This window comes from Corvus cornix, chromosome 1 (assembly GCF_000738735.6).
Source record: "Corvus cornix cornix isolate S_Up_H32 chromosome 1, ASM73873v5, whole genome shotgun sequence".
Lineage (NCBI taxonomy): Eukaryota > Metazoa > Chordata > Aves > Passeriformes > Corvidae > Corvus > Corvus cornix.
This window is the reverse complement of record NC_046332.1, coordinates 19,538,968-19,611,056: the sequence shown is the minus strand read 5'-3', so window position 1 is coordinate 19,611,056 and position 72,089 is coordinate 19,538,968.

Sequence of the window (72,089 nt, the reverse complement as noted above, 5' to 3'; positions counted from 1 at the left end):
TATTTTCCGGATGTGGGACTTGCACATTGGAGTCTCTGCTTCCTTCAGTGAGATGATATCTGATATTGCCATGTGAACAGAAGCATAAAATCCTTTCATGAGATTAAATAGCACATATCTGTAGGTAGCATTATGTTTATTAGATTTTTCTCTGTTAATACATTTTCCTCTCTCTTTCCTGTTGCTTACTGTGGAGTGGAAAACGTGCTGATTCAACACCCATTTGAGCAATGGTTGTTATACTCCCTGATATTATAATTGGCAAAATAATTAAGTTATGCTCGCTACAGAATTACAGCAGGGCAAAAATCGCCTTTAAATTTAGCATTAAGATGCAGGAAAGGAGCTGACACTCGAGGTACCTTCTTCAGTGGAACACCTACCTACCTCTGCACACCTGCCTTTACACACCTACCTCTGCAACACTAAGTCCTCCAAAAATGCATGGTACTTTTGAGGACTGAGGGGAAATTTAGAGACTGTATCCTGTGTTTTCTTTGGGACTCATGAAAGCTAGGGGAGGTGACAGCCTCATGGTGCCAGGGAAGGGGGAGAGCCTGGTGTCTCCCCACAGTAACTGCTATGAGCAGGGAACTTCACACCAGTGGGACAGACTTTAGAGACAACTTGCTCAATAATGGATTCACTACCCAGGCTAAGGGGGATGCAGGAACAGCAGCAGAGAGGTGCTGGCCCCCTCCTGCCCATGATTTTCCAGCAGGTCTCAGCTCCTGCCTCAGAGATTCCTCTAAGTAGAGAGGTCTTCATGTATCACCAAGTGTCAAGGGCATGGTTAGAGCTCAGTAAAAAATAAATGGTCCTTGTAATATTTAGATCATTTGGGGAAGTCTGAACATTTTGTTACACCAGGGATGGAAATGGATTAGCACAAGGATTTAGAGGACTTGGAGTATTTTCTTTCTCTGCAGCCCCTGTGAAATAAATGCAGTAGTCCCAAGAGATGCGTGAAACCCCACATGATTTCAGTTTCAAATGTTAGGATGCTCCTACCTTTGATCTGTAAAAAAAGAGCTAGGAAACTATCTGATGCCTTTGGTACAGGCATTCTCACAAGATGGCCAGTAGTTCCTACTGGGACTTTTAGTGTTAACAGCTGAAGGACATCTAATAAAACATCTATTTAAACGTGTCACACTTCTAATAGACCTCTGGTTAATGTTTGATTCTGTGTGAAAGGAATTGCATTGGATGCTTCTTATGTTTTTCCAAATTAGTTTCTTCATCCTTATTAGATATTCATCCTGATTTTTCTCAATAATATCAGAGGTAAAACTGGACACTATTTGGAGGTATCAAGAGGAAAAAGGATGGTCTAGGGTATTTACATGATGTAAATTTGTGCAAATAACCAGATTTGTGGTTTCCTCTCTCAGCTTTGCCACATGTTTTCCAACAGTTTCCAGGGGGAAATGTAACTGAGTTAGGAGAACTAGGAGAACACTTTGCTACTTAGAAAGGGAATCAATAGAAGTTACAAGCCACAAGCATCAGCAACAGACTTTGTATAAAGACTCATGAAAAGAATTATAATGATCAAAGAAGTTGCAGAATGAATCACCCATTCCACTCAATTTCTGCAGCACCGTGGGTGAGGCACATTTTTTTCTGTATAGGCAGCAAAAGTTTTGCTTACCTACACTGCTGACTGGGTGGAAAAAAGACCTGGGTGGTGTGACATTCAGCTCTGTGACTTTAGCTGCCAAATACTTTAGGTTAGACATTCTACCTAATAATTCAGTCTTCTATTGCTGTGTTCTCTGAAAATAATTCAAGCATTGTTGTATTGGGTGTAACAGCTGCAATAATAGAGCCCCTTCAATCAGCTCAGTTGAAGATGATGACCATGATTAAGTGAATGCAATAGAAGAGATGAAGTGACTTACCCAAGATAGTAACAGCAGCTACAGACACCAGGTCTCCTGGCTCCCAGCCCCAGCACTGCTCACCAGACACCAGGCAACAAATGTCAGTCACGCAGTCAGGGGTAATGGCTGGGATAAATTAAATGACTGTCAGAAATAAATTTTCATGCTGAATTTGCATAGTGTTGAGGGCAAACATTTGACAGCAAAATGGGGCATCACAACCCCAGTCTCAGAGACTTTAAAGTTAGAAGAATAAGTTAGATCATTGAGCCTGACTTGCAGAAGACAGACTTTCACCTTTTCATGCAGCTAACCCAGTATGGAGTTTAAAGTTAGTTTTGATTCATCTTCAGTTTTCAGTTTTAAACTTTCACCTAGCCATCCCAATTCTGAGTTTTCCATTTGGATCAAAACAGAATCTGTGTCATTTCTTAGAAAGGCACCGAGATTTCCCCATCTTCCTGGTGATAAAATCTGTTCTTTTGAGGAACATGACTCATCTGCAATCAGAGAGCTTCCACAGTGATGGTGAAATGTTAGCTGGCTTTGCAGGCCCTGGCTAAGTTGCAAGTTAATACCTAGTGCTCCTTGTGCCTTGGAGCAAACTCCTGAGTGTACCATTATCAGTATTCTTCTGCCCAAAGGCAACAGATAAGGATTGTCTGTTTTCTGGGATTACTCACTGTCTGAACAGCAGAGGTATTTGGAACATTTTGCTTCTGCTGCTGGTCAGGCTGAGTTGCCAGAACCCAGTCAGTAAGGAAACAGAAATCAGATTTGTAGAGAGCAAACTCCACAACATTAAACCCTCGGGTAGCCTGATGAAATAGTTAAAGGGTCTTGCATGCACATCAGTGTTTGATGAGTGGGGAGACGAGTGGGTATTGGTTAATCCTTGTGTCTGGCTTCTTCTAAATGTTCATGCTCTGTGGATAAAATCTTGGCCTCAATAAAGATGGAGCTGTGTTTGCCTAATGGTAAATGGTGTCCAGCCCTGCGTACTAATCAGTACAGCAGTCACCCTCAAGTGTCTTCATCTTCCTGCAAGATGTGGTGCAGGAAGTGGTGGGGGTGCTCTCATTAAGTGCATAGAGCACGGATCCTCAGTGGCCAGCTCACACTTAGGAGTGGTCCAAGTTAGTGCTTCACTGATAGGAACAGGCAGATGGCTGTGAAAAGCACTCCCAGAGCACCTACCTTGGCTTTCCCTTCTCCTCTGTTCAACAGAGACTCTTGTTCCAAAGCAGTTCACCTTCCATGTTCCAGACAAATCCCTCTTGCTTTCCCTCTTTGCATGAAAAACCCTGAGAAGTTTCTCTTAGAAACTCAACTTGTTTATTACTTTTCAAGATGTCTATTTATTCAGTTAAATACAAATAATAAGTAATCTCATTAGCAAAGGGGAAAAAAGGCATTCCAGCTGCCTGAAAACCCTGAAAAGGAGTAAAAATAACTGAAAGTGTCTTCTTAAATTGCATTCGTGGCAATGGATCCTTGTGCATGCTATCATGGGTAACATAATGCAAATTGCCAAGGCTGACAAAGCTGCTGTAGAGCCAGAAGCTTTGTGTTTTCAATCCTCAAGTGGAATGGAGATTGATCTGAGCTCCCAGCTTAGTAGTTAAACAGATTTTGCCAATCTTTTTTTTCTTTATCAAATCAAAATAAGAGTGACGCATTCCTTTATAATAATGTAGAAATGTAAATATATATAAATTTGAAGTATAACCAAATTAATTACTCTAAATGGAAGCATAATACCAAGTAAATACATAAGGAAACAAACGCATTAATTGATTTGGCTTCTTATTGTAGTGAAACTGTTTGCAAGGATTAACAGCTCCTTTCTGAAACACTGAACCCTGACAAGATGTTTACATTTCCATATATTTTTAATGATCACATAGTTTATCGTTTGACTAAAATAGCACCATATGCTTTAGCTGTATTAAATTCTGCAAACACTGAACACTAAATATGGAGTAAATTATCATGTAAAGATCATTAATATTGGCAAGCCCCTCTAATATGCCATGTCACTTTAGTTTTAATATGCCAGGACTTTTCTAAAATGAAATGCCTCTTTTTATTTACTACAAAGTAAAACTGTTTAATAGAAACTCAGGAAAAAAAGCATAGACTAGACACAAATGTCTTAATTTTGTTTAAAAAATACAAAGAACTTTTTTACTTTCTAATACAAATAGAATTATTTTAATGGCTTGGATTTGCAGCAGGATTTTTTTTTCCAAGTACAAGTGGAAAATTATGTTATTTAGACCTGCTTTCAGAGCAAGGAAGAGAACTATGTAATAATAAATGCAGCATAGACTGTCTCTACTTTGACAGTTCGGATGAGCTCTGTAGTATCACTGAAGCATCTGAAGGAGTAAACCTGCTGGAAAGGTACTGAAAAACCATTTTCTTTAATAGCAGGCTATAAATGGAATTAATTTTCTAGCCTGAGTCTAATGGTAGACGGTGCCTTTAATTTTAGAGTTAGCCAACACAGCCTAGAAACAATTTTCAGTAGATGACCAGGAGACTTGCATGTCTACAGGACTCCAGGGGCAGATTTTGGTGAAAAGCTGTCCATCTAGCACTCCTCTGTTAATGGAGGACTTTATTCTTGTCAATCTCCTGGCTTTTGTGGTTCAGCCCTTGGATTGCAAGTTAGTGAGAACATTTTGTGGGATAAGTAAGGAAGTCTGGGGCTCTGTTCAGTTTCTTCTGAAACCACCAAGCAGACCTTGACACCAAATACGTCTTTCAAAGAAATGACACTTAAACCAAAATCTTGATCTGTAATGGGATACTATCTAAATCCTATAATGGAAGTAATTTACCAGATTGGTTTGGAGGCGTATTAAGACAATAAAGAAACCATGGTCTGCATCACTGATAATGTTATCCATGCACTTGCTAGTCCATTAGCAGAGTGATTCATCTAAGACCTGCAACAGGGCCAGTGCACACTCCCAAGCATGCAAACGTCCAGACAAAATAGATCACAGAAGCAACTAAGCAGCTGTTCCCTTTCCTGCCATACCTGCTGCTAGTGTATGATGGAGCAAATGGCCATTTGGGTTCCTGCTTTTAACAAGATTGTATGTGCCTCTTTGAAAAGTGCCTTTCGAGATGGATGTGTTTTCCTAGCAGATACTACATGTAGCTGCATTCCCCAGGCTTGCTTTTCAATTAAGGACAAATCTCGAACAAACTATGTAGCTGCAACCTACTGAACTTAACCTGGCATTAGCCAGCATTAGAAAGGCATGCTCTGATAACTTCAGCAGGCAGAGGAGGTTATTTGAGGGAATGCCTTCTCCATCTCACATAATCACTGAGATTATTCCTTGCTATCTTTTCTTTGTACTCTCCACCCAGAACTCAAATGCAGCTGCAGAAACACCAGCTGTGTTGGCAGGGGCAGGCACAGCTTCGGGCTTGGGGCTGCTGTGAGGAAGGGGGTGCAATGGGCCCCCATGCAGCTTAGAAAGAGGGTGCTAAGATGGGGAGCAGGGTCAAGGGTTGCATGACCCCATTCCTTGCTGGACTAGCATGCAGGTTTTAAGGTCAGTGTCCAGCTCAGCTGTGGTTCAGGGGTAAGGAGCTCAAAAGAGACTGGTTTCTTTCAGTGCCTGTTTTATAACCAATTGTGTCAGTGCAATATGAATTTGTGTGTAATACAATAAACAGGGTCAGTCTGTTCAAAGGGAGGGCTTTTTAAAGGTAAAGTCAGAAATAAGAACAGTTCCTCAGCCTGAGTATATCTTAAAACTCTGCTTCAAATACATATAAATAGCAATGCTCAAATAATCCCTGAAGTGCCTGTAGTTTATTGAGTCCTCCTGAGTATCACCGTCCCTGTGGTCAGGTAGAGATAAGCGGATTAGTTCTGGATATGAGCATCTGAACTTATATTTCACTGCTCAAATTCATACCTGCTGAATTTGAGTCTATCATCATGTTGTAGGGCTCAGCTATCTAAATTTGCTATGGTTTAACCTGTCCAAGATATTTTAGGTGAAAAAAAAAACAGACAAAACCACCTTCGGGGGAAAAAGATGGTCTTTACGTTTGATAGAGTGGGGCAGCCTCCTCTAATATCTCGTAATATTTTTGCTGTTCATATATATTTGTTTTCAACTATCAAGAAACACTGCCTCATTCAGTGTGGTCAGAGTGCTGACTCTCACATTAATCAGTTTTGTTCTGCCTGTCTCTATTCATCTGCATGCCCCCAGTAATTCTGACATTGTTTTCAACAGTGTAGGCAGGTTTTCTGTCTGCTTCTCATGGAAGATATAGAAGTGACAAGCTGCCTTCATCATTATTGTTCCACAGCAGTATTAAATGCAGATATGAGTCTGACTCAGTATTCTGTGTTGCTTGACACTTGTTTTCTACCAAACACCTAGGTGGCTGATAATGAGTGTTTCCTTGCTTAATCTTTGTTTTTACTGCTAAAAATTAATATCTAATAAATTTAGCCCATTGACAACTGTTACTACGTTAGGAATATGATATCTAGATAAAATAGATTAATCTTTATTTTTGTATCAGGTTCTTCTTCTAATGCTTTCTCTTAACAACAAGAGGTAAATGTTTCCACCAAAACAAGTACATCTCTGCCTAGTTCGATCCAAAAGAAACTTGCTTTGCCACCAGACAGAACCTCTTCACTTGTTTGGGTTTATATCTTAATCTTACTTTTCTTCCTGAGTACTGGACATAGATTTGGCTGTTGATTTTCACTGTAGTTGTCTGCAAATTCCTCTTCTGCTTATTGTGGAGTCTGCCTTTGATTTTGCATATTTTTCCCTCCTTGCTTGTAGTATGAAATCCTCTGTAACATCAGGGTATCATTCGCTGGCCTCAAGCTGGATTACATTGCCCTTCTGAACAGGAAAATCTTGAAAGTTGTTCCAAATTCTAAAACACAGCTTTGTGTGTTTTGAGTCATCTGGTCATTTAGGCCATGTCAGCTACCAAAATAGCCAGTGACCAGATTTGAGGAGAATGAAAACTGTCATTTCCTGACACAGCACTTTGCATAGAGATACAAGGTCTGCAGCACAGTGTGAAGCAGTCCCAGGACAGCAGCCCACACTGCTGCTCATAGCAGGTGCCATCAAGGTCGAGATGTCCCTGTGACCTGAGCTTGACCTTGCCTGCTGGCCTGTATCAGCATCTGCCAGATGTGTGCTGAGGGAAGCTTTGGGCAGGAGTCCTTCCCAAGGCAGCCCTCCTTCACCAACACCTCTGCTCTCTCAAAGTCCTACAGTGTGGCCCAACAGGATGGTTTGGGGCACCTGGGCCCTGCACGCAGAGACCAGTGCCCAGTGAGAGTGCACATCATGCTGGCAACCCTGAGTTCCACCTCAGAACAGTTCTGAGCTCTTCTATCTCTCTTCTGGCACCTGCTTTTTTTCAACCATGCCTTGTTCACTTTCAGGCAAAATTCTTCAAATTTTTGCATTAAGGTTTCACTGTCAGTTACACCTGCCTTAATTGGAAACTGTTAAAAACAGTAAGTGCTCCAGAACCTGCTATTGTCATAAATCAAGGTGCTTCCTGGAAGTCCTCCTTTTGGCAGGTCTCTTAAGTCAGCAGGTACTTGCAGATTTCCATGCTGTTTCAGCTCTGGATGGGCTTTTGTGGGTTATGTACTGTTTGAAAGTGCTTGGAGCAGCAGCTGCAGTGTATGGCACGCAAACCTGAGGAGCCTGTGGTTGAGGTAGTTCAGATGGCTGGCGAGCTGAGACACCACCCCAGAGTGAGCTAGCCCACAAGGAGGAGGTTCCAGAGCTTGCAAGGTATTGACAGTTCCTGGTTTCTGTCTGAGAACCAGCTGAGTGCTCTGCATCTTCCTATAGTTTCTGCCCTGAAATCCCAGCTTTGGTGTCAGATAGCTGTTGTGTTTATCCTGCACAACAGGAGCCCTCATGCAAAGCTCCAGCTGGTTCTTCTGGGCTTCAGGTGGATTTCCCCAAAAATAAAGCTGCTCATTGAGAGAGATGCCCTCACTCAGGATTTGGAAAAGTCAGTGAAAGTGGTTTCTTTCAGAAAAAAATATATTTGGTTATAAGGTTTCCCAAAGAGATGGAAATGGAATTTTCATTGCAACTCTACAGAGGTTGAGAACAATGGGTTCCACCATCTGCCATCAGGTGTTCCTTTCTGGAAGGAAAGATCCACAGCCTTTGTCCCACACAAAGACATGTGGTGCTGCAGCCAGTAACTGTAAATGGCCAGCTGACCTAGCCCAAGGCTGCTTCTTATTAGCACCAGCAAGGCTAAATTAAGAGCCCAAGGAGGACATGCCATAGGAAACACGGGAGAAGACAAAGGGCTGATGGGGCAAGAGAATGAAGGAGCAGCAGGACTGTGTTCACCTGGTGATCTCCAGCCATTTGTTTCCCTGGTAATGGCCAGGCCCTCAGTTTTAGTGAGGTATGTTCTGTGGATGATCCAGGAACAGTGAAAGACAGAAAGGAGCAGTCTCTTCAAGATACCTTGTCTCTACTGTAATCACAAAGACAGGAAAAAGTGGAAGGAGGATGGTTTATAAGGTTATTCTGGATTTTCTACTATTTTGTGACTACATGGACCTTGCACCTGCCAGAGTCTCACCAAATAAGAGAAGCTTCTCCTTGCTATCAGGATATCCTAAGCACCTGTCTGAGCTGTGGGGTTGAGAGCCATCCATCAGAATCACAGAATTGTCTGTTTGGAAGGGACCTGTGGAGCTCATCTAGTCCAAGATCCCTTCCAAGGCAAGGTCACCTGGAGCAGGTGACACAGGAATGCATTCAGGTGAGTTTTGAATTGTCCCCAGAGAGGGAGACTCCATGAGCTCCCTGGCCAGCCTGTTCCAGTGCTCTGCCACCCTCAATGTAAAAAAGTTTCTCCTCATGTTGAGGTGAAACTTCTTGTGTTTTAGTTTATGGCCATTGCTCCTTGTCCTGTCACTGGGAACCACTGAAAAGGGCCACTCCCTTTCAGCTTGTGTCAGCACTCATTTCTTTTCTCTCAAAGGAAATGACAATCTTGATATCTTTCCACTTCTGAGCCTTTGCCAGAGAGAAGGTCAAAAATATTAATTGAAATTAATTCTATTGTGTGTATTTTGCCATCAAAACAAATAGAGTTACTTTGGATTTCTGGGAAATAGATATTCTGATTTATTTTAGCTGTCTGGGCAATGACTTACTGGCTGATTCAAAATGAATGATTCTCAGCCTGAGCTACTGATGGGAATTTCTCATTACTGTCACAAGTCAGGGAGGGAATTTACATTCTTAAACGTACTTATGTTAACCAAGCCCAAACCTTGCCCGTATTGGTAATGCAGAAACAGGACTGACAGCTGCCTGTAGACATCCCCTTCCTCAGCAGCCTCCTGCCCACAGTCTCCAGTGCTGTCTGGAGCACTGCAAGCCCAACCCTGCCATGCTGTGCTGGGAAGCTGCCTCTTGCGAAAGAGGAACAGCTGGCATGGGCTGTGCAGGCACATGCAAACCGGCAGCCAACATGTGAGAACTTGTTAAACCGCTGTGAGGTTAATTTTTTTCCTCTTCCTCTTAAGAAAAACAAGTTTTACTTTTTTTTAAGTCTGACAGGTAGTAGCAACAAGATGTCATTTTCAGTCAAACCAGAGTGACAGGTATAATTGCAGCTGTGGGCCATGATTTTTCTGTGCAGCACTGGTTACTGTAAATAATGCAGCATCACGTGTAAGCCTTATGTTTAGTTGCTGACACTTAGATCTGTGAACTGTGAACACTATGAATACGGTGGCATTAGCACATGGCAGAGTGCTGAGAGTACAAGCATTTCTGAATTTTTATGTGCTCAAGTGTAAGTATTTTTCCCCCATGGATTTAAAGTAGATTTCTCTGTGCATTGGCTTCTGGAGGCCCAAAGATTGCTTTTGTGGTTGAATAGGAGGGTTTAGGTGCTCAAGAGCTTTCCAAGGCTGAGCTTATTTGCATTTCCACATTATATTTCAAGTACAGTAACTAACCCAGAGTAGTTTGCTATTGCTGAGACAGCCAAATGAATGGCCATAAAGCTGGTGGTCAGTTAACACCCTGTGGAAGGTCACCACATATATGTATATTAGTATGTGTATTACATATAGGTCACCCTTGGGAAATTTGGTTACTTATTCAAAATCCAATGTTGGAGAACTCTTGTACTATTGTAAAATGGATATTAACACTGATGTGGTAAATTCAGCCATATGCTCTGTCCATATGCTTGCTCTGTCTGTAGTTTACAGTACCTGTAGGATTCAGTCATTTACTTTTTCATGTCTTATAACTTTTTCCATAACTTACTTTGGTAATGAGATTTTTTTTTTTTTGTTTTTTTTTTCTTAAGTGCAATTTCAGTGGCAGTCAGTATTTGCTCCTCTCTTTTGGAAAACCAGAACAACTGAGGGGTTAGGTTTTTACCACTTGGCAGGAGAGCAAAGAGTCCAGCCACCACAGTTAGAAAGGGCTGTACTCAATCTTGTCGAAGGGTGATCCTGGACGGTCCAAGGCTGTAAGTCTCTGTTTCTGTCAATGCTAGGAGCAGCTTCAGGATCAAGTTTCTGATATTGTTTTTTTGTTTGTTTTTTTTTTTTTTTACCAATTAGGAAGTAGCTGTAAAGTGTGGTTTGAACTCTCCAGAAAGAAAGTTTCCAGAAAGAATGCAAAGCTCTATGCAAATTGCAGGGCTGTGCCATGTTGAGGTCCTGTGCCTGAGTGCAGCACAGCTCTGGTCCTGAGATTATACATTTCAAAAAACAGAAAAAGAGGATGTGTGCCTGACAGATGTGCACACCCGGTCCTTCCCCCAGCAGCCTGATCAGAAAGCATCTGTTGAACAGGAAGGTGGCCTGTGCTGATGCATCCCCCAGCCTTACTGTCACCAAGCCTTTACTTTCTAGGAAGACTCACCTGCACACCTATCTTTCTTAATAGCTTTCCCATTTCTTTCTACATAAGATCTTTCTCCCCCTGCCCATTTCTCATTGCCTAAGTCCTCCTCTTTGGCACTCCCATTTCTCCTTGAGGCTCTGAGATTGCAGCTCACATCAGAGGCCCTTCCCACTGAGAGGTGACTGGTGTCACTGCTGTCCCAGCCCTGCTGTGACCTTGCAGTCCTGCAGGACTTAAAGTGCAGAGAAGGGGAAGTGCCTGGGAGAGACAAAATCCAGAGACCACTGTTCTTTCTCCACTCATAAAAAGCCTCACCTCTAGGCACAGTTCAATAAATGAAGAGTGGCCTTACAGCTGTGTATCCAAGTTAGGTAGAGTGTGCAGACCAAAAAAATCTCTACTTAATGCTTTCCAGCACTGACAAGATGCTCTTCCTGTACAGCACAGAGATATATGATGTTTCTGACCTGTAAGGAATAAAACCCAGCAAAACCATGAACCAGGGTATTGTGCCCCTGAAAATGAAGTCTTGTAGAAGAAGTTTTAAGAATTTTTCTTAATATATTCCTTTGAAAAAGCAAGAAAAATCTTTCATAGTTCAAATCACAAAGGTTCTAGTGTAGCTCTATGTCTCAAATTGTGATTTCTTTGCACTGGAGAGACACTGTTCACTGCAGTTTTCTAGATGTAATGAAATAGCAATGAAAATGGGCAGAGCTTGGAATCTGTCCTTCGCCTTGACGAAGTAAAATCAGGCAAACCATCCTTGAGAAATGCAAAAGTTAAAACTAAATTCTTAACTTGCTGTTATTTCCAGCAATAACAATGACATTAAGAATAATCCCGAATGCCTTCAGAGGTCAGTTCAGATAAGCAACCAAAAGTTCATTTGATACAATCTGAAAAGTTATCTAAACCTCTTGTGTCTGCATAATTGAGTTTGAAATCTTGCAAGCGCAGCCTTGTTCCTTATAACATATACCATATCTTCTACATGTCCATAGTTTCCAAAATGTTAATCTCCAATGACCCAGAATGAGTCAACAACATTCACAGTTGAAATGTGGCATTCCTGCTGCCTTTATAAATGGCACCACCACAGCATAAACCTGGAATGAGGATTCAAGGTGCAATAACCTTTTATGCTTCTTGGCTTAGACAGTATCTTCTGATGTCCTGCACAGCACATAACACCAGGTTTCAAGTGACTAGTTTTAATCAACTGATCGATGTGATAATCAAAGTATGGCCTCAATTCAAATAACAGAGTATCAAATGTTATGTTCAGCTTCAAACTCCCAACTCATATTAACCTTGCCTGTTGTTCTGTAAAGTTTATTTTCCCAAGTTTCCTTTGGAAACACATGGTAGTGTTTTGTCTCAAAGCACTTGGCACCAATTCATTCCTTCCAGCCCACACATCAATAAAATTAATCATCTTACAATGAGACAGTTCTTTTCATGCTAACAGGTCTCTACTGATGCACAAGTGCTAAATCAAGGGAGTACTCATAGATGCATAGAAGGCTTGGGTTGAAAGTGACCTTAAAAATCATTGAGTTCCAACTCATCTGCCCTGGGCAGGGACATCTTCCACTAGACCAGGTTGCTCAGAGACCCATCCAAACTGTCCTGGAACACTTCCAGGGATGGAGCATCCACAGCTTCTCTGGGAAACATGTTCCAGTGCCTCACCACCCTCACAGTAAATAATTTCTTCCTGATTTCTAATCTAAACCTACTCTCTTCCAATTTGCATCCATTACCCCTGGGCCTATAACTACATGCTCTTCCCAAATGTCTTTCTCCATCTTTCTTGTAGAAACTCCCTTCACGTGCTACGAGGCCTAAAGGTCACCCAGAAGCTTTCTCTTCTCCAGGCTGAGCAATCCCAATTCTCATTTGAGATTCTGAGCCCTTCCTCATTTGAGAGGTATTTCATGCCTCTAATCATTATCATGGCCATCCTCTGGACTCACTCCAAGACGTCGATGTCCTTCCTTTGCTGGGGACCCCAGAGATGGATGCAGCTCTTTAGGTGGAGTCCTGTGACTAAGCGGCCTTCATTCTCTGTGCTTCCCATGGACATCCTGGACTCTCCCATGCACTGAAGCTGATAGTTTGGAACCAAGATATTCCTCAAATGGGCAGAGGAGCCTGCCAGTGCCCTGCTACCTGGTGGAGGTTTCTGCCCTTGATTAGACAGCATTGTGCTGCCTATGCTTCCAAGAGAGCTCCAGGAGACTGTAGTTTGCCTACTGAAGTGGTACTTGATTTCCATAGGCCAGTCAGCAGGGCAGAGGGTTGCTAATTTAAGGAGAGGGGAGAGGGAATCCAGGCTGTAGAGCCTCTGCCTTGCCTGGTTTGATCAGGCAAGCCTGCTAAATAGCCCATTTTGCAACACCCAGAACTGGCAGTTCTTCCAGTCATGCTTTGTGTTTGTTGTGTACCATCTCTTTTTGTCCCTGCATCCCCAGTGCTCTTGTGCCAAGCCCTGTGTGTCTGGCAGTGGTGGTCTGCCTCTCTTATCCATCTGCAAGGTGAGACAGGCATTTCAAGTGCAAGCTGTGTGCTTGACTCCTGTGAGACACTCCAGTTTTAAAACCCCTTTTGGCAGCTTCAACAACAGCCTCCTAAACTGTTTATTGGGTGCTGAAAGATGGTGGCATTTGTGAAGCTGCTTTTAAAATGTTTACTCACAGCAGTATAGGCGCCTCTGCTTGTTGTTATCATCCAGCCCTCAAAATGGAAAATGTCAGTAGCATCTGCTTGATGGACTTATCTGCCTGATTCTGTGCCTAAAGTAACAAGCAGCAGATTTAAATAGAATTTAAGTGGTGCATAAGTAAAACACGGCAAGACCACTAATATTTACAGGAATCCTTTTTAGCTACCTAGAAAATTAGAGCCCTTCTGATGCTGGGGGAAAGAGCAACTTGCTGTGTGCACCTCCACCCGTGCCAAGTCCTTTGGAAGGAAGAAGGAGTGTGTGCCAGTGTATTTGGGCAGCTTGCAGTAGGGACAGTGCATTTGCTGCATGCTGGATTTGCCCTTTGGCAAACAGCCCTGAGGAAGAAGTGCATGGGCAGACTTGTGGCTTGGAGAGGCCCCTTCTTGTCTTGAGGTGTGATTGCCTGCTGCTGTCAGGTGACATCTTCCTCCTTTTCAAAGCAGTCCACCAGAAGGACTGAAGGACTGGCACTGGCTGCACCCTGCTCTGCCACCTTCTTTCCATGAGCTGCAGCCCAGGATTCCCATCCTCTCTCCGTGGTTCTGCAGCCAGGGTCAGCACCCATTCCTTGGATACACATTCAACCTTACTACCTTAGAAGTAGGGTGGGAGGAGGATGCTACAAATTTATTCCACCCTGCCTTATAATAAAATCGAGGGAGAGAGGAAAGGCATAGAAGATCGCTGAGATCATTTCCACTGTTTAGTGCAGGATGTAAACTCAGATAGAAAGTATGTCAGCTAATATGAAGCACACCTCCTGACACTGAGTCTCCTCTTAACAAGGATGACTAAGAGGAACTGACAGCTATGTTAGAAGTATGCTCACCCTTTAAATTAACTGAGAAGATTTTTACAGGAAGAAGGGTGTTGTATAAATAACCTGGAAAAAATCAGGGGATTTTTGTTTGTTTCCACCAGGTATAAGTCATATTTCCTCCTCTTGATATTTTTTTTTTACTTTAACTGATAAAGCTGAAGTTTGCAGGGACTTTTCATTTTGCCAAGGGAATGAATAAATGAGATATTCCCTACATTGGATCTATGAGTGCTACTGACTAGCCTGAAAGTTATTTTGTTGCATAAGGGGGAGAATTTCTTCACAAAATTCTGTTTCATGAATCCATTTAGCAGCCAGCTAAGTTATTCTCATCTGGCATGAAGATTCACATTGGGGTTGGCTAGCTGAGTTAGGAAAGCTTGGATAATTTTTAAAGGACATGTAAAGGAAGTAGAAGATTACTCCATTGCTTAAAAGCTTAATTGATTTTACAAGACTGAATACCTTTTTTCCTGTTTAAAGATGAGTGTAATGTGTGGAAAGTCACAAAGGAAATACAGTGATAAGGAGCCATTTCTACAAGATGGGCTCTTTTATTTCCTCTGCTGAAAAGAGAGCTGAGCAATACTATTTACAATATTATAATGGGTATTCCTGTGTTATTTTAAAGAGCTTTAAAGGATGAAAGCTGATCTGCTAGAGAAATTGCAATTGCCAAATAGGACACACATGCTTTAACTTTGCAGAGAAGAATTTGCCTTTTTATTTTTGTTAAAGGCATTAAATATTCTACGTGTATGCTGGCCACAGCATTAGATTTAAGACAATAATTTTCAGGTCTTGATCACACCATCTAGTGTATTGTTGCCAGTCCATGTAAAGCAAAAGTGAGATTGTCAGAGAATCGGCACAAGTCCAAGGGCTTTAGATTTCTCCAGGGGGCTGCATCAGAGAGGGGAAAGGGAGGCACCGTTTATACAGAAGTTTTGCATCTGGAAACATGGTGGTGGTGACTGCAATACACAGGAAAGTAAAGTCTCCAGCTAATATTTCATCCGGAGAAAAGACTGCACCACGGCCCCATATTTGCAACGTTCTGCTGTAACAGATAAGGGGCTGTGGTGGCCTGAAGGGGACAAGGGCCCTTTGTGAGAGCCCTTCCTGGAGCCAGCTGCTGCCCTGAGAAAGCAGCAGCAAGTGGGAGCTGTGCCTGGGGCAGAGGCAACCTGTGGGTTTGGCAGCTTCCTGGGATGGCCATGATGCTGAACACAGGCAGCGGTTCTGCTTTCCAACCCATCCCTGGCCAAACGCTGTGTGTACAAGGCCACTGCATAGTGGGTTTTGCACTTTTCCCATGTGCACTGAGGCATCCAAGGCAGCTGCTGCCTTTCTTGCAGGACTCACTGTGCTCCTGAGCAGCTCTGGTCAAGGGGACCGCTGCTGTGCAGTGTGAGGTACTCCTGTGCTCTCCCAGGGCTGTGGGGATTTTTCTTCCCCTCTATAACCTTAAATACTCTAGAAGGGTGGAGCACCTCTCCTGCAAAGACAGGCTGAGAAAGCTGGAGCTGTTCTTCCTGGAGAAGAGAAGACTCTGGGGAGACCTTAAGAAGCCTTCCAGTACCTGAAGGGGCTTACAGGAGAGCAGGAGAGGGACTTTTTACCAGGCCACATAATTATAGAACAAAGGGGAATGGTTTTAAACTCAAAGGGGAGATTTACGTAAGATGTTTGGAGGAAATTCTTTACTGTGAGGGTGGTGAGACTCTGGAACAGGCCACAGCACAGAGAAGCTGTGAATGCCCCATCCCTGGAAGTGTTCAGGGCCAGGATGGATGAGCCTTTGAGCAACCTGGTCTGGTGGGAGGTGTCCTTGCCCCTGACAGGGGTTGGAACTAGGTGATCTCTGAGATCCTTTCCAACCCAAGATATTCCATGATTCTATTAAACACAAGTTTTTGCTCAGGCTCTGTCCTATATACAAAATTATAGTAAAGCTTCAGAGAAAAGACAGGGAGTAGAATAAAGGAGGCAGAATACTAGAAAATACACACCTCAAAACCGCCTGTGAGGTCTTTTAGTTAACACATTTTATGCTTTCTGTTACCTCATGGTTAAGAACTGGAAGTTTTGATGAAGTACCTTATAAATTAGATAACAGTTTCATGTATGATGGAGAGAAACTTAGATCTAAAAATAAGTGACTGACTGAGTAGCTAGGAACTGTTGAGCTATGGGCTGAAAGGACCTCTGAAATGTAATATATAATTAAGTCTTCTTTCTCTGACATGCTCCAGTCCTTTTCCCATAGACACTTGCATGTTTAAGTGATAAATTGTAAAGCATGCCTCATTCCATAACTCAGCCTTATTCTTTTCTCATTGAGCAAAAGGCAGTAAAAATATTGATTAAAAATGCTGATTAGTCTACTGCTAGTGATAAGGATCTGCAGGTTCCTTAATGTGGGGAAGGGGACCACTTTTTGATTTATACCTACAAACAACAATGAAAACTTCTGTTTCAAATTGTGTCTTGAATAATCTGCCATTATGTTTCCATTTTTTTCTCTTGCTTTTAAGATCTGATCTCTTTATGAAGTATCAAGTAAAAGGAACTTGGTGTATCTGCATCATATAAAGTACTCATATCATCTTATGAAAAAGAATCAAACTATGACTGATTAAAGATGCTTTAACTTGTAAAATAGAAATGTGTGGGGAGAAAATAAACAGGGTACTTAGATATTGACTTCCACCACTGCTTCTTTCTGTGTATTAGTCTTCTTGTTTTATCCACTGATTGCAACAGTCAAACATTTTAAAGCAAATACAGACATTTTAAAGACAAACCTGTTACATTCAACAGTTGGAGGTCTGGAACTTAGCTCCAAAAATACTGATATTTGTTTAAAATTCCAGCAATTTATAGGCTTTTTTACACCAGCAGCCCCACTGTGCCATAAGAAGGATCTTTATTTTCAGAGATTCAAAATGGTACACAAAGTCTGTGATATTTCAGCTGGTAATTGCCCTTTGAGGTAAACTGAGTTGATCAAATCGATGAAGGAACCATAAGATTCTAAAGACAATATTTTTTGAAGGCCTAGTTACAGCTCTGATTCACTCTTGTTCCCAAAGAAAATTCTGTTAAAGTCTGTTTTTGTCATCTGACAACAAATCAAATCATACAGCAATAGACATTTCCAGAACATAAGTAAATTAGAACAGACCAGTCCCAGGTACTGATGCAAGACCTGGATTAACAGAAATAGGCACGTCATCAGTAATGCAAAGCCTTACATTCCCAGGATATGCAAACACTTTTGCCTCATGGCATTAGCATCCTGACCTGAAAAAAATCTTTCCCTGGGATTTAGCATTACATAAGTAAGAAAACTATTAAGGCCTCTGAGGGGAGTGCGCTGGTGTAGGCAGGAATAACAGAAGTAAAATCTGTGGAGCTACCTGAACAGAAAATTGCTATGAGAACTGGGGCACAGGCACCTGAGGGTATGTCTGTACCGCTAAGGAAAAGTGCGCAGGGAGAGCTTGCACTCTTGTTGTCCCTGCTGCTTTGTGGGCCAGCTCATCCCCTGGCTCCCCTTCGAACTATTCCAAATATTTGTTTCCAAGACAAGTCTGCCACAGAAAGGGCAGCTCTCTGCCCCTGGGGCCCAAGATCGGTTCTTGGCTGGCTTTTATTTAGTCATATCAACATAACCTGATTGACCAGTGCATTCAATTATGTGCTCTTATTTATCCCTTGCCAAGGAAGCACTCAAATTCCTACCTAGCTTTAGGCACAGGGTTCAGTCCTCCTGAAGCTTTTTGCATGCAAGGTAAAAATACATTCAAGTAACCTGGAGTCAAGATATGTATATTTTAATGTATATATGTATTTTACGTATGTAATGTATGTTTGAAGTTTTACTCAAGTCATGATATTCTTTTAATGAAGGCAGAAGCCAGAGGTCATAAACACATTTAAAGCAAAGCAGATGTTATTTTGCTAAATCAAGATCATTGTTTACACTTTCCTCTGAAGTATTTAACATTAACTGGTATAAAAAGAAAGATACTACGATATGTGGGTCCCTGGTTTGTTTGGGTAGAAAATTCCTTGGCTGCTAAGGAAACTGTCCTGCTGCCTCGAAGACTTAAGGATCATAGTGTGTAATGGAAGCTCACCAGTGGGAGTGTGGTGAGCTGAGCACACAGGATAGTTGCTAGAGGCTGCTACACCTTTCCAGTTTCAGTAGTGCCACACGTGGCATTTCCTGAAGCTGCTTCCTTTTTACCTTTCTGGAGACCCGGGAGTGAATCCTAAGGAAAGTCGCATGTAGGACAGAGGATACCCCAAGGCTGGCAGCTCCTGCTATGTTAAGTAACAAGAGCCTGTGGAAAAGAGACAAAACTCACAAATTCAAAATCAATATTTAAATTAATCTCAACTTGACTCATTAAAAAATGTTTACAGTCTGGTTTCCAATGACAGTAGGTTTTGGAACCACTTTGATTTTTTTTTTTTTTTAAGCCTAAAATAAACTCTTTTATGTATGCAGTTATGTGCAATATTTTATACATTTCGTTAAGTCTTGAAAAAGTTGCAAGCCTGCTATATACTTGTATATATTGTTTTTGAGAGCTTAAAGAGGATGTCCATTTTTAAAAATCCTGAACTATAACAAGATGTGATGTGTATATAAATCATAGGTAACACAGTTTTGAGCAGTGGAGTAATGTAACTGATAATGGGTCAGAATAGAGTATTCTTCCTTTTCCCTCCAACCAGGTTATTTTTACTTCTTTGGAGGATTGTGTTTATTTTTCTTTTTTTTTTCCCTAAACTCCAAAAATGTTATAAACTGATGTATTTGATAATACTACGGATTTTAATTTTGATGCCCTTGCAGATCTTGGGAAAAGACAAAAATCCTCTAAAATTTTGAAGGACATTTTGCTGGATACATGTATTTAAAAAAATATGTAGTTTTATGCTTCAGGTGGAACATTATTAAAAATCTACCCCTATCACAGAAACAATGGTAAAATTAGGAATATTTTGGATTCAAGGAAATTGTACTAAATTCATTGCTTGTCCAATTGGATTAATCAAAGACGAAAGCAAAATAAAGGATGCCCAGCCAGTACACGTCCCTGCTGCAGCATTCCAGCAGCAGGCAGCTGCTGGAATAACCACATGAAATCCAGAGGGAGAGAAGGAGGGAGACTGTCTTGACACCCCAGGCCCTCTTCCCAGCGCAACACTAGACACAGAGGTGGTACGTGACTACACTCCTAACGCCTCACAGTTAAAAAAGAAGTCTAGAAACTTCCTTTTTCACTTCTACAGCGGCCTCTTGGCAGGAATTATGTCCAAGGTTGTCAGATTTGTTTGAGTTAGGGGTGATTGTGCTGATTTAAATCCCTGAAGGGAATTTCCTCCCTGGCACAAGGATGTGTTACAGAGATGCTACAGGACAAAATCATACAAACAAACTCCTAACATATGATTCTCCTCTCCTTTGTACAGTGGTAAATCTGGAGATCTAGTGATGTCTTTTCATTCCTTGAACACAGGACGTGGGCTTCTCTCCTCACATGCAGCTGGACAGCATTACTGGGTAAACTACATGAGAATAAGGTCTCTGTAAGTATATCATAGGACCACATAATGCTTGGGGTTGGAAGGGACAATAAGGATCATCTAGTTACAGCACCCCTGCCATGGGCAGGGTTGCCACCCACTAGACCAGGTTGCTTAGGGGCCCCTCCAGCCTGGCCTTGAACACTTCCAGGGATGGGGCATCCACAGCTTCCCTGGGCAGCCTGTGCCAGTCCCTTGCCCCGCTCTGAGTAAAGAAAGCCCATGGTCATGTTTAGGGCATGTGGACAATGTGTTGCCATGTAATACCAGCTGAACATATTCTCAATGCCAGTACAGCCTTGAGAAGCTGGGAGAAGACCCCCTTTCCACTCAAAGTTACATGTGGTGAGGCATTACCTTTTATCTTATGTTTCCTAGGTGGGGGCTTTTGTCCCCGTTTCTGATCACTGTCAGGGTCCTGCTTCTCCCCTTGGATCTGTTGGCTGGTGTGGGGCCGGTGAGGTGCCTTGCCCGTGGGTGGTGGCACTTGGGCAGGGGTGCTCTGGGCTCCCCTCAGTGCCCGGTGACACTGCCCTGGGGCTGGCTGCCGTGGCTGCCGTCAGGCTGGGCCAGCCAAGCGGAGAAACCAGACTGCGGGTTTGAATTTCACTTCTGAGATGCCTGCGCAAGAACAGGCATGGAAATACCCAGGCCAGTAAGCTCACAATGAAACTGGGCAGGAAGACTCCTCTGCCTTTTTTTTTACAGTATCCTGGGGAAAAATGGTGTTAAGAGGCTTCTGTGGTATTCACTGTGTCCTGACATTTTCCATACTCCATGGATTTATATAATTCTGTAAAAATAAATTATTTAAATCAATCTTCCCAAAAATTACTTGATGAATTTCTCTCTTTAAATATTTGAAGAACAGTCTTGAGCCTTTATCTAGCAAACAAAACTTGAATTGAGATATTTCCCTTTCCATCAATAAAAAAAAGATAAATAAAGGATTCAGTGAAATCCAGATCACAATTCTCCAAGTACTGGTAGGACAGCAACCTTGAAACCAAAATGCACAAAAACATCTGGTTTTCATGAATCCCTCTATAAAATGGGGGGAAAGGAGAGGATGGGGAAAATCTGAGTGCTGGGGTGACTCTGCCTGTGTGCAACTGAGGGTTGTAAAAACTTGTCAGGTGCCTCTGACAGGCAAACATTTACAGTTTTATAACCTCAGTATTTGCAACATTTAAGGCATTTCCTGTCTTAAGTATTGAGAAGTACAAGTAAATATTGCCTGTTCTGAGGTTAACTGCTCTGCTTAGGAGGCTTTTCATGGTCAGGACCGAAGAGCAGGAAAACCACAAAAATCCCAAAGCCGCTGTCACATTTTTAATTCATTAGGAACAACCCATACCTATTCCCAGAGCTACCTTTAATAGTGGAGCTTTTCTGAACCACAGGGAGTTTTGGTCATATGTAGAAAATCCGAGCCTGGTGAGACAGTTCTGGCTTGATGCTGAAATGCTCAGAACAGCCTTTCTCTGACTAAGTCTTCCTTTTATAGGGAAAAGGGGGAGCACATTTGCTCTGTCCTCCTTTTTTACTTTTGTTTCAAAAGCTATGCTGAATTTCCCCGTGCTACTTCATATGCAAATTCTGTAGATATCTCTGAACCTTTGCATTTCCCATCTCCGGCTGGCAGCCTAGATAGCCTTCTGGAAAGCAGGGAGGGTGTGAAAATGGGTGGGCTCAGAGCAGCGGCTGGAGTACATCTCTGCAATTGCTCCATTGAAGCCGGCAGAACCTGATCGATTTAAGGCCAGATTTGGCTCATGATTGAATTTTTTATGTCTTTAGAGCCAACGCTGTGCATAGCACATGAAGCAAAACAGAGTACAGTTACTACTTCTCATCTCAATCTACTTCTTGCTCTTCCAGAATTAAGAGATAATGAAAAGCAAGTACCTATGTGGCTGCACATGCATACACACCCAAATCCTTTTCTTATACAATTTTCAATGCTTTTTTGCAGATTCAGGAGTTCTGGATAGCTCAGATAAAGCTTCAGAAAGGTATATTGAAGTTTAGATACTTATTTTATCCAGCCTGAACTTGGATTTTTCCCATGGCTCAGGGAAATCTTTCCCTGGGGAAGCCTGTTTAGGGGGCAGCATCCATGCAGGGAACTAAATCTGGGTTCAGAGCTGTGGCTGTGAAGCATCCATTACTTTGGGGTAGAAAGCTCACCATATGGCTGTTTTGTTTCCAGTAGCTATAATGTAATTGAATCAATTGCCTTCACATGATATGGGTGTACTAACTGCACATACATCATTTCTTTCTGGGTTTTGAGGCTTGTAAAGAGTGGAGGGTAAGGCCTCTGAGGATAAATCAGTCTAGTTTGTCTTCAAGAAAAATGGGTTTAAATCTGACCTGTGGTACAGGCACAAATCAATTCAGTGCTTCTGACAGTCCCACGTGGATACTTTCCTCATTTGGAAATTATCCTCTGATGAAGGTTGCTGTCAGTTGTTACACAGCAAGGCTACAAAAAGCAGATATCTTCTGAAGTGAAGGTCATCAGTAAATAACATGCAAAATTCAAATACAGCTAACCCAAGCTAGGTAAAGGGATTGCAGCAATTCTCATGATACTGTCAGGAAGTAAATCATGAGGTGAGAGGAGGGGAAAGAAAAGAGGGGGCTGCCAAAGGCTGACTTTTCATGAGGCCGAGACCTACTGGTACGAAGGAAGTGGGATGTGCCTGTCTCCCACTTTGCCCTTGCAGCAGGACCCTGGTAAACTCAGTGCCTAAACCAACTTGTGCCCTAGTTTTCCCAGTTCTCTGCTGCTTCATCTCAGCTCCTCTCAGTAAGATAATTAGGGTTTGTGGGGTTTTTTGGTTTTTCTCTGCTCTGCACCAGCTCTGTACCAAGAACTGGAGTAAAAGCATTGCTCTGATCCCTCTGGCCAGGCATTGATACTGCTGCCTGCTTTGTGTCTGCTTCAAGCTCTCTGAATCTTTCCCAGTAAAACCAAAGTGGACTTAGCTCCACTGCTTTTTCTTTCATCGTAAAGACAAAATTTAGACCTGCAGAAAAACAAGGCCAAATCCCAAGAAAAGATGGGACAGCTTTTATAGGGTGAAGAAATGAAATGTCTAAATGTGCCTTATCTAAGCTAACCACCTGGGCCTCAGGCATTAGGCAGCATGGGATGAGTTTCTCCCTGCAGATGTTTTTATTGAGGTGGGACAATGTGTCTTCTGGCAGTGCCCATCTTTTTCTATTTACAATCAATCCTGGATAACTAGCTTCACAAAGTGCCAGCTAACCAGCTGGGCTAGTTGCATATATCTTGTGGTTGCTGATAAAGAGGTTATTCTTTGACGACAAATCATGATTTCATGAGATTTTTGTTCTAAAGGTGAAGAAAGAAATCTGGGCTCGGATCTTCATATCCCCTTCCTTAGCATTTGGGGGACTCCAAATTTGGAGTACATAATTTTAGAGCTGGAGACCATTTATCATCAATTCATCACATTGCCAGCGAGTTTGGGAAGTGTTTTTCAGACCTTTCAGATATTTTTGTGTCCGAAAGATTATTTTCTGCAGTATGTATCCTGAAGCAGAAATTGAAAATCTGTCCTTTCAGAGCTATTATTGAGTCTGTCCTAACTTTTAATTTATTGACATATTTGTTTTCCTATACGATATCTGCTAAAAACCCATCTTATTTTTCTCAACTCTTCTATGCACTTCTCTGTTTAAATACACTTCTTCCATTTCTTGCTTCCTTCCTGCCCTGGCTAATTCCTTTCAGAACTTTGGGTTTTGTAGCCCAACAGCAGCAATTTGCCAACTGGCAAATATCTGTTCAGCACAGAAGTCCTTACAGGACAAAAGTTGAAGGTCATTGTGGAGAAGAGACAGCATTTCCGGAGAGATGGGATTCAAATACCAGAGCATGGGCAACCTCTGGCTTGGAACATAGGTGATGCTACAAAGCTGCAGAGTAGAAGACAGAAGCAGGGAAAGACAAAGCCAGCCCCTCTGCAAACCGGTGGGAGGCTAAATTCCAAGGTCATACACTACTCCAGGTCAAGCTGGTATTGGTTGGGCCTTCCTGGTAAATTAATGTCTTCACACCCCTTCTTACGTCTATTTCTCCATTTCACTTTCCACCAAATTGAATTTTTTTTCTATTTCTGCTTCTTGGAAACTTAATTTTCTGCCATCTAATACCATTTTAGTGCAATCCCTGTACAGACACATTAGGTTAGAGCAGAATTATACAGATGCCAGACATAAAATCTGTATCAAAAAAATTCCATTCTAGCTGGTTGTGGACAAAAATGTGGATTTAAGGAAAAAGAAAAGAAGTCCAGCACCAACTCATGGCAGTAAATGATGCCTTATTACTAAAAATTGCATGCTACAGCATCTTCTGATTTTGTACACTGTGTTGGTTGCTTTTTATAAAAAACAAAATGCAGCATTTTCCTTTGAAACACCTTCCTTTTCCTTCATCTCTTCTATCCTGTTTTTTGTCCAGAGTAGCTCAGACTGCATCTCCCCTAATAGGCTGCAAACCCATCCCCAGTCTCACTTCAAGACACTCACTTGAAGTGCCATTGCTCACAGTCACTTATTTGAAGCTGCACTCTAATTCATCTTCCCTCATTTGTTCCCTACCTATTGATAAGGAGAAGAACAACGGATGGCTTCTTACCCATGAACAGGCCAATAATACTTCTTCAAAATCAGGACTGCATGCCTTCAAAAGTCTTTTCTGACCAGGGATCCATGATGTGTAACAGGGTGTTGACTGCAGACTCACAGGGTAGAGTTTGCTCAGAGGGGTGAAATAAAAAGATGGATTAGTTGCCTTTTGGGGGCATCTGAGTGTTAATTGACTCCCTAATAAAATCATCTAGTTAAACTCTGCTCAGTGGTATAGCACTGCAGTGTAGGAATTTTTGAAGGCACCCTGCTAAGTTGATTGTGCTTCTAGATAATTAATTGAAATTAGGAAAATAACACATACCAAAAAAAAAAAAAAATCACAGATTTACAGCTGTTCTTCGTAGACAAAGTTGCAAAGATGAACTCACCTGATAGGAAAGTAAGTATCCCACTGAACAAGGTGTTTCTTTGTCTCAAGCATCGGGTTTGGCAACCACTTCCTTTGGAAACCCTAACACTTCTACAGCTGCAAGGAAGAATTTTAAAGCCATTGAAATAAATTGGACAAATATGTAGTGGGTTTATGTACATTTTAGTGGGTTTATAGACATTCTACATGGTTTTATAGGTGCTTTAAACTTTTGGAAAGATAGTTCTAAAGCAAAACACAAACATTCCCATTCTCTCCTGGTTTTTTTCTTGTTGCTTATGTTTGGCTTTTGCCTTCATGTACAGCAGTTCTTTTGACAGAGTTCATCCCAGGATCATTTAACGTTCTGTGTAATTGTTTTCTGAGTGTTTGTATTCATCCCATTCGTAATCCTGTGCTAGAAACTCTTGTCCATACTAGGTTATATTCTAATATTGATTTTGTTTCCCTTTCTTCTGGTCTTAGTTACAAATTACACCATCCTTTTTGCTTGGAATGTTTTAGGGTGATTGATTACTGAATGAATCAAGTGCACCCACAAGCTGAGGCTTGATTTAATCCCCTTAGTGCAGGGATCTCAGAGCACACAAGCTGAAATTATAGCACCCTCCAGAAATAAAGGCCAATGGATGTTTTTCCTGGGTGTCGGAGAGCTGTGCCTCTGGGTTCCCCACTTGGGCTCAAGTACCCTTTGAGGGAACAGAGCTAAACCACAGTTCCTGTCATGTCAGTGGATTTCTGTGGCTGTCAGAGGAGAGTGAGGTGCTTGTTTGCAAGCCCTTGAAGATGAGAGATCTATAAATTGCAGGTTCTTATGGGGATACAACTCTGTATGAGGAAGGGAGGAAGGGAGGAAGGAAGGAAGGTAGGTTGGTTTGATGAAAGGCACTCACATGTATGTAAAACAGTGACTTGGGATCATCAGGAAAAACATGTAGATCCTATTATAGCTGAATTATCCTCTGAACTCCCTTCCCCAAAGATAACTCTGCTTGCTTTCATGCAAAGGAACTCACTGTGACCCTGACATTGCAAAGAGTGCATTTGAAAGCATTCAGTCTGCTTCCAACCTCTGTTGAGAGGTGGGGGACAAAAACACTGAGTGTGTGCTGGGGAGGACTTGATCAGATACACTGAGATAGGCTGCTGTGTCTGAACCTGAGCTCACAGGTAGGCTGGGATGCAAAGGCAGGAATTATCTGGGACTCTATTACTGTGGTTTCTGTACTGCAGTGTGTGAAAGCAGAAGACCGCAAACAGCACATCTTGTGGGGACTTGTTGCTGATACCCCTTTCATTCCTGTGGCTTGGCAAACTCTTGAAAATGTCATGTAATGTGCATGTCTTTTCTTAGCCTTTGGCTTTTGTAACCACACTGTACTGAACCTTCAGTTACAAGTGTCATAATTACCTCCATCTCCTCCTGCTGCTGCAAATGAGCAGAGAGGAAAAGTTCATTAATCAATTATCTGAATTTTGGAGAAAACCAGAGCTGTGATAGTCTCCTGTTTCCTGGAGATTTGAAATATGCCTCCTTCCTTCGGAAGCAGATGCAGCCCTAGCTTAAACAGGGAGTGGGGAGAAAAAGGAGGGGGAGAGCAGAGGGTGAGCACCTTGACCTGGCATCTTGCAAAATGCTAGGACAGAGGAAGGCCTAAAAATTAGCCTATTGTGAAAATATATTTCTCACAAAAAATCTGATGTATGGATATATGGATGAGAGAAAGATTTTAGGAAATAAAATATCTCTGAAGAACTTTCATCTTGTTACACATGATGACCTGCCTTTGGGACTGGTTTTATGCATTTTATGTGTCAAACTCTCTTGAACTTGGTGGCCTGGGAAGCTCAGCTTGTTTTACTGGTTCTCTGAAGACTTTATACAGCCATTTCCTAGACCTTTTCTCTCCTCCCAGCTGATTTCTCTACCATTTGGCTTTGATGTCATGCTCCCACCTTTCCTTTGGTGGCCACTGTGGTGCTCCAGCCTTGCTGTAATGTCCTAGCCTGCTTTGGTACCTCCATAGCATCCCAAGGATGCATTTGCTGTGGAGGGTTATGAGAAGAAGTTGGCAAAACTGCAGCTAAATATGCAAATGGACAATGTCATTGAAGAAGTTAGCAAGAATTAGGATATTTATGTAGCTCCATTTAAGAACATACTAATGCACTTCAGAGGGATTTCTGGTTTTAGAGTAATATTTAAGGCCATAGTCCAGCACACTGTTACTAGAGGCAATGACAAGTACATTTATCAATATTAACAGCAGCAAACCAAAGTAAAACAGAGTCATTACTACTTAGTCCAAGTTTTAATGCAGCAAGATGCATAAGTTAAACATGTGGTTAAGCCCTGCAGGGCTTCAGCCAGTGCTAAAATAGGCCCGTTTAAGTGATGGGTTGAATTGATGGCTATAATAGGTACCTGCAGATACCAAATTCTACTTTTTTGTGTCTCACTATGTTTCTGTAGAGTCCAAATCCCCTTTATATTACATATCAGAAAAATGTGATTAGGCTACACAGAAAGTTACAGAGAAGCTGTAGGGAACATTCTCTTTTTTCATCAAATCATTTTATTGTTACTGAAGTAGGAAGAAATACAGTGCACTATAATCTGACAAAACATTACGTGCCTTAGTTCTTTGTATGGACTAGGGAACAAACTTCAAGTCTAAATACAAGACAGACAAGGAGCACTGCAGAGGGTCCAGTGGAGGCCACAAAGATGATCTGGGGTCTGGAGCATCTCTTATGAGGAGAGACTGTGGGAGCTGGGGCTGTTTAGTCCGGAGAAGGGAAGACTGAGAGGGGATCTCAATAACACATATAAACATCTCAAAGGCAGGTGTCAGGAGGGTGGTGCCAGACTCTTCTGAATGGTGCCCAGTGACAGGACAAGGAGCAATAACTGAAACACAAGAAGTTTCACCTCAACTTGAGGAAGAATTTTATGTTGGCAGAGCACTGGAACAGGCTGCCCAGGGAAGTCGTGTAGTCTCCCTTTCTGGAGACATTCCAAACCTACCTGGATGCCTTACTGTGTCACCTGTTCTAGGTGACCCTGCCTTGGCAGGGGGGGTGGACTGGATGATCCCCAGATCCAACATTAACAGTTCTGTGTTTCTGAATCTTATTTCCATAATTTTTAATCTCCCTAGTTCATAAGTTTATCTTATATTCATTGAACAATATGAGACAATGAAAGAAACTAATTTAAATTACATAAATATTCATAGCTGTTAACTAGAAGACTTTTTAGGGATAGGGCTAAAATATCAGCCTTAAATTTCAAAAATTTCAAAAGTGTACAGCAGTCAGTTCATATAGGGTTTATTTTTCTTATTTAAAATTCTTCAAATCTTTTATTCTGTCTGTATTAAATAGATCACTACATCTTCAATACTTAATTATTTGCACTATAAAAAGAAATTCCTCTTAACAGTTGAGAAAATATTTAAACAGCTTTTTTTTTATTGTAAATGAACTCAAACATGATGTATGATGTATAAGCTATTCTTCTACTGATGTATACATGGAGGTCCAAATAAGAATAAGAGAAATGTGCTTTCTCTGATCTTGGCAACTTTTGCATTCAGTTTTTGCATCATTTATACGTGGTTTGGGAATCCAGACAGATTTAGTTACGTGAATCTATTTGCAGAGTCATGCCATTACCAAATGGTAGCTACATTTCCTTACTTTTGCAGAAAAATAGAGGTTTGTGAGACCTAACATGAAGACAAGCTTCTCATTCTGGAAGTCATAAGCAGAAGCTTATAAAGTTGGTGAGGGTGGGATCCTTACCCAAAGCTTGTGGGGAGACAGAAGAGCTTTTTCAGTTCAGATATTCCTGGAGGAAGAGAAGCTGTTTGCATCCCCTGGGAAGTGGAGGAGTCTGAACTGAATGGGAGTGGGACAGAAAAGTGGGAATTAATTTTTTTCCATGTGAAATCTACTGTTAGAAATATCTTGCCTTAAGGAGACTGTGGTAGAAATATATTTCTGGGTGTAGCTTAGTCCTATTTTTTAAGGTATTTAACATTTTTAAGTTAGATTTGCTGAGAGTCTGAGATGAGTGGAAGATCCGTGAAACTTCTGGGAATTTTCCCAAGGTACTCTGTGATTTTTCAGCCAGCTTTATTTGTTTCCTTCAGAAGTGAATGACATCTCTGTGTTGTGTATATCCTCATCAGCAGGAGCATGGTTTCCTGTTTAACCTGCTGCATAAACATTTCTGTGATACCTGACATCCCCTCTCTTTGGCATAAAGCTTTCCTGAGTAAAATGGCAGAGCACAGGAATGGGTCACAGGGAATCACACGTAGCAACTGGGGACCCTTTCCACATTTCCGGATGTGACAGGGGATCCCACATTGGCTTGGAGTGGCTGTGATGAGGTATTTAAAAGAAGTGCTTGCTGTACAACAGGAATTCAGCAAGACAGACTTACATACACAAAAAAAAAGTTTGGAAATGAAACTATGTGAAATTTTATCTGTGGACAGTGAGAGCAAGTGGGGGTTTTGACGTAAATTCAGGTTTCCAAAGAATCATGAATGTCCTCTGAGAAAAACCTACCTGTGCTTTCCTAATTCTGCATAAATCTGGTGTAGGTTTATCCAGGGAAGAGAAGAAGAGAAAATGCTAGAAAGGGGTCAACTGTGAGAGTTTCAGACACTGCGTTTTCCCACTGCCTCCTGCAACAGCACCTGTGCAATATGGGGGAGAGGCTTCTCACTGCTTCTTCACGCGAGGTGTGGGCAGACAGCTAAACATGTACAGCCCTCAACAGCCAAGCAAGGGGTCAGCATTCTCTGTCTTCATGGCACTGCACCCCACTCCATGGGCTGAGACACCCAGCAGAGCAGAGGCATTTCCACATTCCCATCCATGTTGAATCCACTCATGAAAACAACCATTTTCCAAATAAAATTAAAGTTCTATAATGTATTATGAAGCTGTGTGGGAGAGCTCTGAAGCACAAACTAGGAGTGTTTTTGAAGACCTGGCACTCGACAGGCTTTGCTTATGGGACGATGACTCCCTGGCATGGAATGCATGGGGCAGCCTTGCCCATGTGGGGTAACACAGCCCCCTTCTTTTTCCCTATAGACTGATGCCCTGGGAGCAGGAGGCAGCTTTATTAAAACACCAGTCCTTGACATGTGACATCCTCCAGAGTATAGAAATACTCTGTGTAGATTTAAGCCACAGTAAGCCTGACACATCTTTTGCTACCCAGAGGGTGGGGTGCAGCCTGGTGAATTCTCTGGGATGATTTTCTCCCCCTCAGTGCCTCCAGTAGCATGTGCTAGTGTGTGTGACCCCCTGCTAATGCCCCTCCCCAGGGGATGGCAGGAGAGGTGGGATGACACTGGATGAAGCTAGTGCAGAGGAAAGCTGCACTTGGAGAAGTGCTTTGGCACAGCACTGGCAGTGAGTGACTTGATGGCCTGGAGACATAGGAGAGTGGAAAAGGCAGGGGACTGGCAGGGAGGGAACAGAGAGGTAAGTGTCATGCAGCAAGGAAGAGGCTTGACAGATCTGTGCTGGCATTTTGTGTTCATAAACCGTACTGTGACTGATGAGCTCCACAATAAAATCCCTGCTGACTGCAGAAGCTGCAGAAATGACCCTTTTTGGGGGGGGAGAGGGGGGAAGAAAGCACAAACAAAAGAGGGAGGAGGTGAATCCATATTTCTCAACTTTTCATCTGAGAAATGTCTTCAGCACATTCTTATGGAAGAAAAAGCTCTCCATCACTCAGTGCTGCACTGGCTCACCATGACACACAGTGAAGGTGACCAGTGCAGGAAGAGCCATTCAGCATTTCAGAGCCCCAAGGAGTTTCTCTAAGTGACATTTTCTGTGTAAGGCCAGAGAGGAAGGGGAGGTGGGGTTAGAGGTGAGCATAGTCCTATTTCCAACAAGCTGCAAAGACCTCAGCTGGCCTCTACCAGTTGTATCTTGATGGGTTTTAAATTGGGGAGTAGCTTTGGGATCTCACTTGCCTTGATCAGCAGTAGTCCCTACTCACAGAGGCATTCGTGAAAGAAATTAAATTCATGTTTGTTCAAGCAAGTATCAGAGTGGGAGGTGTTACTGCCATGCTGGAGAAGTCACCTTAGCCTCCATCTTAACCTGCCATCCTGCAGTGTCATTCTAACCAGATGCTCGGTTCCCAAACGCAGGGTTTGTTCTGGGAATGAGGTAGCTGGGATTCAGCAAGGCATCCTGAAGCACCAGTGAAAGAGCAGCAGTCACAGTTCCTCTGGGCAGTTTATCTGTTCCCCAGTCACAACCCCAGAGGCAAAATCCCCTTCCTCTGACTCCAGGGCAGAGCTAAGTTACACTAATGCCTTTGGTCTGCCATCGGAAGGGAAAGAGCTGTGTCAACACAGAAAATGCTATTTGCTGACAGGTTGTTAGAGACAAAGGAGACACAGTCAAGAGCAAGAATAAAAATAGAAGTTCTCAAGTAAAAATATGTGAGAAAAGAGAGAAGATTGATTGTTTAAGTCACAAAAGACAGAAAAATGAAGGGAAAAGTAAAAAGACTATTAAATCGAATATGCCTGCCCTTTAGAATAGCATTGATAAAGGCTGGGGATGTGAAGTGTAAAGTTGAGACATATCTAAGGCTCACATCCAATGGAACAATAATTTATGGTTAGAGAATAAATAGATTGTTTGGTTGATGTAGATATTGTTTCTAGACTATCAGGTATTAGAAAGCTGGAAGGAACACATCACTAGAAACGTGAAGCAGGTGTCTGAAGACCATCCAGCTATGGAAAAAAAAAGAGCTCCTGTTTATTACTTTGCTTGCTTTGCTAGCTTCCCTATCCCCTCCTGCTTGTTGCAGAGAAATCAAATGGAAACTAAGCAATACAATATACATTTTGTTTTCCCCATTACAACTGGCAATATGAGAAACAGTACTTTAATGATGTCTTAGATTTTTAATGAAGATGCCTGTTAGGCTTTATGGTATAAATGCAAAAAAGATTTAGGGGTGTTCATTCTTCAAATATAGCAGGTCAGGCTGGGTCATAGATGAGTGAGCACAATTAAAAGAAGCAAAAATTATAAGAAAAACCTGGATAGAGATAGAAGTAATGAAGAAAAGGATGATTATGCTGAATGAGCAGACTTCTCTATATAGATATATTAATATTGTAAATTGTGTCAGCCTTGCAGTGGCCCAGCCTCTTGGTAGCTGCATCTGTTTCTTTTCTATCAGCTGCAGAATCAAATACAGTCATCAGGAAACAGACACATGCACTATCATCTCCAGAGTGCATTGTGCCATACTGTCTGGACCCCACCAAAATAGCTGGATCATTCCCTCATTGTCTCACAGTTCCCTAAATCTCCTCCATTTTTTTTGCTTGCCACTTTTCAAGTCTGCATGTACCTGCTCTCTCACATGCAAATTTTCTTGGATTGCACTTTTTTTTACTGAAGTGTTTTCTTTGAGGCCTATTCTATGCAATTGCTTCTTCCCCCTCACCCCATCAAATAGGGAGAAAAATGCAAACCTTGGAGTATAATTTGCAAAGACAGACTGTTGAATCCTTCTCTAAGCTCTTTTGCTTGAAGCCTATAATTGTATTCTCTAGAAAGCCAAACTGATTTTGCTCACCCTGGAGAGCATTGTGTTATAAAAAATCAAATCAGACTTCAGCACTTGATAATGTGGATAACTTTCTTTACCTGATGTAGAAGAGATTTGTATTATGTAATATACATGATTACTATGAAATTATGTATTTATAATATGGGAAATCATAGCCTTCAATGAGACACTTCCATTACAGGTTTTCCAGACTCTCAAGTGTTTGTTTGGAGAAGGTAGTGAGCACAATAGTCTTTTACCCAGGGTCCCAGCATCACTGAAGGAAACAGACTGTAATTAAATGGAAATGTGTACCCCTTCTTGTAATCAGTGGGGACACTGGGTTTGTGTTGGGAACTCTGCACCAGCTTGTCTTTACAAACTCATGAGTGAAAGCCTGATGTATATGTAAAACTCATGACCCAGTGAATTGAACTTGCCTCCTATCCAGATATAACAATGATTTCCTATGTGCCAACATTTGTGAGTAATTACACATCTCTAAATTGATACTATAGTTTCTCAGCTTCATACGTCTCCGAGGACAGGGAAACACTCTGTCCTCTCCAAGTGTTTGGTGTTATTGATAAAAGCAGAGGCTCTGCACTCCTGAGAGATGGGTTCTTGCCTGGGGCTGTGTGCAGTAGATGATGATGTTCATAATGTCTCTGTCTGACCAGCACTGCCCTGAAGGGTGCTGTAGCTCAACACTGCACAAGGACACCCTTCTGCACCAAAGGATTAGGGGTTTACTACCGTTTATCCCTGTTTTGATGCCAAGAAGCAAAAATGTGTCTGTATAAAACCTGTATTAGTGTGCATATTCATGCATATGTGTGTGTGTAGGACAGAGAAATTATGATTAGCACACCCTTTTTCCTTGGATGACTCTAGGGATTTTCTGCACAGTCTTCTGAAGTGACAGTGAACTTTCACATTTCAGAGTTGGGTTTTACATGGTGGTCAGTGGCCTTTACTTGTTAGTCCTCTGGGTTTTCCTTCCTCTTTTCATTATATGGCAGACTCTTTGTTCTCTTTTCTTTCCATTTACTTAAAAATAGCAGGGCTTACAGCCAGAAACTGCCTGAAAACTGACTTGGATCTTCCTGAACTAGCCCAAAGAACTAGTGCATTGGCTGAGTTCACCACTAAGGTATATTTTTTTGCCATTCTTTGGGGCCTAAAAGTAAGCTGGCTTCTCAGGACAGGATACTTCTCCTAGCAGTTTAACTTCTTACATGATCTTAGCTCTGACCACTTTGGTGTGACAGATATTTGTTGCAGAAAAAAAAATAGCTTCCTGGATTTTATGAAGTTGGACCAATTTCACTGAAAATACCTCCCAGAGGAAATTATTCTCTTCTTCCTGAATTCTTCCTTTCTGCTATGAATTTTTCACCTCTGGGAACCCATTGTTCCCAGTGTTGGAAATTTCTGCGTCTTTCAAGTGACTTCATGCTTTTGAAAGAGCAACTCCCCTTACTTCACTCTGCTTCTAGGACTTACCCTGTGAAATTCCTGGTGGCTTCCTCCGCTTGCATCAGCGTTGTCCTGTCACAAGGAAATTCTCAGCTGCTCTGTTATCTTTCTTTGAATTAGTATGTGCTTTCCAGTATGAATCAGGTTTGTGTCTCAGGGAAATAATGCAAGACCTCCAGAGAAAAGAGGAACCTGCTCAAGGCATGCTGCCAATATCAGTGGCCTTTATTTCCAAATACAGAAGAAAACGGGGAAAAAACCCACCAAAGCCACCATGGAGAAACCACGAGCCAGTCAGCTCTGAATTGCGTGAGAAAGAGAATTACGATTTCAGAGGAGGGTGGAGTAACACCCTGACTACTGGTTGCAGCTTCTTTCAGCATGGGAGGGAAGTGTAACTTGTCATTCAATCATAAGTGATAACTGGAAATATATGTTGCAGTATCAGCCCTTTTGTGATGAAAAACTCGTGACTGAATTATATCTCCTGGTGATACGAGCCAGGCACCAAGCAGCTCCCTTTATGTATTTGTGCTCTGAGGTCAACATGTTTAGGTTCTTTACTTCTTTACCACTTTCATTACTGACATTTTTCTGCGCAAATCTTTGTCCTCCTACAGCCTTTTCCCCCAATATGCCTATCTTTCTCTCCATTGCTCCTCTTCTGTGGCAGGTCTTACCTGGTACTCTCCACTGGAATCTCAACAGCCCTTCACCCTCATCCACTTTGTGTTATCCTAGCATCGGTGCATCTCAGACCTCTATGGCAAGGTATTCCAAATTACTTTTCCACCTCTGCCTCCCTCCCTAGTGTCTGCCTTTCCAGTTACTGTTGCCAGTCATTTCATTGTGGCAAAAAACATGTTCCTTATTCATAATCCTCTTCCATGCTCTCCAGATGCACAACCTTGATTTTTCCCCTCTTTTTAACTCTACACCTTCAGGCCACTGCTAAATCCTAATCCTCATTCTTTTACAACTAAAATTTGCCTTTCTACTCCCCACTCCCCACGCTACTTCCAAAACCCACTGTTTCAGTCTGGTGTTTCTCAGGGTAAGTTTTGTTTAAGCAACACTTTTTTCTAGAAACTTAGAACAAAGTGTTTGGGTGTGACTTTTGTGGAACCCCAGAATGAACCTTCAGACTACTAATTAGGAGGAAATTTTAATAAAATACAATAAAAAAACCAAAAACTTTTTCATTTGAACACAAATTAAATTTAATCCAGCATTAGAAAATCCCACAATGTAATTTTGGAGTTCTGTTTTATAACATAGGGTGTTGTGATAGTTATGATGCCATCCCCAATAATAAGCTGCACAACAGATGGATGTGCCATAAGAAGGAAGGGAGAAGCTGCTTTTTCTCATTCACACTAGCTCTGTTTGAACTGTGCCCCAAGGCCTCGGTTCCTACACCAGCAGATGTGTAGGTCACTGCCGGATAGCTCTGGGTCTGGTTGCTTGTTGCATTGTGCCATATGTCAGCTGCTGTGCCTGTGCAAAAGCTGATGCAGGCTTTTGCTCTCTCTTAATGCCTCCGAGGTAGTTCTCCCCTTATGCCAAATATGTTTAGCTGCAATTTCACTGTTGAGCTTTGCAAAACTGAGCTAAAAAGAAGGAAAAAAAAAGAGGGTGGTATCTGGGTCAAATGGGAAGTAGTAAACAGCAAGGAAAACATCACTGTCTGCTATTATGTCCAGATGCAGATGAAGGCTGCAGTGGAAACAAGAGTGAAATTAATGCCTAGGGATTATGGTGAGGGCCAGCAGTGCAGCATGCCTGTGGATGCTGTTCTGAGCTTCCCAGAGAGACATGTCTCTGACAGCACCTGTGCATTGTACTTTTGAGGTCAGTTGTTTGGTCTTGGGTTGGGTTTGAAGCAGAATATGAGGCAGGGTTTGCTGGCGAACAGGTTAAGATGGGAACTCTGATGTACTTGCTCTGAAAGGGACTTGAGCATTCCTTGGGCTGGGAGATGTGAGGAAGAGGGAAAAGCAGCAATGCACTGAGTATTTACTACTTGGAAAATGCTTGGTTAGGAGAAGGCAATCCCCACTCTGCTTGCTAGTGTGTTGTCAGTGCACTGCTACAGACTTTGGGAAACTCAAAAAGGAAATCTCTTCTAAAGCTGTGCCTGTGCTCCTCACACACAATCTGCATTTCCTTTCAGCAGACCTTTTGGATCTATTTTTCTACTCTACCAAAAGGGGGTTTATTTCCCTCATTATGTTTTATGAATTTCTTAAATCCCAGCAAGAATCCCAGCAGCAGCCAGGGGATCACAATGGTCCTGCAACCCACCAATGCAAAAGCAGTGAGCTGCATGGCTGTGCACCCCACAATGCCCACAACCCAAAGAAACCACTTCCTGCTCCCACTTATGCAGCTCTGGCTGAGTATCCCCCTTTGTAAACCACACCAGCTCTCTCTTACAACTGCAACAGTTAAGCATATTTCTTTTCCTGCAGCCCAAAATAAGTCCTCCACCTCCTGCAGTCGTCCTCTTGAGTTGATCTGTACGTCCTCCTCCATTAATTCAGTTTTATTATCTGCATTCATCTACAACTTTCAGAAGCCTGATGGTAAACTCACTTTTCCTCCCTCCTACCCACACAGCTAGGTGTTCATAGAGAGGGAAAAATTTAGGTTGGCAACTGCTTCCTGAGATGCTTCCTATTATTTTGCTTATCTTCCTGCAAGTGTGTTGAGAGCAAATGTTTAGTGCGCAGCAGATAATGTAGTTACCGATAATGGAACCTTGATGCTGGGGGACTTGCACTGATTTACCTCCATCAAATTAAATCAGAACAGGTGTTGCCAGCTCAGTTCCAAATCAGAAGGTGAGCAGGTGCCACTAAGTTGCATCTGGCAGTGGGAGCAAACAAATCTCAGCCAGAGAATTGTTGAATGAGATGGTTTTTAATTCGGTACACAACCTAAACAACTAGAAGCAGCTTTCCAAGGGTTCTTCTGCACACTCCTCTTGAAGCTATTTAAGAAACAGTGGCAGAGGGATGCTGTCAGAAAACAGTGTTTGGATAAGTGTATTGCAAATATTGCCTCTGCCACTTGAGGCATTTTCTCTCTCTTTGGTAGGGATACATTACTGGAGATATGCTTCAAAGTAAGTTTCCTCATTTTGGAAAGGCTGAGGAGGCAGAGCTGGGGCAGAGAAGGGGGAAGTTTGTGATAAGTTACAGTGATTCCACAAATTGTTGGATGTGGGTCTGCTCCTACATTGCAAACAGCCTCCCATAAGAATGAAATTTCATTGCAGAAATGGAGCATGTTTCTTAGGAGTGCTCTGACACTACATCATAGCCTGTGGGTGGTTTCAGGGCTAGACCTGAAAAGAGACATATTTCTTCCTCAGAATACCTTGGGCCACTACTTTGGTAATGAGCACAGTGACTCCATATTTGGCTAAAATCAGTGTTTTTGAAAGCATGGATTAAGTCCTCTCCCAGCTGTCTGTAAAAGCATTTTTGACTAAGTCATTTTCAACCAAACAGTGCTCTGCCAGGGCAGTAAATCACACAAACAATGTTAATCACTTTTTGTCATGTTAATGACCTTAAATCGCCTCAGAAGTTTCTTTACCTAATTTTATTTCACTGGGGCTGTACAAGGGGGTCCAGCTGCAAGTAACCACTCTCAGAATCAAGACTGAATTACTGCAAATACCTCAGTAGAGGTAAGAAGGCAGATCCTCAGATCATATAAATCGGTGCAGTCCTGCTGATGTCTGTGATGTTCTGGTGATTGATATTAGCAGGGCTGGTTGATACAGGTAAGGTAAATGGTCTGCAGTTTTAAATGCCTGCTGCTAATGGGTCCCATGGTAAATCAGTGGCTGACTTGTTAGTTTTTCTTTAAAATGGACTCGAAAGGTACATTAATGGGAAAAAAACCCTGCCAGCTTAGCAAAGCAGTGTCCAACACAGGTAACATTGCAGTCAGCAGAGTTCACATTTGCATTTAGACACGACCTGATTTGTTAGCAGAGAGATGCTTATGCCAGTACACCAAGGGTCTAGATAAGGCCGGACCCCTAGACCAGCCATGTGCTACTCTGGTTGACCCAAGCTGAGGATATGACCTTCTCTGATTGGGATCTTACCTGCATGTCTCTGGTCTCTTGAGAATTAAAGCCTGCAAAAACTTCCTTTTCAGCCATCTTAGAGTCAAGAAACAGATGGCCTTGAGCACTCTTCCAGTGAAATTTGCACAAGAGACAACTACTGAACCTGGATGGGGATGAGCTTCCTCAGCCTGTCAGGGTTTTCAGGAATTCCAGTATATTTCCTATGTCCAACCAGGGATGAAAGGTCCTTTGAAGACTTGGATTAAAATCTCCAAAATAAAATCAGGATGGGGCCAAACTAAATATTTTACTTTAATAATGGTCAAAGAGTTTATTTTGATTGTGACCTTTCTAAGCAGTTGCCTCTTTTTAGTACAAAAGGAACGTGGGGTTTTTGCTTGTTTCCTTCAATTAGAAAATAAAACTTTTCACTTTTAAAAATGTCAAAACAGCCATCCTTCATCATTCAATTGTCCTTTTGCATTTTTTCTTAAGCCAAGAGACTTGTTGAGATCAAACCATTGCTATCAATCAGCCTTAGTTTCGAGAGATGGGTTTTTTTCGTAGTATGTGAAGGGAAAAGAAAACTTTAATCCAAAAATTCCTGACTACTTCTAGCAATTTTTACCTCAGTTTTGAAAATCCTCTGCCTTACATTGGTTTCAGCCCACTTAAATGTGGCTGTACCGGGCAGTGGACATGCAGAAAGTCTGGGGTTTTTTTTTTTCTTTAGCTCATTTTTAAATGAATAGTTTAATCTTTTTCTTCTTCTTTTTTTTTCTTTTTTTTTTTATCAGTGACCAACATGATTTATAGAACTGCTAAGTGATTTATATTCTGTTTGCATGATTTAGTGTCCTGCGTGAATGCAGTTTGGTTGAAAATGGCTTAATGAAAAATGGTTTCTTTATAGCATAGATGGAGCTTAATCCGTGTTTTCAAAAATCATTCTGATTAAAGCCTTATAAGGATCAGACCAAGACACTGTCTGTTGCCAAGGTATCTGCTACAAATATGGTTCCCAGGGAAAAACTTAAAGGCTTTATGTCATAAAAGAAGAAAGAGTTACTTTCTGAAATGTAGCGTTGATGAGAAAACTTTATGGATTTCCAGCTCAGACAACAACAAAGCAAGGTTTTAAGGGGAAAACAGGGAAATAAAAACAATCTGATTTAAAAAATTAAGAAAGCCTCCAAATACCAGCTCACCTGATATTTTATGCCAAGTAAGATCACTGCCTGTATCCTAGTTATTCAAATTCTGTGTTTTTGCTGAGGAGAGGATGTGAAGGTCCTGCTCAAAGATGGGTATCCTGATCACAATTTCTGGGCAGCTCTCCTTGGAGAGGTGTGTAAAATTTTCAAATAATTTTGGGTAAAGTTTTATAAAATGGGCTGCACTTCTAATGACTTTGTCAGGGGGTGGCAATCAGTGACACGTTTCTTTTAAAATTGCCTCATCTTCACCTGAGCATTTGTTTACACCACTTCTCTGCTAAATGCCACAAATATCAAATAGTTCCTTGAAGGTGTTTAGGCTCCATGAGGTGAAACGGAATTAGAGTATTTATGATTTTCCTTCAGTTGCAGGCAGTTCTACAAGGCAGGATTCTCAGACCCAAATATACCCTACACTCAATGAAGATTTTACTTTTTCTTGGTGGACAAGCCAAACAGGCTTGTGCTACCAAGAAAGGACAACCAAGCAATTGCAGACCTTCAGCTGTGTCCACTGAGAGCAAGCTTGGTACAGGGGTGTCAGCACAATGCAGGGCTTGATGCTGGCATGTTTTGTGATCATCCTCAATGAGCAATGTTTTTTACCTGCTGGCTTCATTTTTGTACACCAACCTGACAATGCAGGTAGGGTTTTTTTGGTTTGGGTTGGGTTTTTTTTCATTGTTTTCAGGTCAAGCACCCACAACATACGGATGTTTTAAGTGTGTACCTGATTTTGATACAGCCAATGTAAACTGTAATTCAACTGATCTCAAATAAACCTCATTTTTGTGTATAGTGTGATGGGAAAGCAGCAGAAACCTTTTTTTAAGGGGTGCTGCAGAAAGACTGTCAGAAAGCAAAGCTTCCAGAACCAAAGCAAGAGGAACAGTATTCCCACAGTATTCCCAGCTTGCAGTGGCTGCCCTGCTGTACAGCTTTGGCAGAGGCTTTGCAAGCACAGTGGCCCTTTTAATACCACAGCCTAAATATTCTGTTTTTTCTGGACTTTCCTGAAGAGAACTAAAAGGCTCTCCTTCCTTTCCACACCACCAGTGAACTTCTGGGTCGACTGGGTACAGCTCACTGGACATGGGTGTGTTGTTCTGACTACATATGATTTTAGAGCTGAGATTATCTGCCTATATGCATGTTAAGAGAGACACGTTTCCAGATGTTTAGCAAACATCACTGAGTGTCCAGAAACCACAGAAAAATGGGCCCCATCTGCTTTACCTCAGAATTTCTAGGTGGAAAACAAGGCATATCAGGGGAAATGTGAAAGAATTGTCCTACTGCACCCTTCTACTGTCCACATCACACAAAGGCAACCTCTGATCAGACTTGCCAGCGTTGTGTCACTTGTAACCAGGGTGTGACTGTGTGTCCAAAGACACCAGAGTAGCAAAACACCAGTGAATCTGTTGCCACTCTGCAAATAAATGCCGTGCTCTTGAAGCATATGTTGGGAGTCGCTAACCCACTCACCTGAAACTCTTACTTCAGCTCCAGGTAATGAAGGGCATTCTCCCATCCTTGGAGCACATATTTCTGGTCCTGCAGCAGTTTGGAGAGGGGGCTGCACTGCCAGATGCAGAGGGGTGCCCACATGCCTGCCAGTCATACCTGCTGCTATTCCAACCAGCATCTTCCTCGCCCAGCTGCAAACCAGAGTGGTTCTGCCAAAGAAGACTAATGTGCAGCAGGTAACAGGAATAGACCAAGGCTTCATGATTATTGTTTTTTCACACCCTTATAGCTTGCTTTGTCGCTTGCATGTCTGCAAAGTGATTCAGAGCAAAGCTCGCAGAAACAGTGTTTCTGTGTTAAGTCTGTGCATTTAATGAGGTGGTGGTGCGAGTGATTACGCAGGGTGCAAGCGGTAAAGAGAGGCTGGAGCTTGTATTTGCACTTGGTTTATGTGGTTTTCTATTGTTTTTATAGTCCCTCACCCTTCAGCAAATGCACTTGGGTCACTCTTGGTGTACAGGAAGGGAAAATCGCAGTCAGACAGTGGAATTACATCGGCAGGTTAGACATCTGAGGCGTATTTGTGTGGTCAGGGGATGACAGTCAGGCACACAGGTGAGTTTTCCACAGGTAACCAGGATAAGTGACAAATAGGAGGGATTAAGTGTCAAAGAGGGCATTGTGTCCTAAGATGGCTAGTGAAACAAATGACTAAACAATAAAAGAATTTTAAAGACGTTTATCTTAACATGCAATGTATAGGACACAGTTCAAAGAAATACCTTTAGTTAACTTGCACTCCTGCTGACCTCTAAGCATATGTTTAGATGTTCTCAGTAAGGGTGAACGTACCTGCCTCAGTGCTGTCCTGAGGAGAGGCTGAGATGATGAAGCAAATGGTGAGATTATTTTCCCTGCGGCAGCAGAACTTTGATTCACTTTTCACCTTCTTTTTCAACAGTCTGTTTATTTTCATTGAGCACTGGTTTGAATTCTTGTGTTTTGGCAATAACAGTCTTGACCGTTCCTCATTCCTTGTGTTGTTCTCCCCCACCACTGCCACCTCTGAAGTCAAGTCTGTTTTTTGTACTTTCTGTGTTTGGAAGTGGGGGAGTGGAGGAGCTGCTGACAGAGGTAGCCAGTGATGGTTACTGCTTGGTTGAAAGTAAAGAAGTATATAACAAATGTTAAAGGGAACAAAATGGATTATTTGTTATTCCTGGGGGGATTCTGCCCTTAAAGTGATGCCCCAGAAATCCAGATGGAATGTTAAATAAAATCCAAAGGCCCCCCACAAGTTTGTTAGCAGAGAAAAGCTCCTCACAGTGAGGGCCTTTGAAAATTAGAACTCAAAAATAATACTCCATAAAGGAAAAATTCTCCTAAGAAAACAGAAAGCAAGGAAATTTAAGGCATAATAGCAACTGGCCACAGTACTTCAGTTGTGCAGGATCTATCAAGCAAAATGCTGTTGACAGAAACCCCTGACTTTTTGCACTGTACAAATACACATGCTCACACTTTATTTGGAGTGGCCTCAAGTTTGCCTTGAGATCACCAACTGAGCTTTTAAATTAACACAGGATGCTCACACTGCCATGGGCCATCCTAATGGCTTTCCAGAAAACTGTTCTTTGCATACAGAAAAAGATGTGGGAGTGTTTTCTATTTCCCCTTCTGTCTTCCTGAAAGGCATCAAGAAAGTTAAGAAAACATTAGGGAGAGAAATGTGTATCAGTCAATATTCTGAAAAATTATATATATTAGTTTTTTGGGGTTTTTTCCTATGCTCTTGAGGTTACCCTATCTGTCTTTTTCTCCCTCCTCCCTACTGATCCTCATTGTCCTACACATCAGAGCACTTTCTTTAGTAAAGAATCATCTTGCCATGTTGGTTTAACACCAGTGAGGCTCTGCCCCATTTAACTCAGTGAGAATTCATTAGTAAGAGGACATAGCTCTTTCCTTTACAGGCCAGAGGATCCGTGTGTCCTAAACACAAAGCTGTGGAACGATAGACCTGGAAAGTTATTCTTACTCTAAAAGTAGACAGAGCATTAATGGGAGTTATACTGACTTACTACTCTGCTGATATGCCTCAAACCTCCTGCTGTGTGTGAGAAAATGAACCACCTTTTTGTTTGCTGGGTCACAACCTTTGCTTTTCAATGAGTTTACCAGACATTGCCAATTCAGACACTGTGTCAGTGACCAGACAATTGGATTGGCCATGACAATCCTCAAGTAACGCAGCTTGTCCCAATGTCCTGAAGTCTTTGAACACAACCTTGTACTGGGTTTTTCTTTTGGACACAGTTATCTTCTTAATTATTTTCTCCCAAGCTTCCATGAAAAGCATTCATGCATTTTCAGAGGGTTGCACAGAATGATGGAAGGCACACTTGCCTCAGCCTCCATGTCAGATCCCACAACTGGGAGGTAAAGGGGAGAAAGGGCATTCTTCCCTTTATATTATCTGGTGCCTCCTTATTAAAAAGTCTTGTTAGACTAGATTTGGCCCTGTTCCATTAAGAATATTTATAGTACATGTTTGATTTTGAGAGAAAATGAAAAGGAGAGAGATCCATTTTGTGTGAGTCATGAACAAGTCTTCAGATTGCAGGGATGTTTTGTTACGGACGGAATTGAATCAGCTGACAGAACATTTACAAGGCCTGCTCTCCATTTCCAAACAGCTGATGACTAATATGGAGCACTAGAATTTGTAAAGCAACAAATACTTGCATAGTTATGAACTCAGTGCCCTCAGTCCAAAATAAACAAGGGGTATGTGTGCTAATTACCTGCAAGTAATGCCATAGTAATTTATTGGTTCCTCAGATTTGCAAATTAACACAGACATTCCAGAGAGAAAGACAGATTATCTGTCCACTTCATCATAGCTACTTTTAAGAGCCTTAACCAGGATATTATGGTTGTGCTGTGTGGAAGACACGATACTTCAGAGCCATAATGACACTTTATATGAAATTAAGTGTACTTCAAACTCTTCTTGTGCATCAGCTCAAATCTGTTGCAGAACTTGACATGGAAAATATCCTGAATGGTAAAATGCCTTCAGTAGTACAAAATTATGGCATCCATTCAACAACTTTTCAATAGGTCTATATGCAAGGTTTTAATCCAATTTTAGTGTTCAGAACTGAGTTGTTTATAGATGGGTTTTTGTTCATTAATTAAAATTGGCTTGTTTTCATCTGCATAACTCACAAGTGGACCAGAGATTTTTTAATAAAATAGGTATTTGGACAGTAGATGTCCCAGGAAATGTTAGTACTTAAAGAAAATTTGTTGTTTATTCAGTGAAATGCCTCAATACTCTGCCAAACCTGTAATGAATCAACACCCCAGCATGAGATTAGGAGTATTCACATTCTACAAAACCTGCAGTGTGTTGTCCTTTGGAGTAGGCAAAAAACCCGTGAACACACTGACTATTGGTCATTAAAGAACCCCAGGAAACTTTAAGCATAAAGACCTTATAACAGATGGTCTGGGTAAAAAAATCTAACTCATGTCTGATATTCATCTGTTGGTATAAATCAGTGTTGTTGCCGTGGCTTTGGTAATACAGCGGAGATTTGCATCAAAAGGCTTCCTGGCCCTGGCTGCCTAAACAGTCCCTTGTTCTTTTAATTGGATATGTTATTTCTTCTCCCTTCCTCTACTGAAAACAGAAAGCAGCTTCCAGTGTCTGCATTTCGAGAAGCGTGTCTTTTAAACATCCCCTTATTCCTTGTGGTGAAATTATCTCTCCAGTTTTCTTCATGGTGTAGGAACTTGAACAGGAAAAATGTGATACAAAGACAAAGGCATAATCACCCAATCTTAAAGAAAGTTGTTTTTCTTTATGCACCAGCAGGGAAATAGAGGGCTGAAGTGAATGTCAAGTTCTACTAAATCACAAGGTTGGGCATTGTAATATGTGGGAAACAGAGACAGTAATTCTCAGTCATCCTGGTGTATATAATTCAGAAAATTGCAGAGCAAGGCATTGTCAGGCTTCAAGTCTCACTTACTGCTACTGAAAAATTGTCACTCATAAGAAGCTACCTGAGTGCTGGATATTATGCTGGAGCACCTAGGATGTACAGTTAATTACAGAGTAGTAATTATAGACAGTATCTCAGATACTATTCTTGGTAACCGAGGTTGACTTTTCAATAGCTGGTCCATCTCTGAGGAGGTGATGCCCAACTACACCACTGAGAACCATCTGAAGATAAAGCCACTTGCATGCGATTTGGCACTAAACCATAACTTAGTATTAAAAGTGTAGCCTTCTGAGGTTTCAGCAAAGTGCGGTGTCATCTGGAATGTTCTGCCTTGCAGATGTCCCTAGAGAGTCCTTCCAACACTTCCAAAGGGAATAAGCAACTTAGAGGCATTACCTACAACCTGGCTTAGACCTGCTTCACAGCACCGAGGGACCTGACGCTTCCACAAGCATGTACAAGTTACAGGTTTATGTATTCTTATTCTACAAACACTTTCCCTTTTCTCTTGGGTTTGTTGGAACCATGGGGACCCTGCTTCTAAGGCAGCAGGTTCAGACACAGCCATTTAAATCAGTAAGATAAAGATAGCCAGGACTGATGTTTGCCTCTAGATTCTAGATAGCAATTTGCAGTGAAATTAATGATAAGTAATATCATTTTAGCACTTCTCAGGATAATGAGTTGGCTCACTTTAAACCACCAACCCTGTTATCAAGGCAGCATGTGCAGCAACAGCTGCAGTGGATGCTTCCCATGGTAGGACCTCTTTTATATGGCCTTTGGTGATCAGGACCAGCACTGTCTCACAAGGGCTACTTTCAAACAAGCAGGAATGGGAAAATGGTGGTTCCAAGAAATGGAAAATACACAAATGCAGTCCTGGACTGCTATGATGTTCTGGCAGTAGCAAATCAGAATGGTACTCTAAGGGGACATTGCACCGGTTTATCCAGGACAATGTTTGGCAGCAGAAGGGAGAGAAGTTACTACTTTCACTTTATCACATTAGCTTATCACATTAGCTTTTATACCTAAGTATTATCAAATGCATCCCAAGAGCTGCATCAGTAGCACACAAGTTGCTCATGCCATTCTTCTCTTCATGTGTGACACTGTTCTGTTAGGGACAGTGGACCTTCCGGAGGAGAGAGATGCAGTTGACCCAAGAAGACTTAACATTAAATAACTTTCACAGTATTATTATTTTTTTTACTGTAGGGCATGGAAGTTGTAGTAATAGAACAGACCCCCACTGTGTTAGGGACCTTAAAAACAGAGTACAAAGAGAGAGTGTTTTCCCCAAAGAACTTCAAATTAATTATTCTTCTTCATTCTGGACATGGTCCGTGTACCTACAGCAAAGAAAAATCTTGTTTGCTTATTTATTTTGCTTGGTTCACTTTAGAATAGACAGCTCAGTTTATTTTTCCATTAAAAAGATGATGCCAAGCTGAGTGCTAACATACATGAACTACAACCCCTCTGTTTTTAATAGGGGAGGAAGGAGATAAATTCTTGAGATTAATTTGGTTCATCCTGGTTGAAAAACAATAAAGATTTGTCTTAACTGGCCATAAGTAGAGTGGATACTCTAAACACAAGCAAGCTACCTCTCAAGCTGTGGGTGATAGATTATCTGGGATATGGTATGAAAAATTAGCCAACCCATTTACCATACCCTCTAGGAAGGCCTGTGATTAAATTTAACGTAGCTAACCTTGTTGTCCTAAGTCTAATGAGCCAGAATGGATAGAAATGTCCTTGATCCAGCTGGCGGTTTTTAGTGTCAGGCTCTAGTCTTATATAATTTATCCACTTTAACCCCACCACTGGTGCAATTGCTTAATGCACTGGCCTGTCACCTTTCAAATGGAATTTTTGGTCTGCTTGATGTAAAGTGAAATTAGACTCAACTGCTTGCTGAGGCAACGATACATGGCTTCAACATAAGACAGCAAAGTCAGGGTTTTACTCTGAGACCTCTACTGGTACAAAGGTGAGGGCTGAGCACTACTCAATACACTGAAATTTGTTTCAGAAGTGGAGGGAAGTTTCTTGAATACAGCTTCTGCAGGAGCTGCCTGTTAGAGCAGATGCAAACTCACTTGTACTGTGATAATTCTCTTTTGTGACTGCTCTTTCAGATAATGTATCCAATTTCTACAAATTTGTGCATGACTTAACCTAAGTATTGTGCATCATGTATCCAGCACATGCTACCCAAAAAAAGCAGAAGCAAAGAATTCGCAAACAAAAGGATTACAAAATGCATTTTTGCTGCCTGAGTTACATTTCCAGTCTAGAGCTGTAGTCTTCAGTCTGTTAAATCTGTCTCTACAACCATGAAACAAGCATGCAACTTTTTGTAGCTGAATTTTAAGATTTTTCTGGCATGTCAGGTCTTTCACCGTGAAAAGAGATTCAACCCTTCCTTGTGAAGACCCTTTCCCAGAGTTGCAGGAGATAGCTGGCTTTGCCCAGCCACAACTGGCCAGGGACCCACAGGCTGCGTTTAGCTGAGATTCACAACAGCACATATTGGTGCAACTCTGGGAGGAGCTCTGCAGAACTGTGAGGGAAGGAAGTCAAATCCCAGCAGATGCCCAACCTTTTCCTCTGGGCAGCTGGGACACATGAAGGGGCATGAAAGCTGCCACTCAAGCCACCAGGAAGTGTCCCATGCTGCTGCTTTCTTGTACTCAGGGGCCAACAGACAGCAATGCAGGACCTACTTAACTCACAGTGCGGAGGATATTTCTTCTAACAATAAGAAAAAATCACACCGGTGTTTTACAACCCAGTGGAAGCTAATAGAGTGAGGCACAGCACAATCGTGGCCACTTACGCAATTTCTTCTGCTTCCTACCCTCCAGACCAGCAGAAACCTTTAATGAAGCCCTTGGTTTCTGTCTTTTTTCCCTGTCTCTCATATACTGTCTTGATAGGATATTTCCTTAAGAAGGTAGTTTTTCCCAAGGCTTGACCCAGGAACCTTTCCATTAGCTCGTGCAAAAACTGGTTGGTTTTTTTTTGTCCTAAAGCTGGAGTGAGGATGTCCCTGAGTTCCTTACACTGAAGCAAGCTTTAAATGCCTTCTGCAGTTGGGGACATTCATATTTAAAACTAAAGCTGTTCACTTAATCATAACAGCAGTTGGAAGTTTTTCAGTGGAGTTGCATTTAAGCTGTAAGCCATCCCCTGGACACTTTGTGCATCAGGTGAATCACGAGGGAAAATCTGACAAACTTTTCAGCAGGGTGAATCAAAGCAACAGTAAATCAGCTGGCTACTAGAAACAAATATAGTTTCTGAGTATAACTCTGTGCTGGAGCACTTCACAAAGCATACGAAATGCTCACACATCCTTCTTGCTATTCCACATTTCTGGAGTCAGAACTGACTCAATATTAAAATCAGGTTCTTCCTAATTCTTACACTGTCTGTAATTAAGAATACAGATTTAAATAGAAAAAATCTGTTTTCTAGATTAATCCAATTGATTCAAAAGAGTTTACACTTATGTATTTCCATGCTTTTCTGCCTGCTGCTCATCATGTTACATTATATGTATGCATGTGTGTATATATACATGCACATATATGTGGTTGGGTTCTTTTCTAAGTCTTTGCTCCCAACTATTTGGAAACATTCCCTTAGATTTCTACAGAATACAGCCCAGATCCCCAGGTCAGTGCCTAGACGCATTATTGCATAAAGCAGGGGATCAATAACATAGTAGAAGCTACAGGGAGCTGCCTCTGACTGTTGCCTGAGCAAGGAGCCAGTTTCTGCCCCTGGAGAAGACCCTCTACATTCAGTCCTCACTGGGCGCAATATAAGACACCCAGTGAAACAGATAATTAGAAGACCACATTTTTTTTCCTCAGAGGATTGTACTGTTTGAAAGCAAAACAAGGCAGAAGTGGGAGTCTTCACAAACCTGAATGGCAAGAGAAACCTCTGAGGAACACCAAGCTGGCACTCTCAAGCAATAAAGGTGATGATCAATGGCCTAGGATGAAATCCTCATTGATGGAAGTATGGTCATCAGTTCAGTTGAGACAGAATTTCTTTCTTGTCCTGGGGCGATGATCTTCATAGACTGGGCTTAAGGCATTTGCAGAACATAATTTTAAAGATATCTAAGTGTCTGATTTAATTTTTAGATGTAGAAATGACTCTACATGACTCTGACCCTTCAGTTTTGAAGTCCCTGATGCTTAATCATTGACTTAGTGACCGTGAGATTAAGGCTTTGCAGCCGAAGAAAGATGAAGCTTCCAATGTTGATAATAATGTGCTATCTACTCTCCATTGAGTCAAAATAACGACTTCTAGAGCTGGTTTGCTGCTCCAATACTTTTTGTGTAGTAAAGTTATGGCAGGGGCATAGGTATAAAGGCATAGGGGTTAATGGAAGAATTAATTTTCTTTATTTTTTTGGGAATGGAAAATACTGTGAACAGTATCATGTCTAAGAAGGCTTTGGTTTTCAGTGTCAGGGTCAGGTAGCTTAATTTTTCTATCGTTTATTTTTCAATTGTTTTGGTTACAGGAATCCAAGAGTGACTTTTTGTTCTCGTTATTCTTATTGTCTTCCCTTTGCTTGTTCATTTTGCTTTTTGGCAGTCAATAACAGCTATGCACATCTTCCCAGCAGTTTTCTTGAGTTTGGGTTTAGATAAAGCTTCAAGACCCTGATCATTTTTGTTCCTTGATCCAAATGGGGTTTCTGTCTGAAGCTGAAGATGCTGTTCTTACCCTCCAAGTCAGACTCTAAAACACTGCAGTAGGGTTTCTATTCTCATACATAAACAGCAAAGGACCTGACCAAGCCTCCTTAATTCAGCGGAAAGACTCTCTTTGGCTTCACCCAGCTCTGGATCAAAGACAAATGAAGGGGGTATTTTTCTTGCTAGGTGGCATTTCAGTGTTGATACTGTAACTGTCAGACTGAAGGAGATGATGGAAGGAGGGGTACTGAAAGTAAATGTCAAAGGGATAAAATATGAGTAGAAGTAATTTAATTTTCCTTCTTTGTTGGGTCAGTTCATTTCATCTTGAAACTGAATACAAGCTCAGCTCACAGATCTTTGCAAAATCATCCAGACATAATGTGATTTGGGAAAATAATTGGTCCACATTTTCTAGATGTGACAACATATGGGTATTAGCATTTTTTCATTTCTCCAATCAATATACATAAAATATGCAGAAGGAAAACAAGTCATGCAATAGGACTCAGATTATTTTTTAATACTGTCAAGATTTTATCAGTCAGCAAATGAGATAAAGAAAGGATAAGTCAATATGAAATTGCATTGGACAGCAGTGAAACAGACTCTCTCCTCCTCTCAATTTGTGTCAGCTTTTGGATTTCTTTTGTGAAGAAGTATTTTAGTATTTTAGTAAGCACATGGAAAGAGAGAAGGACTCTGCATTGCTTCTTTGCAATCCCTTTTCAAGAGCTGCTCTTTTAATTTCCCAGAGGCTACCAGCATACTAGCATGGGGTTTTTTTCAGTATTTTAATTTGAATTTGGAGGAGTAGGAGCAGAGGGATCTTGTTCAAAAATCCTTTTATTTTGTTCCTTGAAAAGGAAATTCTTCACAATTAAGAATGTCTAATTAAAAAGTCTTTTTTTTTTGTGGGTTTTTTTTTTTGTGTGTGTGGTTTTTTTCTTTCCCTTATTCACTTCATACATCAGTTTCTCTGACATTGCCACAAAAGATAAAATTTACTGTGTAATTGGATTGTGGTATAGGAAAAAAAGGTAATGGTCTATATTAACTTATTATTTTACAATGTTCCCAAGCATTTGTCCACCTGAAATGATTCAAGAGTGGCAAAAGAATTAAGGGAATATAATTTGACTTTGCTGAAAAGAAAACATTAGAACACTCTCCTGCTCTCTGGCAAACAGTACAAACAACAAACAGAGGCAAGAAATACTGAGACACAATTAAGGAGATACAATACATGTGTTTCAAACTTGCAGTGAGGGCTGACTTTAACAGAATTTAATATACCAGACACATTGCATGGCAAGTGAATTCTCATTTCACCAAAACACTAACAGATGTTTAATCAATAAGATGGACCATAAAGGGCAGCACAATTAGTAGGTGTCCTGAGGTGATGTTATGAAGCCTTTTTATTCCTTAACCATCCGCTCAGTGCCCAAGGACGCTGTTAGTTTAAGATGGACCCGGGGGCGGGGCCGGAGCCACAGGACCGAGTGCGGGGCGGTTGAACGGCTCAGCCCAACGGCTCGGGGGCTCTGGGGCTCGGCGGGGCTCGGGAGGGGCTGCACCGGGAGCGCTGTGCTGCTTTTTGGGTTTTTTTTTTTTTTTGTTCCAGCTAGCGGGAAAAATGTTCTGTTTGTTTTTTTGTTCCTTTTCCTTTCCCTTGCCCTTGCCTCACTGCCTCCCTTCCTTCCTCGCTGGTCCAGGGGCCCTGTGAGGTGGCCCTGGCTGGTCCAAGCCTGCGTGTCTGTTCCCTCTCCGGGAATTTGTTGGATTTTGAAGTTTTGTTTTGGTTTGGTTTTTTTTCCCTGTTCTACTCTGTTTCATTTTGTGTTAAAAAACAATTTGGGTTTTTTCCACTTTCAGTTCTTGTGACCCATTTGTCTTATTGGTGGAGGAAAAGGGGAGGCCCTTTTGCCTTCGGAGGAGGCGCTCATCCCAGAGCGCTTCCTCCAAAAATTTTGTCTCTGAAAACCGAGACAGTAGGTCTGAGAAATGCTCTCCTGTGATGTTAGAAAGCTGTAATTATGGACCAGCTCTCATAAGTGTTTTGCACAGATGACACATAATACCAACATCCTAGCTTATAGAAAAGGCTGCATGGCACTTTTAATACAATTACAGGCACAAAGACACAACAACCCTGATCTTAGAGAATCTTTTTAAACAAACATCAAAACTGTCATTGAATTAAAGAAGAAAAAATGTCTGAAATCAGCTCCTTTGACCCAGTTCTCTGGGACATTTTTTGTCACATTTTTGCTCAGATGGGCACAGAAAACAACCCCACCTTCCCCAACATGCCTCCCCTTATACCTTAAGGTAGAAAACTCAAGACTGTGCCATCCTCCTCCTCAGGATGGGAGGTCATGTACAGCTAATGCAAGCCATGGTCCTGCCAGCATGAGATGGGACAGAAGGGAATAGCCAAAGCAGATGAAAGCATCCTGAGGGTGGTCTAATTTAGCTTGAGGAGCAACACTTCTAGGTCTCACCACTAACAGGTCTTTGTATTACATACTTCAATGTGATTGGGATCCCAGCTAATCAGCAGCACATCATAATCCCTCAACTACCTGTTACTCAGCTTCTGTGGTAGGAAGCAGAGGTTCCCTGCTCCTGGAGAAGCACAGAAAGGAGAACTATTGAATTGATTTTTTGAGTACTTGAGTCCTTGATTTTTTGACAGTGCAATGATAATGAGCAGAATGGCAACTGGGAACATCACCAGGCTCATGACTGTGGTGAGAGGGTATTTACCCTATCTTTCCCTCACATTTCTCTGCCTTTGTCAGAATATGACTAAAAAACAGTGGAGGAAGTTCAAAAAACATTATCATTCTAAAAATAAAATTAAAGTCCTGGTTGTGCATCCTGATCTTGAGTTTCTCCAGCAGAAAGAAGCCATTAGTTAGACAAGTGTTCTCCCATCCACGCCACATTCAGAAACATAATCCTTCTAAATTGCTGGGATTTCAAAAATGTTGCCTTTGTGCATGGATTTGAACTTCCATATTTAATGGTTTAAAGGAATCAATACAGCAGTGTTGAGCAGTCTGGATTTGCCATACTTAACCTGTAATTACAGCTCCTTACTGAAAGTTATAGCTGGGCTGCAGCCCTTCAAATCTTAGATTAATCAGACTCAGCTTAGCATCCCTGCCTATAAATTCCAGGAAGTTAGATTTATTTCAATATAGTGAATCATGAAGATTTTGGCAACAATCTGAAGAGTATATTTTTTCCATGGGAAAGTGAAGGAAGAAATATGGTTGGATGGATTAGATAGAGGGGAAAAAAAGTCCCCTTCAAAGGCATGTTCTACAACTTAATTAATAAATAGTCTGCTGATTGGCTGGTGCAGTGATAGGCTTCATTGTAGCTAATGAAGCTTCATCAATGTATGCCAGATGAGAATCTGAAAAATAATTCTTCATGTAAGATTTATAAATAGTACAAAGGAAATATGTTGTCAGAAAATGTGAGCAGTAGCCCTATTAATGCATCCTTTTAATTTAGTTATTCCCAAGGAACATACATCTCATTGCGCTGGGGCTGAAGTAGTGCGGGTCATTTTATCCCATGATGGATGTCCCAGGCGCATCCCATAATGAGTGTCCTGTGAAGTGCAGCTGCAGGCTGCACAGGCTAACCCACAAACACGCACAAGTGGGTCCATGGGCAGCAGGTCTGGGGCAGGTAGCAACACCTGAACCTGCTGAGCACAGCTCCTGGATTGCACCTTTCTCCCAGCCAGCAAGGACCCCCACTACTCCCTGGGATGAGGACCTTCATCCCAACCTCTTGTAAGCATGGTACCTAAAGGAGAGGGGACCTCAGCCATCAAGTGGGTGTCTTTTCTTACCATAAGACAACAACTGATACAGGAACAGGTGGGGAGGGGGACTGTGAGGAGAACAGGGGGAATAGTCCCTGTCTTATGGGAGCAAACTGGGAAAAGCTTGGCGTGCTTAGCCTAGCAAAATGAAAACTGAGATGGGATCTGATTGCTGTCTATAAATACATTACGAGGGTAAACACCAGGGAGGGAGGAGAGCAATTTAAACCAAAGGACAATGCTGGCACAGGAACAAATGGGTCTAAACAGGCAATGAATAATTTTTGTTTGCGTAAGAGAGCAAAGTTTCTGAGCTTGAGAAGAGGGAGACTCTGGAGCAGCCAGAGGGGACTAGTTGGAGCTTAACTCCTTTTGAGATAGCGTACAGATGTGGCACAGAGACATGTGCCAGCTGTGAGCTGGGCCTGGTAACCCAAATCATCACTTCCCATCCTCTGCCTGCCCCTTCTGAGTCATCAGCAGGTGGAGGGATCTGCCCCTCAGCTTAACCACTTTGTCTGCTCAGACTCCTGTCCCATGCACTGCTCTTTCTCTGGGAACGTCAATAGTCTTCAGGTGTGAGGCATGCTTGGTTTGTGTAGGAACTGTGCTGTCTTTTATATATTCTCTGTAAGTCAGAAATTCAACTTACCCTGTGAATGAATATATGTATTTTCAAATAGGATGCCTTTTTAAATGGTAACAATTTTCCTCAAATTGAAGTAAAAAAGCAGTAAAAAAAGTCAGAAGTTTGAAAAACTGATGAAGAATTTGATGTAATTCTTATGCTGATTTGTTTTCATAAAGCCTTTTTGGAAGCAGTCAGACTAACTATAAAAATATTTTTGATTGTTTGTTTCATGACCTTGCATTTTTTCTTTCCAGTCAGTATATAAAAACATAATCTGATTTAATGTACCTCATGAGAACAGACTTAAATTCAATTTTTGTGTATGGAAGCATCTTCTAATATTTGAGATGGCATATACTACTTGGGCAAAATAGATGGGAATTTTTTACTCTGTTTTGCTTCTTTGATAGTCTTTGCTACTCATACCTACAAGTTTCTAATTGCATATGTGTACACAGATGTGGGTCCATACATTTAGTTAGATTTTATTTTATGCATTAGTTTTTTTCTGAACTCTTTCAAGGAGACACAAATTTGTTCTCAATGTGTTTTAAATTTTCAACTATCAGCAAAAGATACCAAAAACCAGTTCAGATTTCAGCACTTTCCTAAAGTCATCAAGTCCCAGTTTTATTCAGTAACTCTCTGTTTAGGACATTTACCTTGTAGGGTGTAGGCACAGATTAAGTCACTCTCTGCCTGAGGTCATCTTAATGCCCCAGCACCTCTTTTTCCAATAATGTGTCCCAAGGCTCAGATTTACACCCTGTTTGAAGGGCTGGGGATGGAGAGCTGTTCTCAGGTCCTTCCTGTTGGTGTTATTCCATTTTGGATAAATAACTGGGTCCCTTATATTTTAGCTTTCTGACCAGCAGCTGCAGAATCGTTTGTGTTCCCCCACCAAATATTTAAGTATGCTATTCAAAGTGGAGCAGTCTGAGCAAACCTGCCTGAGGGAGGGCAGCTTCAGTGTGCACTAATAACTGAGCAGTTGAGAAACTTACTTGAGAGGTAAGAAACCTTCGGTCAAATCATTGCTCTGAATCTGTAAAGTGCAAAATAATAATAAAATTACCTACTTTAATCTGGTTCCTATTTTCGTGTGTTGTAAATTGGTTCTTTATTATTATTATTTAATCAAACCAATAATTTTTTCTCAGCTCAGCTGCCAGACCGAACATTTCCTGCCAATGTGTGATAGGTTCACATGGAATATTTCATGATGCTGCAGTACCATTTTGTCCCATCGATTGCCTAAGCACAGCAGCTCTATGCCATCCCATGCATTGCAAGTCTCAGGACGTGCAGGCACTACACCACGTTGTACAGTAGACAGGCATTTGGACTGGTTTTAGTTATCTTGGGTACTGAAGCAGAATGGCCACATTAGCATGATACAAAAGTAGAGTAAATTAGCCCTGGAAATGTTGCACCCATTACTGTCACTACCAATTGCAATAATTAATGTTATTCATCTCTAGGCAGCGGATTAAAACTGAACTAACCCATTAGTAACTGAATGTCACTGCAACTGGAGGGTTGTTGGATTGCCTGCGTGAAGGTGGTGATTTCATTTCAGTTCTTACTGGCAAATGGCCATGTTCTTTAAATGAATAATAAATGAATACACAACAAGCAAAATCCTGGCTCCCTGGAGCTCTCCATTAACTGAAATGGTGCAGGATGCAAACACATCTGTGTCAATTATTGAAAACTTTATCATGATACCAGATATTTCTGGGTTTTAATACAGAAAGGAGTCAAGGATAACATGGATCATGGAGACTGAGGTTCTCTATTTCTCTTTTAGAAAATCCCTCTAGAATAAGAGTGTTCACATACCCATTTACAAGTTCTTAGTAGATGAATGAATGCCTGCTCCACTGCTGCTTGTTTGCACTATTTCCTGTTTGTTTATTAAATGATCAGTTACAATGAAACACAGGACACAGTCTGGGCAGAAATCACCCCTCAGTCACAGCACATGCATTACTATAATGAGATTATTTTATGCATTTCTGTGTAGGCACACACTAATCAGCTCCCCAGCACTGTTCCAAAAAATAAAATAGAGCTTAAGTTTTAGAGACCCATTAGTTGTAATTTGCCAAGCATGGGAAAGAAAACCTTATATTCAATTCTATAAATAGCTGCTGCAATTAGACAATAGTTAGGTCTCTTCAGTTGATTTACTTCATTTGTCTGTAGGGTGTTTTCCAAATCTGACCTTTTTTAATCCTTATACTCTTAGTTCCTGTTTAACATATCCATTGGCAAGCTGGCATGCTTTGACATCCCACCTCCCAATATGGTTGCTTCATGCTTGCCCCTTGGTGAATGAGAAACAAGCAAGGAAAATTAAACTGCTGAAGGAAGAAAACAAGACTCATGCAATTTATTAAAGAGAGCTATGAACAAGCTCTGTCTGGAGGAGTTTTTTTGTTCGGGTGGCTTTTTGGGAAGGTTGAGTTGAGGTTTTTTGTTGTTGTATTTTTTAACATTACTTCTACGCAATGTACAGGACTAGAATTAAGCCAAAATTTTAACCCTAATGTGGAACTGACAACATCTAGCTATTAGTCTGCAGAAAAATAAATATTGTGTCTGTTGCTAGAGCCCATAGCCAAGATGAGAAGTTAACCTTGTGGTCTTGGTAGAGGGGTGCTGAAAGAGCTACATACGATATAATTATCATGTTTTGGATGAACTCAGAGCAGAAACAGCTTCCTTTGCATTGCGCTTCTTGGATGCCTTGCATGCCATTCCTCTGGGAGAAGATAAACTCATATGGAAGAAAATCTAATTTTCATTTGCTTTCCAGATGTGGCACCCAATTGCTGGATGTTTCTCCTCTTTTTTTGAGCTGCTTAGCATACAGTCATGTCCTGTTCCACTCTAGGCTGTCATGTAAACCGAGCAAGACATTCAGGTGTGGAATTTGAGGAAAAATCAATAACGCCATGATTAGTGCACAAGCCTCTCAAATGCTCAAACTTCCAGGTTGTAGTCCACTAACTCCCAGCACAGCATAAAGGTGTAAATAATTATTAGACTCCTACTGCTTCTCAGAAGCTTATCTCTGCATTTTGCCAACAGCATTAATAGAGACACAGCTTTCTAATTGCATTATATACATTATGTTACATTTCAGTCTTGGTAAAGCAAATTAATCAGCCGTGTCTAAAAATAATGACCGTGGCTCTTTAAGCTAACTGTGCATCCCAGCCATCTAAAATCTAACTCCTATGTGGTTTGCAGTATCGCCCATGCTCATAGACAAGCAAGATGTTCATGCTGCAATATTTAGACTCTGTAATTCTTTCAATATGTGAGGTGCTAATCTGCTAAAATGCTCCTCATAATCATTTTTTCTATGCTTTATTTGTCCTTATCAAATTACTGAAACCCCTGTGCTGAGACTTTTGAATATTTGCCTCTGTCCTACACAATCCTCATTAGTTCTAGGAGTTGACCCATGGGATGAAGCTTTAGATCAGAGTTTTAGATACTGAGAAAGATTTATCTGTGTCAGTCAAGGTGAACACCATAGGCCTGTCCAGGAGGCTACACAAGAGACAAGGGCTCTGCAGAGGGCAGCTGCACAAGTGGCAGGGAATATGGTGGTGACAAAGTTACACACATCCCTATCTCCAACCAGAGGAAGAAGGCTTTAAACTCTTTGTGGGACCTCCTTTGTGGAGACTGCCAGAGTAGAAATGGTTTGTCTCCCATGTGCCCTGCATTCATAATCTCTGCACAAGTTCTGTGAACCTTCAACATGGATCCAACTGGTAGCCAGTGGCCTTGCCTGTGCCAGTAAGAATATATTAATATTGCTGCAGGGGAGATTCGAGCAAAAGGGTATTACTTTTTCTCCCTGCGTTGCAAGAAAAGGATATGTTTCACAGTTTGTGCCGATGGGAGAAGAACTCTCCTGAGACTGCATTTTATAAAGGAGTTTGTTTACTCTCCAGCAGAAGAGTTACGCAGCAGTCAAGACTCCTGACTCAGTTGTTCTCTTAGTGCTGCCGATTCGGTGCTGCAAGTTTAGTAAGCTGCAGAGAAATCTCACTGGAGAGATATGGGTACAGAAAGACAAACTGAGGCTCTGTGGAAGACAGGAAAGAAAGTCTTTTGTTCTTAATGCAGTAGTAAATCCCACATTGTACAAACTGCAGTAGCAATAACAGCACCCCGTATCTCTACACAGGACGGTGGCATGATCTAATAGGTGGGAAGATCTCAGTAATCCTTTCAGCTGTTTTCTTCCCTGCAGACACCAAAATGTAGCTGAACTCACAAAGTCCTTGTTGGGATTTTCTTTTTCAGTGACCTCTTTACAAGACACAGCTGGCACTTCTATTCAGCATCCATCAGTACACCAGTTGCAATGCCTTACTGCAATCTTATTGTCTCCATTGTCACCCTGTTTTCTGTTGTGCTGCTGTAAATGAATCGATTTGTGCAATTAGCACTGGAGCTGTAAAGTGCCTAATAACAGGGAAAACAGGAGCCTGTGAACTGAGGAAGCTAGATGCACAACCAAGCTGGGTGGTGTCATGTTGCATTTTCTTCATGAGCAAAAGCAGAATATACTCATTGCAGCTTCAAGGTATTTGGAGGTACTATAATAGTAAAGGTCTCAGGCTCAGATTCTGTAAGAAGCTGGGAAGTACCACTGATAGTAAGTTTAACTTAGACTTTTCAGGGTGTGCCTTTTGACTTCAGTGTAATGTGCTTGAGAATCAGTAGAATTGGTGTTTGAAGTAGTCTTTGGCTAAAAAAAATCTTTGCATAAAACAAAGACTGTCCAAGAACTTTTTTACCTAAATAAATGGAAATGTTCTCCCAGTGAAACATGTCAGTCTGGGCACTTTGCTGGCATAAAGGAAACGATGTGAGAGAACGCAGAGAGGGCAATTTGACAGCGACCAGGGTTGCATTTGAAGCCTGCAATAGCTGAAACCTAAAGGGGCCACAAGCTAGATGTAAGTTGTACATGAGAGCTACTAATAGCATGTGGCAGAGATCCAAGCCTTCCAAAACACATGCAGAAAATGCAGGGCCACAGCTCAAAGTGATTGAACTCAGCTGTATTGCATTGTCCAGTTTGGTGAGGATGAGGAAGCTTGTGCTAAAATGCTGTCCTGACCTTTAGAGAGGATCTCTGACATATTCATGCATGGCTGTCTGCACATAAAGGGTACAGCACCAGTATCCACCAAGTAAGATTTTTCATGGTTTACCATTGTGTTCAGTGGAACTGCTCAAGTGCATAAATGCTACACAGCTGTATGTATAGTGTCAGGACCTCAGACATGATGGACAAGTTCATTATGAATAGATCAAAATACGATGAAGTTCAAGTTGCATTTGTAAATTTTGCATTAGTTTTTAAATATTCAGACTACTCTCATACTTGGACTAATTGCTCTAAGGTAACAAAGCAAGTCTAATATTGATGACGTGTCTGTTCACTTCTTCTTGACACTGTGGAGATGAACTGATGGAGAAAATGTCATGGATTTTTTCCAAGCACCTATAACCCTTGTATCTTAACATTGGTATATTGCAAACGTGGAAAGCAAGAACCTGAGGACATACACTTTAGGGCTAAAATGTTTGGAACCAAACAACACTTAATTAGAGGAAAAGGTACACGTACTCCACACAGTGCGAGTGCTCGCTCGCTACAGAACTGGTATCTCATGCTGTAATACAGAAACTTTTGAATTTTTCTTTGCTCCACTTTTCCTCTTTGTCCTAGGCCATCGACAAAATCCATTTAACTAGAGGTAATAAGGGTGCATGGGAGGTAGATTCCTAGATTGAGCTATAATCTTTATGCCAAGCATCCATTCTCTTTCAGCTTTTAAGAAGAGAAACAACTTCATGCATTTAGCCTTGTACTAAGCCACAGCTGACACCCACTGCCCCTCCCAGCACCACCAGGTTAAAAGATGTTCTGATATTTATGAATGCACAAAGTCACATGTCTCATTTATCCCCAGACCTAAGGTCCCATTATCATGTCAGCTCACTTGCTCAAACTGAAATCCTTACGGAGAGAAATTAAAGAAAAAGCTGTAACAGAACAAATATCCCTTAATCAATTGCCCTCTGACACCTCTCACTCAGAGGCTGGCACTTGCAAAATGAATTAGTGTAATAAGCTCAATATGTACAGCAGATGGCATGGACATTATAATAAAAGTAGATGAAATAAAACCTCAAATAACTTGTAATGATTTATAACTATTGATCCCACTAAAGCATTTCTCTTCCTTCAGGGATGGGAGTAAAGAAGGAAACATTAACTAGGTGCTTTCTAATATGTTATGTATTATTTTTCCCTTCATACTGAGGTGTAAAAAGCATTGAATGTAGAACATCTCTAAGCATTCAGGTAAAAACCCTTTCATATAAAAGTTTAAATAAATTTTCTACCTATTTGAAGGAGTTTAAATAGGATTTCAAAGTGATGTTTTAAATAAAAATGCTTTATAAAGTGATTTTTTGGGGGGGAAACTACATATCTAAATCTCTCAGCTTTATGGGGCATATCCATCTGCATCAGTCACATTGCATTATGTTGTTTCACAAAATGTCATAACACCTCATAGGACATATTTTTTCTGAAAACCATTTTTACCTAAATGGTAGGGTATGCTATTCACAAGGAAAGTGAGATTAGCTGGCAAGGTATGACAATATAGAGATGAAGGGAAAACAGAAAAGTCAAAGACAAGAAACTTAATTCAACTTTCCCTTAGAAATAATATATTTGGAAGAAAAGGGGGGAAAAAAATCTCAAAAGCAGTGTTCCTGCACATGTATTAGCCGGTGATAAAAAACGTCTAAGCCTTGATTTATGCGAGTTCAATCTCAGATCCCAGCTTAGAAAATATTTTCTCCTAATGGGGGTTGCACATGTGTCATTGTGAATGCTACAGTGGGGAGTATAATTTCCAAAGCCCAGAAGATGAAAGAAATAACATCTATAAAAAGTTTAAGCATAACTGAGTTATCTGCTGGTTACGTGCTTCCCAGTTCAGGGAACTATTTGCACAGCTTAACTCTGTCTTTAGGCTACCATTTGTTTAATACAACTGACCTCGAAACTACTTCAGCACAGAGGGAAAGTTATGCACTAAATTAAAGCTGTCATGCAGACTTAGGACCTTGTTAAATTATTTAACCTATTAGTGTAGCTGAGAATTAATTTAGGCAAAGGCAATTTGCCCCTGTTAATTTACAGAGCTTAACAATGTCTCATATTCAGCAAACAGGTGAGTTACACGTGGGGTTTTTTTCAACCAAACACCACTGATTTACACAAACAGCTGTAATTCTTTCCCTTGGTGAAAGGAGAAAGCCTTTCAGACCCCTCGGACAGGTCCCACTGACAAAAACATGGGGGCTGATTACTGGAGATAAAGGTTTCATAAGATTACACAATTTGCCATAGTGTTTAGTACACCATGTGCAAAAGTGGGTGGTGACTGAAAATTGCCAAAATTGGTATTAGTAGGTTTATTAACAGTTACTTTCAAGAGGTAGAAATCTAAAGTTCCTACCTGAAAAGCAGCACCTTGTTACACTCTATGCTGTACCAGCCTCTCAGAGGGTCATCTGTTGAAGGGTAGTGCTTGTCTGAAATGAGTTTTACACTACCAGGTGCAAATAAACACTGTTTAAAGGAGGGGAATATCCTTTCTTAGGAAATTTTTAGTGCTGTTTCCATCTTCCTTTGTAAAGAACAGTCTCATGTTTTAAAATAATAAAAGCAAAAAGCATCATTTGTACCATTTTATCACTGTTTTAATCACAGTGGGATTTGAAATTATTACAGAATCGTTCTGCTTGTTGTGATTAAAGTATTGAGAAAAAATGGCATTTTTTCTCACCTGAAACTACAGTGAAAAACCTTTCTTTAAACCTCTTCCTGCCAAAACCAAACAAAAAAAAAGGCGTGTGACAGGCTGTCATTATAACTATATATAATATAGTTCTATAGGAGAGGAAGGTGAATAATCAAAAGAGGCTACAGCACAGGAAGGCTGAGGCTTTGCTGTGTTCACCTCCTGGAAAGCTATTTTTACCTCGCCGCATGCTGCAAGCCTTGTGGTGGGCTGCCATCGCGCTGCGGCGAAGTGAAGGTCCCACACAGACACGTGGGCAAGGAGGGCAGCAAATCCAGCTGCCAGCATTGCCCCAGAGGGAGGGAATGAATGGCCAGGCTGGGCACAAGTGGGGCAGGACCCTGGGGCTGGGTAGAGCAGTTTGTCTTTGGGTGGGTGTCAAGGTCCCTCCCTTGTGCACACAAAAAGCAGTATCAGCAGAACCGGCTCCTTGATGGGTGGTGGTGCAGCTGAGCCTTCCAGGCACGTACAAGGAAGACACAGCTGCTCTTTTATCTTCAGGGTGATTTGTAAGAAACCCTCTAGGTCTTTGTGGGAAACATGGCAGAACTGTTTAGAGTACTCTGCCTGTAGAGATGTTTAGATGTCTTTACTGGCATTTAATTTCCTGGAGATGTATGCACCACAGCTTCCAAGCCCAAATACTAAATTCTTTCAGCTATCAACATAATTCTGTTAATAAATTAAAAGCCTGTCCTTCCTTTTAAGATCAGTGGAGCGACACCTAATCGTGTCTGTCTTTTTTCATACTCTGACATACAGACCCCTTCTGCCCTTGCAGTCCTTTACTGGCCCCCAGCCCCTTGCCAACGCCATGTGGCACAAAGGTGGCTGTATAGGCGGTGCCCTCGAAAAATATAAATTGTGTTTTGTCTGAGCAAAACTTTACTTCAAGTTGAAATACTATTGAGAAGTTGAAATATGTCATTTCAGAAGGTTCATTTGGAAACAGGTGGAAGGAAACCTGCTCAAGCCGTATCAAGCAGGCCTGTCAGACCAGTCAGCATCCCTTCAGGAAGGTTTCCATAGATTTTAAGGGACTACTTGAGTGAGACCAGGCTACCTCTGTCTTCTAACCCAGGCCTGCCTTTTATGGTTGAACCTGGATTTTACAAGTGGATTTTTTGCAAGACCTTTGCAGTGTGTGTTTTTTGATGCATCCCCCGGCAAGCAACCTTATACCTGCTGTCTCATTTGTTGTTGTACAATTGTTAACCATGGCATAGCAGGTTATGTAAGGTTTGCAGTGTGAATGGGGTGTCCTCCTGAAAAGCCTTTGACTTCCAACACAGTACTTTTCATTTAGAAGTCATGGTGTGAGCATAAGGGAGGAGCAGAATCCTTTTCTTTTGCTTTTGAATTAGAAAAGTAAAAAAATGTAAGCAACACATACTAAATTCTGTCCCCAACCCAACAACAAAAACCAGCTATAGATGAATCTCTAGGAGACAATAATTCTGCTCAAATTCTGAATGAAACAGAGACTTTTTTCATTTTTCATTGCCATTTTCTTTTTTCTCTCTTTTATCAAACATTTTGACTACCCTTCCTTTCACATATTTAGCCTTCTGTTTAAAGCTTTTGTTACTGAAGGTTTAAAAAAAATTAATGCATTAGAGAAAGGCAAAGAAAACAACAAAAACCCCCACCTTAACATAACCACATTTAGTCACACTTCATTGGGGCTGAAGGATGGTGGTTTTATGAAAATCCTTGAAGAATGTCTCCTAAGACATCAATCCCAAGAGACATGGTGGCTGCAAGGGTGAAAATCTCTGCAGCGTGATAAAAGTAAAATAGCTTTGGTTGAGTGCTGGCAGTGCTCCAACTGCATCCTCCTGCCCCACCTGAATCCGCAGCACACCCACTTTCACACAGGTAAGTTTTTCCAGTGATACAAAAGGTAGTCACCCTGAGATAATTCCTACTTTTCCATAAGAGGATGAAAAAAAAAGCTCCTGTAGCTCAAGTAAATGAGAAAATTGTTTCTGTGCTTTGGGATTCTTAAAGGTTAGGAGAAGTAGAAATCACCAGCAGTTAGGAACAACTGAAAATAAAGCCATTGAAAGAGACAAAAAGAAATAAGAAGGGACTCATAGCTGGGTCTTGGGTATTGTTTAGCTTCCAACAAGCTTTCATGGCTGTTTTTACAATCTTATTTTTCAGACTTTCCCCCTCCCACTGTGTTAATGAGGGGGGAACTGACCTGCCTACTTATTTTCTGACTTCATAATTAGCAACTGAGCAACATGCTGAACAGCTGCCTGTGTGCACTGTATTGTGGATCAGATCCGCACTCTTTGTGACTGATGATTGTAGCATCTCTGAAAAAGTATACACCAAGTTCACATTTGTATTTGCTTTGGGTAGATAATGGCATTTTCTCTCACGCAAGCTTTCCTTTCTCCGCAGCATGATCATCAGATATCATGCTGAAGTGGCACATATATTATTCTAATTAACTCCCTTAGATTTAAGGAGGAATGCCTCTGTAGCTGCATGGAACTCCATAGAAATTCCCTCAGAACTCCACACATTTCATTCAGTGTTTGCAAGCTATGAGCAGCTCGCAGATGTGCCAACTCTGTTTGCTGGGCAGCTCTGCACCATGTCTTGGGCAAGGAGTTTTCCCCTCACCTTTCTCTTGGAGCCTGTGGCCTCGGTCTCCTGTGCTCCTTCCCATTTATGGATGTTACTGGGAAGCCTTGAGTATAGACTGAGGTGACATTACCAATGGTGGTACCTCTAAGAGGAAGTGCTTCAGATGTTGGAGCTGTGAGTTGGCATCACTTATGTGACTCTCTGCCTTCTGCAGGTGGTGTTTTTTCTGTCCAGCACGTGTTCATCATGCGTGTTTCAAGGGTAGCCAATGTTTGCCTTTGAAGTATCTCTGGGAACACACGTAATCGAGAGAAATGTGGTGGTGGGAGTTGTGGGCAGCTGATGTGGACAGAGGATGAGGTGTGCTTATAAACCATGTGAGCCAGTAAGAAGGAACAAGTAAGAAACAGAGAAGGATGTAACCCTTTATTTGGAGTGATATTGGACTTTCCCCTGTCTGGACACAACTGCATTTTCCTTCTCCTCTTTAACAAAATCCCACAAGGATTCACCTGGAGAGCACAGTGGGCTAGGAAGAAGTAAAGACTCAGCTGGAAACCAATTGCTTTCCAGTTTATGAGCTTTCCAGCTCCTTCCAAGATCAACAAGGTAAAACAATACAGCTACATACCTGCAGACAATATAATGGCAGAGCAAATTGCTCTCACAGAATAAAAGCTGTGTTGCTGTACCAGAAGACGCTTTCAAAACTCCGTGGGAGAGCTGTGTGGATCGCTTTGACATAGACAGGAAAAGCATTTCTTTGTAAAGAAGGTGAAATGACAGCTTTTAAACTATGAAAGCTGCTACAAGTTATATGTATAAGTTTCCTGAGACATAACAGGCTTTCAAATCAAGTAACAAGCCTTAAACTGGGGAACATAATCAGATGTAGTTGAGACAGGAGCTGAACCTAATGCAGGATTTCTCTCCCTAGTGCATACTAAGTTATGTTTCACATCCACATAGCCTGAAGCTTCAGCATTTCTCAGGAGGAAATGTATGTACAGGTGAAGTTCTGGAAGAACACTAACTTATTTCCATAATATTCTTTGAAAATATTAACTATTTCCTGACCAAGTTTTGTCAAAGAATGTGTACTCAGCTGTGTATAAATGCTCAGAGCATCATGTACAAACCAGAGTATACTCCTTTGGTCATATCAGACAGGTTCCTGAAAATAGTTAGTTTCTGTTCCCGACTCTTTCTTGCCATTCTGTGTCACTTTGCAGAGGGCACTGGACATTTTGATCTCCTCAGAGGTTAAATCCTTGGAGAAACTGTGACTAATTCAGGGGCACTCTGATCTCCCCTGTCACACCACAGTGATGCTATAATCTAAGTAACAGCAGCCACATCTCTTAATTAAAAGACCATGTTGAGCCATATGGCACTGCTTCACATCAAACTGCTCCCGTGTATAACTCTGGGCGCTGTGTACCCATGTATGTGCTGCTTCAGCTTTTCAACCTCCAGATTCTGAAGTACAGCAGAGTTGATGACTACATTGAATCTTTTTTAAAAACCAGCAGAAAAGATCCCTGAGGAATGCCAACTTCATGTGAAAAATGAAACGCCCATTGTGTTAATTTAGCTCAGTTTAACTGCACATCGGGAAAGCATCATTTGGGTTTTTTCCCCAATTAAAGAGTGCCATGTGCAGTGCACCCAACCAGCCAGGAATTAGGGAGAGTTATCCTGGGACTTCTCACTGACAGTGAAGGTTGCAAACAGTTCTCATTAGCATGCAGCCTACTAAATGAAGTGTAAGTAAGGCTTTGCATTAAGAAAGGAATGAGTCTGTGCCCCAGAATACTGATTGCTGTGAACAGCAATGCTACAGTGGAAGGCATTAGATGGGAGAATGCTTTTGAGAGCACAGTATAAAGAAGGTTTGGCTGTTTCAGGTCAAGCACTTGATTTTAAGAGATTCCTAATCAATTTATACCCTGAAACTGGAGTAAGCATCTTTCTGCTTTGTACAATGAAGGCCTTGGGAATTGCATTTTCTCTTCAGGACAAATGTGGTAAAAATCAGGGGTAATCTTGAGCTATGAAGATTATATATCATATACCTCAAGCTGAACTTGGCTTGCAAAATCACTTCAGGCTTTTGGTGTGGGTCTTTTGGAATTTAACGGGACGGGGGCAGAATACAGGGAAACAACTGCCTGCCAAGCAGGCACGAGGTTCCGATCTCAGCCTTTTCTCCAGAAGCTCACAGCTTCAAGGGCTTAGGCTCAACTTCCTCACTGATCTCCAAGGGGGCATCATTGTGTTGCTCTCAGTTAACCCACAGCTTTCTCATGAAAGCAATCCAGCAAAAAAGCAGCCACCACCTCAAGCGTGAGAGCTGTAGTCAGTAAATACAACTGCATACAAATTGCTTCCCACCATGCAGTGTGTCCTTGCATCTGTCAGAACGGATGCCTCTCCTCAGATAATGCTGGAGCTCCCTCGTGCCACCAGGTCCCAAGAGAACTGAAACCAAGGGGAGAGCAGTGGAGGGAGGCATGCTACACACATTCCCACTCTGCTAAGCTCTCAGACTCTCCTAGAGCCTCCAGTCTGTTGCTTGTTTCAGGACCTGATAGACATTTTGGATATCACAGTTCAGTGTCGAGTCTCAAAATACATATGTGAATGAGGCAATGTATTTGAAGAAGTTGTGATAATGAATTACCTTCTGTGTTGTACTTAGCCTTAAGGTTACTCAGGCAACCTAGATACCAATATGCACATGACCAACTGGGTACTGAAACAATTACTGTTTTCCACACAGCATTTTCATTCTGCTCTTTGTTATGAAAGTGATCTGCTGGCACCATCAATCAGTACTTGTCTTGCCTACATAACCCTATTACTAGAAATAGAGTCTTGTAATTATTACTTAAAAGCACAGGTATTTGAATTGCTTTCCCACTGTGAGGCTGGTTTTTAACTGGCATGTTTTTGGTTCTTATTGATATACTCCTGTAGCAGGGGATTTTCAGGTCTTCCTTTGGATGTATTATCTAGAGAAAGCTTTTATAGGAAATTTTGGTATTAAAAAAGGGGAGTCTGCAAATCTTGTTCAGAATTTGTTCTCTAACATTCTTCTTTGAAATGATGCAGAAATTGAAAGGTGTGGTCCTTGAAAAGGCTCTGCCCCACTCATTTACAAGGAAAAAATTACACATATTGTATGTGGTTCTTCATAGGCCTCCTACAATTGCTCTCTAAAGCTTTTCTACATACCAGTTTCCCTGAGAGGCCACAAAAAAGGTCACAGTGGCTTATGTTTGAAGATATCTAGCTGACTTTGTCCTGGAAGTGTTCTGGTCTGGGATCCAGGTAAAACAGGCAGCATTTTTTAGTTTCATAGAGTCATGGGATCATAGAATGGTTTGATTTGGAAAGGACCTTAAAAAATCAATTCCAACATCCTGCCATGGGCTGGGACACCTTTCACTACCCCAGGTTGCTCAGAGCCCCATCCAATCTGGCCTTGAACATCCAAGGATGGGACATCCACAACTTTTTTTGGGCAACTACTTCCAGTGCCTTACCACTCTCACTGTAAAGAATTTCTTCTGTATAAACCTAAATTTCCCCTCTTTTAGCTTGAACACATTACTTCTTGTCCTATCACTACAGTTCTTGATGAAGAGTCCCTCTCCATCTTCCTTGTAGGCCCCCTTCAAACACTGAAAGGTGCTACAAGGTTGCTACAAGGTCTCCATGCAACCTTCTCCTTGCCAGGCTGAACACCCTCAACTTTCTCAGCCTATCACAGGGCTTTTTTTTGTCTGGTGGAGAAAGTGCAATAAAAATGTAATAAAGGAAAGTGCCTGTGTAGTCTGAGATGCAACAGGCAGCTGCAGATGCAGCAGCTTAGAAAGTGGCACCTTCAGCTGTCATCAGAGATGGGGTCTGGGTTTTGTTCAGCCCTACAAGAAGTGGCAGAATGGAACACCTGACTTCCAGAAGTCGTAAGGGCTGCCTACCCATGCCAGAGGTCCTGTGCTTCTCCCTCTGTGCTCCAGGGGAAACAAGGTGTATTAATGACACCTAGGCGTATTAGTGTCACACAATGTTCATCTGGAGTACATTACTCACTTTTTTTTTCCCTCCAGAATTCAATAAGAGACAGGTTTATAAAAATTATCACCAAACCCTGCTTGTGCACATTGCAAATCTCTCTGGGTGTCTATTTTGAACAAAATCTAGTAAGATAGTGAAACCTTGTCCCAGCTCATTTTCAGGACATGCTTGATTTTATGCACATGAGCAGTCTTACTGAGTTCAGTGGAAGTACAGAATTCTTTAAATGAAGCATTGAGATGAATTTCATTACAGAATCTGGCCCAGAAATCTGTGAAATCTGACCTGTGAAATTCTGACTGCTAATTATCAAACTTTTCTTTCCCTGTTAACAAAAAAAAGCAAACAACAAAAAAACCCCAGCATCCATTTAAGAAAAACAACAGCAACAACAAAAACTAAATTATTATAGTATTGAGATGTATTTTTAAAGAGGATTGATAATGTTTCATGGTCACAGATTGGTAAATGCATAGACAGTTTCTTCACCCTCTACATCTCAGTGCAGAAACAAAGCTGTAACAGTATAAACTGATTTCTCTATTTGTTCAGTCTTTGCAACACAATGATTTGCAATTGGAACAGTCTGAAGATTGTAGGCCACCATTAATGTGGATAGCTGATAAGTGGCTTTGGTTTTGTCATGTGTTTGTGTCACACAGGTTTTGTCAGTCTAATGATATCTGTGAGCAGACTGATTTTCAGACAGCTGGTAGCTTCTTAACGCTTTCCAAAACTGGAGCTCCATCAGTAGGGATTTTAGGGAGTCTCCAAATGGACGCTGTGAAGCATCAGGGCTTTTTCCACTGTAGCTAGAGCCACAAATTGAAACAGATGAGAGACACCTATAGACAGAACAATTTACTGCTATATTTATCTTCAGAGACTTCCTTGCCATCTTAAAATTTTCCTGGTCCTAGAACCTTTAAGACAGTTTTTGTCTAGATTAAACCACTTGAATAAAGAAATTGTCATTTACAAATGTACCAGGAATGATCAAAAAGAGACACCATGCTTTCATGAAGCTCTTTTTTTCAGTCCTAAGTTTAGTAGGCATTGAGTACTCAGGTTTTGTTTGCAGCTGCTAAATCACAAGGAGAGCAGTGAAAAAGAAAGCAAAACAACCAAAAATAGTGATGTGGTGGTGAAGCAGGTTAGCAGGTAGTATAGGGAGACCTTGACTCTTGGGAGAGAACTGTTTGGTACATTGAATTGTTTGGTACTGAGCTTTGTAATTCATTCTTTGTGTTGAACAGCTGAGATGGTGCTGCAGGAGGACTCTGCTGATCTCAGTTGTCAGCAAAAGGTGGTCAGGAACACCCAATAGAGCCAATGTTTGTACAATTGCTTATAACTAAACATTACCAATGTTGTTTGCTGTATACCCTTCCCATCAACCTTTTTCTAGCAATGACTGAGGAAATGATTGCCCCTTCAGTTTTGTACACATCCTCTGGCAGTCATTCATACTTGAGAAAGGGACACAAACCCATTAAGTATCCTGACTCAGGCTGACTCAGCACTGTGCTTTTACGGCTTGGGGTGGACCTTTCTGAAGCTGAGTTGCCTTGTGTCTTTAAATGCTCAGAATGTGTAGTCCTATGCATAAAGATCAGAATTTGTAGCTGATCGATTTTCCTAGAGCTGGTCAGATTAGTAGTCTCTATCAGTTACCCAGGCAGGAAATGACCCAATATCTTGTAATTTATATCTCGTACTCCACCAGTATAATACATATTTAAAAATAATTTATGCAAAGAAGTATCATTCTGTGCAAGCTGATTTTGATTACTCACTACTTGCTAATATTTTTTTACACAGTACAGGCATCAAAACCACATCCTACTCTTTTTGCGTCCTTATTGGACACCTAAAAATATATAAAACTTTGTGGGTTTGGTCTAAATTTTCAGGCTAATCAGCATAATTAAGCACATTTAAAATGTTTTACAAACATTTCCAGAAAAATATTAGAGACTTAGAAACTCTAAAGTACTGTGATTATAGCAGCTCAAAATTCTGAATCAATGCTGTAGGAAGTTCTGAAAGAGTGAAAGGTTTGTTCTTATTTTGGAATGAAAATCAAAATATTTATAACTGCTAAATGAAGAGCTAACACAAAATATCTCATCTCAGAATTGTTAATTATGAAAACGAATAATCAGCTCTTCTTTACTTGTGTTGTAACCTTGGCCATGCTGAAAGAGTAAAAAACAGCCTGAAAAGCACCACAATTTAGTGGAAGTGAAGTGGAAAAGTGATCTGGAAATCTGAGACATGACTGCAGTTTTTCAGGCTTCCCAAATTCCTTGCACAAAGTCAAAAAATCAGAGTTCCTGAAAGCTTTCTGAGTAAAGACTGATTGAAGTGTCAACGATTTCAGCTGTGTTTTGTATTACAAAGTTACACACGCTGTGTTCCATTTTAGGAAAACAGTCCCAAGAAACTGAGATGACAGGATAAAGGTCAATGGTCAAAGATGTGAGCTCTTTAGTGAAATTTACTGCAACTGGAAAAATTACTGATTATATTTCTGTGCTTCTCTTTCATTTATTTATTTTTTAAGCTAAGTAAAATGTCCTGGTACAAAGACATTTCTTTGCAATGGTGTTGCTTGGTGTGATTTGGCATAGCCCTGAGATAACTGGCTTTCTAATCACTCATCAGCTCAGGGAATCTGAGCTATTTCTGCAAACATTTTACTTTCAAGTGACATTTTATTCTTTAAAGGAAACATGTTGTATTGAAAAATATCTGATAAAGTCTAATGAGTGATGTTGATCCATAAATAACTATAGAGATATCACTTTGTGTTGACTTGCATAAATATTGACTGTCAGTGTAATGAAAAATTCTAGTTATTAATCTGCATTTGTAACGATATTTGATTGATTTCTACAGCTTCTTTAGAATTTCTGCTGCACATTTCAAACTGTATTCTGTTTTTGTGTGGAGAAACAACATATTTTGTCCAGCAAAAGGGGATGCCCTTTGCAAAAGATCCATTTTCACTTCTTGAGGTAAGGTGAATGAGTGTACTGTTTAATTATTTAGGAAGTGAAAGCTAATGGACTTCCTATAATGTGGGTTTTTATAATTTCCTAGAGCATCCTTCTCCGTATACCTGTGTGTGGTTCATCTCTGTCCTCATAAATCAAGTCTCATGACCAACTGCAGAAACATTTGGGAAACAGAATACAATGTTTTAAAGAAATTTCTTTGTACCAGGATATCATTCACTTCATTTAAAAAAATAAACAAATGAAAGAGACGCACAGAAATATAATCAGTAACTTTTTTCTATTGCAATAAACTTCACTAAAGAGCTCACATTGTTGGCTAT